We start from the raw sequence: 72,089 nt of genomic DNA on the forward strand, positions 1-72,089 counted from the left end.
TTATCTTTCTTCATGAAGTGAAATGTCAGTGCTTACAACCACTATCCAGGCCTCTGCTTTCCTACAAACCTGAACCTCAAAACTAACGGTGTTTTGCTTCTTTACAGCATGCTGCTTTCCTTCCACAGTGTTCGTTAATGAAGTAGATCTGAAAACATTTTGTTTGCCTACAGGAAAAGAAAATAAATTAAAATCTTAACTGACTGTTCGACCCAAGGCAAAATAAGATTCTCCAAATTGATATTTTTCTTCAAAATTGAATATTAAAATCAAACAGCTCCAGGCAAAGATGTTGATGATCAAAGGCAATGATTATGAAAACCAAAGATTTGTTTACAAGGGAAAAAGAAACACTTTGCCTTATTGCAAACATGAAGAAGACGCTAAAACCTTTTCAATGGAGACCGACAGACATGGCAACGGTCACCTATTCTGGTGGGCAAATGTTTGACAAAAACCACTAGAATATTTTACAGGCGATAAAAGATGCACAGCGAGTATCAGCAAACTACGCTCATGATTGTCTCTTCACATCTTACTCCCACCGACCATGTACTTGTCATTACGATTGCAAAGGAAGATTTGTTCTTTCATTATTTATTCACTGTTACTGTTTTTAGTATGGGTCTTCGGGTCAATTGTATTAAACTGGAAGAGCTGCCAGAAATGTCTCAATTGTAAAACTTCAAGTGTCTTTCAGAGTAAATAGAAGTTTAACTCCAACATGTCATGCAAAAGACATGATATATCTTGCCCAAGAGCTTGTGTTCCGCTGTTCCAAGACGCAATACACTTACGAGTTTCAAAGAGTGATCTTAATGTTCAATAAGCTTAAAAACTACTAAAAGAAAAAAATGGCTTTTTATGTAAAGATCATTTGAAAACAAAGTCAACAGTTTATAATTTATAGGGATAAATGAGTATAAAGAAGATAGCTAATAAAAACAACATAATGTCCATGGTATCAATTCAATTGCTATGGAGGTTGAACCTAAGAATATCAATCAAGTCATAAGTTCAGTTGGTTAATAGATGCTCAGGCACCCTAGCTATTATAGAAATACAAATAAAAACTACATTCTCTATTTCTAACTTTTTTATTTTGGTGGGCGGAAGCTGCCTCTACTGCACTGGCAGATAGTTATGGGTCTTCGGCCACAATTAATCTACATTCTGTCCACCCGCCATGTCTGGGTGGATTTCAGTTTATCTTTAAAATACGTTCCCTTGTTCTTCATATGATTTTTACTGTGTATTGAGCATTTTGTGTACTGCCGTAGAAATCTGTTTCCTCAATACTTGTTTCATTTCAACAGACAATATGTTTAGGTTCAGGACACATACCCTGACTTGCTTTTGTGTGGCTGTGGTTAGAATGCTGATTTAAAATAAAAGGTTTCATAGTAATGTTTTGATTTCTGCTGTTTATGTACTTTCTAAAATTGAAGCACACCTAAGTATTGAAAAAAATTTAGTTAAAGTTTTCCAAAAAAATAATTTCCCAACCACAGATGATTTCACTGTTTAGTTCTATTAGTGATTTAAATAAAATGAGAAATAACACAAATTCTTCATTTCCATTAGATACAAAAAGGAAACATCTACTTTGTCTCACAGAATTATATTAATGCCAGAGAGGATACATCAAAATGACCGAAAAAAAAATGTTTCATGGACATTAGCTAACACTCAGAAACATCTTCAAAGAACACATACAAATATACCTTCAAAAAATCTAGCCGCTAGTATCATGCAACCTATCAAAAAGGTATCACATCACAGCCTAGAAGGTTTATTTCAGAAAGATAAAATGAATTGGAAGATATAATATGAAAACATTCATACTGCCCACAAGAAGTCCATGCAGTTAGTGTCAGCAGTACCAAAACCTCACTGGCACTCTTCAAATAAAGTTAAAATTTCTTACATTTCATTTGTCTGTAAAACACATGAAAAATCTATTTACTTACTATTTATTTAAGTAATTATTTATTTAGTTATTTTAATTCAAAGGCAGAGCAAGGGAGATGAATATAAAGGCAGAGGGAGACCTTGTGCCCAATAGTTTCATCATTAAATAACTCTGCCATCCAAAACTGAGTCAGGCTCACTTTGGCAGCCAGAAATTCCAGCAAGGTCTCTCACATGGGTGGCTGGGACCCAAGACCTCGGATCATCATCTGTGCGTTTGCAAGGCACTTAATCAGCAAGTGCTGCAAAGCAGCAAAGACGGGAACCATTACTGTGAGACAGGATGCCAGCATTCCAAACAAGAGCTTAATAAACTAACATCTTAACAGACCACAGGTTTGTTCTTAACAAAAAAATGCATATTTTCATGGGAATGATGCTATAGGCAGTCATCTTTAATGTTTCAAGATAGCACATTATTTGTAGCTACATCTTCAACGAGAAGGGAGTCAGATCCAGAATCATGGGACAGGTGTAGAAATATACGCAGTGATTAGAGTGTGTCCATATGTTTTTTGATGACATCCTCTCTTTGAACCAGAAACAGTGTAATACGCTAAGTCAAAGACAGGGAAGGAATGATTAAAGGTCTCCGAGAATAGAGGGAAACTTCACACATATACCATGTACGGCTGTGCATGTATGTGTGTGTGCATCTGTGTGTGTTTCCTTCTTCAGAAAAGTGGGAGTGGGAAAAGTCAGACTGTCTTCTGGGATTGAACAAAAGCATTAAGTTCTCACATGAAATAGGTGATTATGAAGTTTTGCATGAACATCAGACAAAAGAGTGGCCACAATAGCAGGGCCTGTTTTTCAGAGTACATGTAACGATGGTTGTTGAAGTCCAAGACAGAAACAAAAAGGCTTTTGGAAAGTGTTTGCTGGTAAGCAAGTTTTGTGACACTGCTTGCACTGCAGTTGCTCTGAGTGCGTTTCAGAGTCCCAACAGGGTCCTGCCTGTAGAACCACAAAGGATTACTCAGGTTCTTTTGTTTTCGTTTGGTTTTGATTTCAGTATTCGTGAAGTCAGGAAATCATGACGCATTTTAAAAAATTAATAGATTACATTTTAAATTCTATATTGAAAAATAACCTGTTAAAATGCTGAGTTTACTCCTGGGCCCGGCAGCGTGGCCTAGTGGCTAAAGTCCTCGCCTTGAAAGCCCCGGGATCCCATATGGGCGCCGGTTCTAATCCCGGCCGCTCCACTTCCCATCCAGCTCCCTGCTTGTGGCCTGGGAAGGCAGTTAAGGACGGCCCAATGCATTGGGACCCTGCACCCGCATGGGAGACCTGGAAGAGGTTCCAGGTTCCTGGCTTCGGATCGGCACGTACCGGCCCGTTGTGCCTCACTTGGGGAGTGAATCATCGGACGGAAGATCTTCCTCTCTGTCTCTCCTCCTCTGTGTATATCTGGCTGTAATAAAATGAATAAATCTTTAAAAAAAATGCTGAGTTTTGCACTAAAACATCTACATATATTTGGATGGTATCTGAACATTTTGTTATTTATGCAAATTCATAGTCTTAGGAACAATGGTTTACACTATATCCATAGTGTATGGCATTTTCTAGTGGTGGAGAAATCAAATTATACCTTAATATCTATTCATCTCCTGCAAAAGAACCATTGTTCATGGCTGCCAAATCCGCTGCCTTCTGGGGCATGCCCCCCATAGAGACGCCAGTTCATGTCCCAGCTGCTCTGCTTCCAAACCAGCTCCCTGCTTACGGCCTGAAACAGCAGAGGATGGCCCAAGTCCTCTTGCCCCTGCACTCAGGTGGACAACCTGGAAGGAGCTGCTGACACCCAGGTTTAGATCAGCTCAGCTCTGGCTGTTAATGCCACCTGGGGAGGGAACCAGAGGATGGAAGATCTGTCTCCCTCTCTCTCTGTATAATCTGCTGTTCACATAAAAATTAGTGTTTAAAAAGTCATCATTAAGCACATGTCAGAAATATTAAACTATTTATTATTGCTTAAACATATTTTTCTCATATTAGAAGTACATCCTTAATACTTTGGTTCCTCTCTTTTAATTTCCAAAACTTCTTGTCATGCTTTTATTAATCAGGCAGTACTCATTTTTTGTATTACTGGGTGGCCCAGCATCATGCTCTCTTGTTCAACAGGACATCTGTGGTACATTATTAATCACAAGTCGAATGGAATACATTTAGATCATGGACATTGATTTCTTCCTTGTAATTAGAGTGGGTTTTCAAGAGCTGGAGCTTTGTCAGTATGTGCTGATCGGCCAAGCGAAGCGCCAGGCAAAGAGCACAGCTGCACTTTCTGTGGTGCCTCGGTACACACCTTTCCTTTGCTTCAGTGCTGCCGTAGTGTTTGCCACATGGTCATAAAGAATCTAAACACAGGCATCAGGCTTGTGCTGGCGCAGCATGCATGCTTGCAAATTCCATATATAAGCTGTGGATATTTGGGGCTGATGTGGTAATTGCTACCTCACCAGAATCCAAAAAGATTTCCTTATCTGAAAAGCACAGTAAATCACATTTTAATATAAGTAGTTCTTAATACAGTCAGATCTCTAATGACTGCCTGCCTGTCTGCCTAGCCAAGGATAAGAATTTTATTTAGGTCAGTGAGAATTATTAGTAGAAGCAGAGAAATTACAACTCAACAAACTCCACCACAAAACAAAACAAAACAAAAATGGAAAAGCAGCCACAGAAGAAAAATAGCTTACATCTCAGAATTCAAGATTAGGTATATATAAAGTTTATTTTTAAAAGAAGAAATCTCTCTAACTCAGGCATCCCAAGAAACTGCTCACAACTACAACATGTGGCTTGATAATGGCATGCTTCCGATACAAGAAAACTGGTTTATATGGATGGATTTCCTGAAGTTAACACCAAGCAACCTCATCTCACACTGCATTCCTGGGAACACTGACTACAGATTCTGAGAGCACAGAGAACTTGGCCTCTCAAGCGAAAGCCATCAGCTCTGAGCCCTGAGGCCGGCTCGGACATGCCAGCCAATGCCTGTGTACTAACAGCTCCTCACTTCATCTCCCTGAACTTGATATGACCTTGAGTGCATTAACTCCGTCAGACAGTTGATCAAGATCAAACGAAAAGGATCATAACCACCTTCACTTAGCAAAATGCTTGCTGTGTGTACTCCAAAGTATTCCAACACTTTACATGTGTTAGTTTATATCATCTTTACCATAACTATGTAAATTATGTATCTGTATGAAGTCCAGTTTTCAGATGAGAGGAAAAAGGGAAAGTACCCTGTTACAAGGCATGCGAATATTAAGCATCCGACCTAAAGTCAGACTGTATCTGATCTTACAGTTATAGAAACCGATTTATAAATTGCAATGTTCTATGCAAAGCCCAACATCTTCCTTCCTACATTAGATCATAGTAATTGTGCTACCAACCAGAATGACATCAACCACTCAACATTCCTTCCTCTCATAATTAAAGAAACATTAGAGACATGCAACTTGGTTGCAGATACTGCTCCAGTACTCTTGAGGTGCCAGCTAAGGGACAGGAGTGAAGAAAAACTTCTGTTCTAGGACATCCAGTACCTCCAACTATTTTACAGACTCTGAAAATATGATAAAGCCAAACCCCCAAATTGCCCCAGAAATTTCAACACACTTATTCTTTCAAATGTGTGTACTTCTATGGAACTGAAATCTTCACTTGTCTACGTCAACTTATCAAAATGTTTCTAAGGGCTATGATTCTCTGAGGAAGTGTAACTATTGGCTGTTAAGAACTGAAATAACAGAAAAAAAATGTTGTAGATGTCCATCTACTAATCTGTATGCCTGCAAATTGATCTCTCATAGCAAACTCGTGTTATTTCACTTACAAAGTTGTAATTAAGCTCAATAATGACTATTATTAACTGACGATTTGTCAAGACATCTCATCAGTAATTGTAAGATTCTTAAGGTCCATCAAATCCCCTTTTATTTGGATTATGGTAGCATCTAAACTTTCCTATGAAAATCCCAACAAAATTTAGAGTAACAAGTGCAGGGGAACAATTACTTACAAATTAAGCTATTATGATAGCAAAAGGAAAAAAAATTCAAGCTCTTAATACTTTAATTAAACATATTAACAAAAAAGTAATTTAGGCTTGTTTCTTTCCATAATAGTCAGTATGGTACTATGAAAAAAATACTCTTTCCAAGAAGAACTTGGTTAATCGTTCCTTTTTCAGTTACCACATGTCCGGGCTAACAGGACACAGTTGTGGCATATGATTACGTAGGTTTCTATGTCTTCAAAGTCCCAGTCTTCAAATACAAAATACGTGGTTTAAATATGTATTAATTTATATATTCGGTTATGAACTTACTTTATCAATAACAACTGCTATTTACAAGCACTGTACTGAACTCTCGAGTGGCATCAGAGGCTTATAAGAAATGTACTTACAGGAAATCTTACAAGAGATTTACCATGTCCTGAAAAAGTAAATAATATGGAAGTAAACAATGATGGAAATTCCATTTATCAGCACGAGTAGTGGCATGAGCAAGGAATGGGACTGCAGCCTTCATCAGCATATTGTAGCAGCGGAGTTCCAGGCATGAAGTTACTCCTGCTTCCCACCCACTCACCATAGCCCTGTGGGTGGTACATGAACATGTTTAGACATACACTGCATGCGATCCCCTCCCTTTCTATCTGGAACGACCCTGTAACTAAGTTTTAGTCAATCCAACATAAAGTAAGTGACACTGTGTGACTTTAAGTATGAAGACTAATAAACAGTGTTATTTGGGAGTCTCTTGAAACACTTGTATTTGAACCATTTCTGCTGTAACAACCTCAAGCCACACAGTACTCAATTAGAATATCCACTTGGTCTCACAAACCCAAGGAATGATTTCTAACCACCTGAGTCCACCATCCTGGATGTCCAAGGTTAAGGCAAATGCCCAGAGAACTGAAGTGAGACCCAGCCAGGTGACAGTGTCATGGAACTGTTCCCTGGGTCACAGGGTTGCATGTTCCTATCTACCTTCCACCTCAGTACCCTTGGAGTGCCCTGTTGTTCCCATGTACACAACTTTTCCATAATTTATTAGCTAAGAATCTTCCAGAAATGAGTGTGCAGAATAAAATGCAAATTTGTATTAACTTAAAAGAACTGAACGGCTCCTGTGACTGGAAAGGTCAACTATATATCAAACCCAGTCAGCTCTGGGGATCACAAGCATTTCTGAAGGACGTAGTCTTGTCTTTCCCTCTCTCACATATTGGCTAGGATTTTTCTCCTCTGGAAACTTCCTAGTTACAGTCTAAGAAATCTTTAACACCAAGAGCTTGAAGAGGCACAATTTTCCTTTCCAGATCCTTGTAAACATCCCAATTATTGCGACGTGGCTTGACATTTAGCATTGTATCTCATCCTGTATCTTCCAGGTGAGACTATTTCATAACTCAATCTTAAAGTGTTCTAAGGCATAATATTTAGCTCACATATACAACTGTGCCTCAAGCATGAGTAATGAAAAATAATCTGGGGCTTTGTTGGAACTGTAAGAAACCGCTGGACTATTTTATGTGTGCGTGAAATACACAACATGCTTTCACTATTAATTTGAAGTTCAAATTTTACTGTATGCCTTGTATTTTTATTGGCTAATTTTGGCAACTGGGGCATTATTTACCTACATGATGAACTAAATTTCTCAGGCATGTTAATATGCTTGCTCTAAAGGGATATTCACAAGGCAAATTATAATAAATTAATAATGAATCACAGAATGCATAGCATCAATGGTATTTCCACATGCCAATGTATTTAACACATTTAATATGTGTCATATAAGTCATTAATACATTTTCAGCTGAATTTATAGGAAAATCAGGTGTGAGACAAGGGTCTAAAACATTTGCATGTGTAACCCTAAAAACACAAAGAACTTTCTCCTTGAACGAGAGCAGAATGGCTGTCACCAACATCAGTTATATTTCCAGACACTGGAAGTAAATGATGTAGACTGGTCTTCCCTGCCTGCTTTAACCTTATGGTGAAAAATACTGACAGCTCTCTGGATTTATACAGGAATAAAGAGAAGAAAACTAAACCCATTTCTGGCAGTCTTTTTTTTTTTTTTTTTGGTTTCATATTCCATTACATGTTAGATTTTGGCCCATTACCATTCAAAATCGAAGCGCTCTACAAATGTTGCAAATGAGAATTTTTTAAAGCAAATTTCATTATAACGAGTCAGTTCTAATTCTGGGTTCACAGAGAAACATTTTTTTAGGAAAGTTGCTACTGCAGATTAGTGGCCAACAGAATTATGATGCTAGGTTTCACACAAGATTGATAAAGATATTTTGAGATCTACCAAATAGAAGCTGACATTTCTTTGGCTGCTTAAATAACATCAAATTATGCATAACTTCCTGGTTGATTTCCAATGTATGTACTGAAAGGTAAGATCCTCATGTAAGTACATTATAGGTAAAAGGATCTGATTAAAACACATACAGTACAAGCAGCCTTGTATAAGCAAAAGCCCCATACATAATCACAAGTAAGAAAAAGACAAAATTTTTACCTTTCATAAAAGCAAATTCTCAATACTCTTAGAAAAACAATTTGGAGGAAAAAACTCATTTATTGCCATGGGTTATGTATGCTTCATTTGTTGATTCTCCTCCAATCCTAATATTATTCTTCCAGTGCAGATAGTCACCCTACCTTTATGGAAAATAAGTTCCAAAGATGCTCCCAGGGTAAGCAGAAGGCACCTTTGCTTGCCAATGAAGGCAAGGTTTGAAAATACATTTGCAACCAGTCACTTGTCACTGAACTTGCCAGAGGAGTAAGACACGGGTCTCTCACTGCCAATCATTGCTATCCATCCTCAGTGCCAAGTCACCTGCCAGGTAAGGTGATCTGAGTCTCGGGACCTAACAGCTTTTTCTTGGAAAAGACAAGGCAGGAGCAGTTAGAGTCAGATGGGAAACAATCCTGTTAGGGCAGATGCAGTGATGAACATGACCCCTGCATGACAAGTGCCGGGATTCTGTCACACTGATTCAGTTTCCCAACTCCTGCTAGACATAGCAGAGGAAGCAACAATTCAAATAGCAAAGTTTGATGTCTAAAAAGCATGGAGTACATTTTGTGTTTTGAATTGTATTCCAAAAGGAGGTGACAAATGTGGTGGATCAGCCTGAAGGTAACAGGTGTCAGGACCAGCCTGTGCAGTCAGATAGGTCTGGTTTGCAACCTGCCAAGTCATTTATACTGTGTTTATTCATTAACCTCTTTGAGCATCAGTTCCCTGAACTGGGAACACAGAAGGAGATAATGCATATAAATCATCTACATGGTATCTGCCACACACTAAACAATGAAAACTATTATTAGGAGAAATTCCATCAACTAAGCAGAAGTGGGATCCAGAAGAAGCATGGAACATGTTATTGGAAGCGATCCTTCCTGACTGAGCCTCCGTCTGCTCTGCCTACATTCACACTTCCTTGAAAACTCTTTAAAGCTCTGATCTAAGGAAGAAAGCCTCTTTCTAGTCTTTCTTTTAAACCAGCAGCATTGGCTAGTCCAAGTTCTGTGATAATCAATGATTACTATTATCTAGTCCTTTCTTTGACTAAAGGCTCACGACTGACTGGGCTGCAGAAGATAACAAAAGCTAACCAAACACATGATATCAGACTACAACCTTGAATGCCCAATCTTTGCTTTTTAAGCAAAAAAGAAACGAGAAGACAAAACTAAAGCTCAAAGGGATTGTAAACACTTGAAATGGCATAGTGAACATATTTTATACTGGTTAAGCCATAAAGAATGAAAATAAAAGGCAATAATTTTGTTTAAAATAAAAATACTCATAGAACAAAAAAATCAAGTTCAAGCAGTCATGTCTATTCTGTGATTTAAATCAATACACAGGAATCAGGAGGTCATTTAGAAGGAGAATTGACTGCAAACAGAAGGACTTCACAGCCAAAACCTTGGTGACAATAGGGATAGTATCCTTTGCCAAGGGATCTGGAATGAGTACAAGCTGCTGCCAGCCAGCCCCACAGCCAGCTCCACTAGGGATTCAGCTTTGTCATCCCCAGTGGCAAGCGTGAAAGCCAGCAGCTAACACACACATGCTTCCTTCGGACAGCCAAGACAGCCTCACCTCCAAAGCTGTCCTCTTCCTTAACGTCTTTACTTCTTTTCAAGACAACAAAAGATTCTCTGCCTGACTAACAAAGATACTTTTAGATAACTTAATAAGCCACAAGTTAACATAGTTAACAGTTAACATTATAGGTTAAAATGACAACTTGCTGCTTCAACTGGAAAACAAAACACAGATCCCTCTTCCTTTCTCCCTCTCTCTCCTTCCATCCACCTACCCTGCAAGCCATCCTTCCCCTGAAAATTTAACAAAAGGTATTGGCTTTTCTTAGTTTGTGTAGGTGCACCTAGGCCCAGTATGATGGCTTAGTGGTCACATTCTCACCTTGTATCTGCCGGGATTCCATATGGGCGGCAGTTCCTATCCTAGCTGCTAAACTTCCCATCCAGCTCCCTGCTTGTAGCCTGGGAAAGCAGTAGGGGATGGCCCAAAGTATTGGGACCCTGCACCCACATAGGAGACCCAGAAGAAAATCTTGGCTCTTGGCTTTAAATTGGTTCAACTCCAGCCATTGTGGCCTTTCTGGGAGTGAATCAGCTGATGGAAGTTCTTTACACCTTCTCTGTAAATCTGATCTGTCTTTCCAGTAAAAACAAATATTAAAAAAAGAGTGGTTGCATCTTGTTTTAGCGTTAAAGAAAGCCTTCCGTGAAAATGCCAGTGCTGTACCCATAGCTTCCAGGATGTTTGCTCACTAGGGTTTCACGTGCTGATTGTGAGCTCTACGGCTAAACTTAACCCAACCTTGTCATATGCATTTGTGTTCCAAATACTTGTTTTACTAAAATCAAATGAGTATTAACTGAATGTTAGCTACAGTTACATAATAATTATGGAAACAGTGGCCAATGTTTTGGCAAACTGAGAAAAGCCAATGCCTGTTAAATTGGCATCTCATAGCACCAGGGTTTGGGTGTTCTGCACACATCATGTGAGGTGGATTCATGCAACTTTCCACTTTCAGTTTCAACAAATACTAGTTCCATAACGGTATGTGTTCAGCATCTGTTGGGCATCTGTCACCTTATCTGACAGGAGTAAGATGTTCTAGACCTAGTCTGCAGCCTTGAGTAGTTTCTGGTTAGAAAGTGCTCAGTCATGGGAACAATATGCTTCAACATAACATGCATTGTGACCAACACATGCTGTAGGATTCTTAAATTCCAGTTTGAATTTGAGCTCCTCCACTTCACAGGTATGAAACATTGTAGAATCAATGTTTGTTGTTAAATAAAAATGACATTCTCACCCATATTATTGGGTGAAACAAAATATTATACATTTAATTCTTGACAGGCTACATAGTACATATACCTCATTATTTGGACACACCGTTAGCTCTTTTTTTTTTTTTTTTGCCAGTGCACTTAATTTAACATGGTAGCAGAGTCACAGAATAATACACTATTTAATATTGTGCACTTGGGATCAATTTCAGTTTAAACATGAGATAAAGAGACACAGGCAACTTAACTACTCTATAGCACCCAAATTGTACTAAAATATTCAAGAATGTAAAAATATGCATGTATGATTATATACATATATGTACATGTTACTAATATTTGCCATATGATAATCTGTCAACATGTTCCATCTTATCCTCCCACAATCTCAGTGCAATGCCAATATTGTATACAGGAGGCAGGGGTGTTAGCTGAGAAAGGTCGCTGTGACCTGACTAGCAATATCAAGATCACATACAGGTAGGTTAGAAATATCTTCTGGGCTCTTCCTTTGACTACTCAAGCAAGTGTCTGTCAACACTTCCTGGATATTTATTAAAAAAAAAACGGATTTTTTCTGCACACCTGTGGGTGAGAAGCCCTGGCCCAGGGGAACATCAGTTCAGAACAAACTGTCCTGGGTGAGTGTTGTGACACACAGGGGGAAGGTGCTACTCACAATGCCTTCATCCCGTACAGTAGAGCTGGTTCAAGCCTAGGTCACTCCGCTTCTGATCCAGCTTCCTGCAAATGCATCCTGCAAAGCAGCAGTTGAAAGAGCAAGTACTGGTTCTCTACTGCTCACATGGTGACAAGGAAGCAGTTCCAGGATCCTGGTTCTGACCGGACATGACTGTTGTGGGTGTTTGGAGAATCAAACCGTGGATGAAAGGGAGAGAGCAATCTCCTCTGCCTCTCAGGCTCATGGTGCTGACTCTATGATCAAAGCTCCTTATCCAATCTCTGCCCTAAGACATGTGGAAATGGGTCATACTCCAAGTGTTTCAACTCGTTCTGTCTCACCCACAGAAGAGAGAGGACTTTGAAGATTCAAAGCCAGAATCACCAGTCCACTGAACAATTTATAAGTATCTGTAAGGTTATAGAATGCTCTTCTATCCCAATCTCTAATGCTATACCCCAACACCCTGGGATAGCAACAGTCAGCTAATGAATGACAGGACCCAAGCATCAAATCAAATGCTTAGGGATGTACCAACACATGAGGGACACAGAAACAAGGACGGGGAATAAAGCCCACCTTCTTACCATATAAACATCATCCTCCCATTAAAGTCCTAGTTATCTCGCTTTCTATCACTCGTACAAGCTGAGTACATGGTGAGGGCAGAAAGGCTTGGCCCTTGGGATGGCATGAGTGCCCTTACGAAAAGGGGAGAGCCTGCTCAAAGACGCCATGTGCACAGAGTAAGGTGCAAACCACAGGAGGAGCAGACAGCAGGAACCCTGGTCTTGACTGCGCCAACCTCAAGAAACATCAAAGCACCGACATTCCTCAAATAAATATCAGCCTACAGAATCCACTACAGCAGCAGCAAAATCACACACAGGCCATTAAAACTGCAGGGGAACAACTTTTGAAAGAAACTGGAAGAGAGTAGAAGGCAACATATTTAGAGGTGAGGGAATTCACTGCACAGCCATTTCCTGTCCCTGGCCGAAAAATTTATACATTTAAAAAATCTGAAGGAAAACAAATATGTCTACCTTATTTTTTAAGAATTAGCATTTAATGTTAAGCCTTCCATAATTATTGATATAATGGGTGACAAATCTTCACTAAATACAAATATTTTCTGCATGCATGTTTTCACATTTACAGATCATTTTAATGGATAGCAAGACCACTGAATTAAGACATGTCTCACTGTAATTTCAATAACCAACATCTTTTTGTATTTTGAATGGCTGTGTACCTCTGCATGGCCGTAGAGTATCTGTTACACGCACTATTTCCTGCCTTCTCAGTCCCTACAAATGCTGTTTTGTCAAGCTGCTAATATGAAACATCATTTTAATACACAAAAACCCCATTACTCTCGGCCAGTCTTTTAACAGATAGCTATGCCACTCGGAACAGGATACTTTCCAAAGCTGTCATCTAGAGACTGAGCAGTTAGAAGCTAACTTCCGAAAGTCCTCACTGATACAGCCTCACAGTTCACTAGGAGAAGGAGGGAGATTTTTCAGTAAATATGCAATGTTTCAGTGGATTGTTAGAATCCCTGCACTGAAAAAAAAATGCACAGGGATGGAGAACAGTAAAAAGAGTTTAATTTAGGAAGTGTAATACTTCTTTGAACACATGAAAATTTTTAGACATCTGAGTTAAGTTAGAGAGAAAATCATTCATGCAACTGAAAAGTTGTGAATTCCATACAGCTTGGGTGATGGCAATGCTTAAAATAGCTTTACAGATGAGTTCAATTTCCATGTAAGTTCTTAAATTCAGTATCACATTGACTCCACATTTGATGAAATTTTTGAAGGTTAGCATTGAGGTACTGCATAAACCTTCTTGTATTAATCACTAATTATGGATTTTGATAGTCATTAGTGAAGTTATTTTTAATTTTATATGCTATAAAATTCACCTAAAATTGTTCATGTTTCTTCTTCAAATATGAAACCTTTAGAATAAAAAAATTAAAATACTGTCGCCACAGGGCTCAATGACTAAATCCTTACCCTGCAAGTGCCAGAATCCCAAATGGGCACTGGTTCATGTCCCAGCAGCTCCACTTCCCATCTAGTTCCCTGATCGTGGCCTGAGAAAGCCCAAAGCCTTGGGAACCAGAGCCCATGTGGGAAAGCCAGAAGAAGCTCCTGGCTCCTGACTTGGGATTGGCTCAGCTCTGGCCGTTATGGTCTTACGGGAGTGAATCAGTGGATGAAAGATTTTTCCATCTCTCCTTCTCTTCATAAAATCTCATCTGCCTCCCCAATAAAAATAAACTTTTTTTAAACAGAGTCAACATATGTGTTTCTTACAAGATCATATAATCTACAGATTAAGATGGCTTACTAGTTCTTTTTTAATCAGATGAACATCTTATTTTCCTTCCTTGCCGGTTGATCAAGACAGAACCATGAGAACACTGTTATAATGGAACTGTCACGAGTAAATAAACACGCTAAGGGAAAGTGTTTCACCTATTTCCAATAAGCAGCAGCTAGCCACGCCCTTTCCACAGGAATCCTTTGTCAGTGTGTGCAGGTTCTCTTCAGACTTCATCTTACTAGATCTTGTTAAATATTTTTTTTCTCCAAGTACAAAATGATTATGTAAGCTTTTCCTTCACTACATTATTATGACCTATTAAGTTCCTTTTGAATGTATACCCAGATTCATTCCTGGAATAAATTCTTACTGCCCGTATTTACCTTTCTTGTGTATCACAGAATTAACTGATAACATGAAGGAATTTCATATTTTCAGGCTTCCGCTGCCTGCTAGTGACTACTTTAGCTTTAATGCCAAGGTAATATCAAGCTCGATTTGGAACATGCACTCTTGTTTTATTTCCCTTTCAAAGAATGTGCAGGAATTTATACCACTTATTCATTGAAAATTTGGAATAATTTTAAGTAAAGTCCTTTGAGCCTATTTTGCTTTTGGAAAGATATTATTAATTTGAACTCTTGATAAAGATTTGGATTTTCTATTTCTTTTGTATCAGTTTCCATAGTTTGTTCTTTCATAGTTTATAAATTTAACTTTTCTAATAACCAGAAAAAAAGAGAATGTCCTTGAATGAAGATGATTCATAATCACCACCATTTCTAGAGAGCAGTGCATTTTAAATGCATTTACTGATTTGAAAGGCAGAGTGACAGGAAAGGGGACACACACAGGAAGGATAGACAGAGAGAAAGGGAGGCAGACACAGAATAACAACATCTGATCTGCTGGTTCACTCCCCAAACCAAGATGCATCGCCTGTAACGCCAAGGCCTGGGCCAAGCTGAAGCCAGAAGCCAGAAATGTTACCAGATCTCCCAGGTGAATGGGAGTAGTCAGGACTCCAATGTCACCCATATGGTATGCTGCACAGCAGGCAGTTGCTTAACCCACTGAGCCACAGAGCACACCCCAAAAGGGGTCATTGTCAACCTTCAGATGAATCTGTTAATTTACAGAATTCTCATGATGGGAGCATAGCCTGCACTGGAATCATTTAGAAACACTGTTTTTGCTGGATTGGAGATGCCACGCTGCGTAAGTTATCAGGAAACAACAAAAATCACATATACACAAAAAATAACCCGAGTAGCCTCCTTACTAGAAATTATTATTATAAAAAGGGGAATTAGGCACGTAGGAACTTTTGTATTTAATGTATGCTTAAAACAAATGCAGTATATATAAAACATTGTATATATAAAACATGAGCATAAACACACATGTGTACATGCAAGTATATAAATGCTTATGAAGATCTATATGTACACATATGCATAAGTTAATGTATGTGAATATTTGTGTGCATTTCTTACATAATAATCCCGAGTTGCTCAAAGTCCTCAGAAAAAGAACCCTATGATTTCATACTTTGCAGCACAGTAGACGCTTTACCTAAATATTGAACACAGGATAATCAGTTCTCCCATAAAGTCACAAAGTGATTAACACGTTTTGTTAATCATCAAAATAAACCTTCAATTTTAGCCACTTGTTTTACAGATTTGCAGAATCTGGGAAGGCTCTGATATGCAACTAAATGCACAAAGCAAACATCCAGGGCATGTGGGTTGAGGGCATTCCCACATTCGCTCTGAGAAAACCTCCACAGCCCAACACACACTCAGCTCTGTGCCTCAGGAACCAGGGTAATGAGTTAAAAATAATTAAAAAAAAAGCCATGGCTCCTCGCATTTCTAAGTTCATGACTGGTTATGCAAACCAGCTAGGTTGTTTGTGGATGTCAACGTTTGTAATCCTAGGAAATTCTTTTGACCTGAATCTCATTGCCACTGAACAAATCCTCTTCTCAACAATTGCCTTATTCAAATTTTGCAGAATTTGCATTAGAAAGTGTATTTCTCAATTTCATCGACAATTTTCCAGTTAATTTTGGAGCACTTACAGGAGTTGACCAGGTACGGAAAGTGAAGCAAAACTTTGGCCACTTTGGATTCTTGGTCCTTGACCCTCCACAAATAGTTTGGAAGGGACAAGCACTTCTGTCCATTGGTGTTATTAGACTATTTTCCATCAAAGTTGCCTCTGTGGGTCTGGCACAGAAACCTAGTGGCTAAAGTCCTTGTCTTGCATGTGCCTGGATCCCATATGAGCACCTGTCCAAGTCCCGGCCGCTCCACTTCCCTTCTGCCTCCTTGCCTTTGGCCTGTGAGAGCAGTTAAGGACAGCCCAAAGGCTTGGGACCCTACGTCCACATGGTAGACCCAGAGGAGGATCAGCTCAGCTCTAGCCTTTTTGGCCCCTTGGGGAGTGAACCAACAGAGGTAAGATATTCCTCTCTGTGGATCTGTCCATCCAATAAAAATAAATAAAACTAACAAAAAAGCTGCCTCTGTGCCTTGCTGTAAGGGACCTGGCTAATTCAACACTGACATTTAATCCTTGAACTGTGTGAACATACAACACAACTGATCAGTTGCACAAAAGCAAAATAAACATCACAAGCCAAACATCAGGGATCTGTTTTGGGAGTGAACATGTTCCATTTAGAAATGAACAGGTGAGTACCATTGTCTTACAATACTTGTTTTTAACATTGTAATGGAAAATACTATGTATTTTAAGTAAACACAATGCAGTTGTTATGTAGAGCAGGTGACTTCATCCTCTAAAAATTAAATTCTCTTGTTAGTCATCAAAAGAAACCTTCAGTTGTCAGGGAAGTTTTCACCTTTTCCACACAACACTTGGAAATAAAGGCAGGGCTTCACAGACAACAAAAAGAGCATTTTTTTTTTCGTTTTGCTTAAAAATGTTCTTTTTGTAATTTGCAAATGCCTGAAAGGTTTATTTTTCAAAACCATTCCCAAGAAAAATAATTGTTACTCTGTGATTGGCCTTAGCCAGCATGTCTCAAGAAATGATCAAAACAGATCAAGAGTTTCAGTTCCTCAGGTTTACTGAGTGTTAGAATGCATACTTCACTTGCTGACTTGACACTTTCTGTCAAGCTGTAGTGCAAAAGGTAGGTAAAGAAGTTGCTATGCTTTATTTTTTTAAGATAGGGTTGGCAAGATAATGTCTGAATGTGTTTTACTGGGAATGAAACACAACACAAAGTAGCAAAAGTGTTGAAGAAATATGAAAAACAACCAGCCTACCAACAGGCTTATCATGAGGATAAAACAACATGTGAACTCTGGTTCATTCTTTTTTAAACATTCTTTTTTAAACTACCTCCTTGGAGCATTTGAGGCAGAGTGTCAGAGGAGAGTGCAGACAGTGGGGACACAGCAGACACTATCTAGGAACACAGGGTGACCTTACATACAGTAAGAAGGGCATCCAAACATAGAGTGTCCTCCATTTCATTGCTCAAGAGCAACCTTGCAACAGCAGGGACTTCACCCAGCAAGGGGGGCTAAGCAGGAGGCTCCCGGCAGACTCATCTCCTGCCACAGGCACCTGCGGCGTTACTGCTGAGAGGATGGTGGCCCTTAGATTCTCAGTGCAGCTTGGAGAACTGCCAGGTACTTGACCACTTTGCTGTCCTGGAGAAGCAGACCAGCTCACATAGAGCTCTTCCTAAGCACGGACTTTGCTCTGTGAGGCCATCTTATGACCTCATCAGCCACTGTCCTGTAAAGCAGCTGTCATTTGCCTCAACAAACTTCAGTGACCCAATCTTTTGAATCATCCAGGAGGCCTTTTTTCATCTGCTGCAGCCCCAAGAAGCACCTAAAAACCCTTCCCTGAACGGCTCAGCTTGCAGTGGGCCCCATCGTGCAAACAGACCATGTATTCTCTTCCATCATCTGTTGACAGGTATCTACACTGATCCCACTGAGCTGCTAGTGTGATTTCAGCTACTACAAACAGATGTACATATATGCCCTTATATGCTGACTCAGTATTTCAGATTTACTTTCAGAGTAAGTCTAGCTGGATTGCATACCAGATCTATTTGTAGTAGCTGGGTCATACGAAGAATCACCATGCTGTCTTTCACAATGCAAATACCTGTTTGAATGCCACTGACAGGGTATGAGGATACTGTTGCCTCGATATCTACGTCAGTTACTTTAGGATGGAGAGCAATTCTCACAGGGGTAAGTGACACCTTGGTATGGTTTATATTTGATCTTTCTAAGCAATTTCTCATGTGTCTAACAGCATTTCAATTTTATCCTTTGAAAAAAGCTGGTGGAATATTAGACTTACTTGCATGTGGATAAGTTTCTTGAGCTTCTTCTGTATTCTGAATAGTCATCATTTATCAGATGCACAGTTTGCAAATATTCTTCTTTTGTTTGACTCTGCATTTTGCTGAATTTATTTTATCTGATATATGTTCAGCTACTCCTGCTCAAATTAGATTGCTATTTGCATGCAGTATCTTATGCCTTTTTTTCATTTTCACTGTGTATATCATTATTGGTAAAGTTTATTTCTGGTAGCCAGCATATAGACACATCCTGTGTTCTGTATCACATTAGCCAGTCTGCATGTTTTAATTGCAGAATTTAGTCCATTTACATTTGAAGCAATAGATAATGAAAGACTTGGTCCTGACATTCTTCTAGAAGCATCCCTATTTCTTCGAGTCTCCTTTGCTCTGCCAAGAGGTCTTCTGTCTTTACATTCTTTCATGACGATGATGATTTTTATATTTCTCTGTGTAGTAAATTCTTAAGTATCATTGCTAAGGATGAGCAAGTGGAAACAATTTGCTAATTTTCCTTATCTTGGAAGGCCTTTACTTTTTTAAAGATTCATTTATTTTTATTGGAAAGTAAGATATACAGAGAGGAGGAGAGTCAGATAGGAAGATGGAAATCCGCTGGTTCACTCCCCAAATAGCCACAGTGGCTGGAGCTGAGTGGATAAGAAGCCAGGAGTTTTCTCCAGGTCTCCCACACGAGTGCAGGGTCCCAAGGCTTCGGCTCATCCTCTACTGCTTTCCCAGGCCACAAGCAGGGAGCTGGATGAGAATCTGGTTGCCAGGACATGAATCAGCCCCCATATGGGATCCCAGCGCCTGCAAGGTGAGGACTTCAGCTACTAGGTTATCATGCTGGGCGGGAAACCCTTTATTTATGAATGAGAGCTTTGCTGTATTAAATATTCTGGGTCTGCAGCCCTTTTTTAAGATGGATCTATTTGAAATCCATAATTGCTGAGACAGGGAAAGACACACACACATGCACAAAGACAGAGTCAATCTGCCACCTGCTGCTTCCTTTCCCAGATGCCTGCAACAGCCAGCAGGGTCATGCTGAAGGCCAGAGCTCCGTCCTGTACCCCAAGGTGTCTGGTTTGGAGATGTAGCACTTAGGATTCCAATTAGCACCAATATGAGATGTCATTGTCACAGGTGGTAACTGTGCTAACTGTGCCACAGCCTAAGACCTGCAAGTTTTGTTGTTGTTGTGTTTTTGGACTTGTACTGCATCCTCCTTTCTCTGGACCTTTTTGGCTTTCTGTTGAGAAATCTGCAGTCAGTGTGAAAACACTGTCTTTAAAGATGATGTGCAATTTTTCCTGAAAATTTTAAAGTATTCTCTTTGTTTTATTTTTGAAAGATCGACTACTGCTATGTGTCCATGCTGAAGGTCCCTTTGATCATGTGTATCTGGTCTCTATGTGCTTCCTGTACTTGGATGTCGATATTTCTACATTGTGAAATCTTTTAGCCTTTCTGCTGTATAGAGTTCACTGAGTAGACTCACTAATCTATTCTTTTCTGCCCAATCTTCAGCACCTCGCAGGACATCTATTTGCTCATCTGATGGTAGCTCATTGTCAGATATTTTTTGTCAGATATTTCAATTTGGTGTGTCTTCTTTTTTATTAGATAAGCCATATTCTGCCTCATAAAGTATATGTTTAAAGCTTTCCATTGTATCTGACTTGCGAAATACTTCACTTCTAACAGATTTTAAAGCATCTCTATTTCTCTCTAGATATCCAATCCATAATACATATGAATTTTCTTATTTAATGGTTTCTCTGTGTTTTGGGGGAGTCTTACAATCTCTGATTTTCAGGCATTTCATCGACCTCTCCTTCACAGATAAGTATTAATAGATTATTGTGTTCCTTTGAGGAGACATTGCTTCATTTGTCATGTTTTTTGTTACTATAACTTTTGCCCACTTTTTAATTTTTACTGAAGGTTTATTTCTACAAATTTGCCTGTAGGGTTTGGTGAAGTACCTAATGATTACATGTGAGCTCCAAAGGTGTGTGCTGGGTAGGGTAAGGGAGTTCTAACGGCCAGAGAACAGGGTGACACCCAAGGCAGCATGGTAGGGCACTTCTTGAGATAGTCGGCAGGGCTGGGGGAGGGGAAGGGATGCCAAAACCCACTAATGTGTTCAAAGCCCTAGTTCTTTTCTTGGCCACAATCAACCAGCCAATTCTCAGCCTGGAGAGCTCATAGTGCTAGCTTCCCCTCCTGCCCCCACACAGGCAGCTGCATGACTCCAACCAATAATCCACTCTATAGGTATCTCACAATACTTGCACTTTTCCATGAACTGCTTTTGATAATTCATCACACACACAGATTAACAACTTTCGCACTCAACCTTAAATTTGAATTCCACGTCCACTATTTTTTGCAAGTACTTGCTTTATCAGCTGCCAGTAAGTTAAACATTATATGTTCTATGTGAAGAGACAAACCAAATTGCAGTAATAGTTAAGGATTGCAACACCCAACTTTTGTCAGATACATTGTCCAATCAAGTAAAAATTAACAAAGAAAACTTCAGAGTTAAGTAATACTATAGCCAAAATGGATCTGACATTTATACATTTATGTGGTGGTTTAGAACCAAGGATGTGGCGGGGATTGGGGGGAGTCCCATGTCCAAAATTGCCATCACTGGGCCAATACCAAGGAGTCACAGCCGCTTTGGGTACACCAGTTCGTATGATTTTGGCAGTTTCTTCTGCCAGTGCAATCTAGCTACCTTTGCTTGGATTTAGAGATGATGTATCTGCCATACTGACTTGAACAGATTTTGCACCTCGGTGTTTTACTCTTTAAAATGGGGGCTAATTAGGATATTTTTGACAACTGAATAAATGAAAATCTAGCCAAGTGCTAATGTGAGGGAAACTCAATGAACTTTGAAATTTACATTTATATTAAACTGAAAGTAGATGACAAAACTTTTTGAGCGTTTATATAACTACACTCTTTCAAGAGAAAGTATTGTTTTCAAAAAAATGATTTTCCTGGTCATTTTATGATTTCAAGTACTTGCTATTTGTTACTTTTCTGATTTTCTTCCAGCTTTATATTTCAAGTTATTGAAAGTTTTAGGATATCAAGAAAGATAACCAAGTCCTTGATTTCTTAGTATCACAAGGGCAAAAGCCAAAATGGTGATTTAATTTTTCAAAAATTCAGTTTGAGTAAGTTTCTGAGGATTCTTTGACCTTTGAATTAGCGTATCTCTGCTCAAGATTGAATTTATTAGGGAAGCTATCACTCCCATTACATGCAGTCAGGTTCAATGGCAATCATTCCGACAGAATAAGTTTTAGAGAAGTCTCTCCTAAAAAGCAGTCTAAATTGCGTATCTCGAGGTAGCAAGCTTTTGACAGCAAAGGAACTTTCAGAACATTCGAAGCAATAAAATGTCAAACTGGCACAAAAATTTTTGGCAAGCATGCATCTCTAAGAACCCAGAAGATACTGGTTATTGCACATAATTTTAGTTTGATCAGAGACCTAAACCGGGATTTGGAAAAATAGATTCACATCACAATGACAGCTGAGGAAATAGCATTGCTTCGTATTACTGTGTATTTCAATTATTTCATTGCAACATTATATTTAAAAGAGCCTAAATGTTGGAATTTTTTTAAAGATTTACTTTTTCCTAACACTGTTTTCATATGGACAATGTCAATGAATGAATAGAAGTTGGGCAATAATTTTATATTCCCAAATCCCTGGGCATGATGCTTATTTATCATGAATATTATAAACATTTATTTAGATATTTAATTCCCAGACTCTACATAGGTGACTAGTTCTCATTATTTAAGTTCTGGCTGTGATGTCAGATACCACGAGAAGCATTTTATGAATACATATTTCATTTGAGTGCTTCTTACCTAGTTACCCCTTGTAACTTCACTACACTGACTGCATAGCATGTCTTTCTGAAATTATATATAAATAGCCATGAAAACAGGCACCTTCACTCCTCAAATGCCCATAAAAATAACAGCCACTTTAAGCACTGAATAAATAGTTCATTAAGCCACAGAATAAAAATATTTTCACTGAAACAAAAACAGTTTTTGAATCCTGTATTTTTCTCATGTCATATTAATAGACTTTGTCATGTCTTTAGGATTGGCAAACACTCCAATGATTTTCACAACAGAAGAAATAAACTGGGGCTTGTCAATTTCAGACAGCATTAAAAATCTCTGTTCTCAAAGGATTCTGAAATGCACTTGAAATGAAGTGTCTTGACGTTTGACCTTTCAATAGACAGAACCAACAAGAATCCTATCTTAAACAAATGTTCTTTAGGGCCCAATGCGATGGCTCAACTTGCTAATCCTCCACCTGCTGCAGCCGGCATCCCATGTGAGCTGGCTCCTGCCCCAGGTGCTCTATTTCTCATCCAGCTCTATCCTTATGGCTTGGGACAGTGAATGAGGAAGACCCAAGCCCTTGGGCCCCTTTGCCCACATGGGAGACTCAGAACAACCTCCTGCCTCCTGGCTTTGGATTGGCTCAATCCCACCTGTTGTGGCCATTTTGTGAGCAACTCAGCAGTTGAAAGATCTTTGTGTTTCCTTCTTTCTGTAAATCTGCCTTTCCAATAAAAAATAAATGAATCTTTTAAAAAAAGTTACTTAACTTTTGTGCTCAGACAAGTTCAAAGGAAAACATTATCAAGTTTTATTTTAAATGTTTCCCTTAATAGAAAAGCCATTAGCTGCCTGAGACATCTACTGGAAGGTAACTAGACTGAACAAGACTTTGATTCTTTAGTTGTAATGCTGTGTTTTGCCTCATTCTAAAAAATACCAGGGAACATTGCTAACAGTTTTCTAGAACATAAGCCAGTAGGAAGATATGGCACTGTAACCTAAATCAGTATCTCACACTCCCTTCAGTGCCAAATGAGCTGTGTGCTGACAGAGGACTGGCCAGTGTCAAACAGGATGGATAGTAGAAACCATGATCTCCATTCATGAGCTGTGCATACACGTGTGTGGACTGAACTACCAGCACTACCAACATCAACAACCCAAAAAAACCACTCTGGTAGCTGCATTCAATCATGTTCAGGATGGCACTCATTACCCTGTTAATATGGCTGTTATTCCACTGATAAACAAGTAGAAAATCTAGAGAAAGCTGCCACACAGTACAGAAATCAGGCATCATTTTACTGCTAGTGTCTAAGATTCACCTTTTCCTTACTAATAACTGAGGAACCACTTGTCTCCTAATTTCCTTTCATAGGGCATTGAGGTTTAGTCCATTCTCCGATTCACAAAAAGGCCTTGATAACTCAAACTTATAACCAAATTACACCCTGTTCAAAATTAGCACAATAAAGATGACAGAAATGTAACTTGGACCTTAAATCAAGCTTCATCTGAAACTACTCTCAGCCCCAGATCTCCTTTATATTAGTCAATGGCTGTCTTTAATTGAGCAGTGACGGATGCGTTTTGTTCTACATTCAACTAAAGCACTATTTTAAAAGAAATTACATGCACTCACAAAGAAATGCAAATCAATTTTGTAAACAGACAGACGGTAATAAGATACACACATAGATGCACAGATATATAACCTGCACAAAGGAAAGAATAAAGAAAGCTGCAAGTTGAAGCAAATATTAGGCAAAGCTATTGCACACGTATTCTTGACTGTATCAGTTTCAGGACTTTGCACATCTAAGTAACAGAATTTTGTCCTACTGAGGATGTAAGCTGTTTAATCATTCAAAAGCATGCTTTGGATATCATGAGACAATGATCTTTTAGCTTGAGGTCTCTCAGATGAGGCCACCATGATTCAGTGTGGAAGCAATGGAACTAAGAATTCCTGGCATGTAGATGTCTGCCTTCTCCAACATCCCTGCTTGGAGTCAGGACAGACTCAGGCGTCTTGGGATGCTAATCATCTTTCTCAGGAAATGGCCCAAGACAGACTCAGAGTAAAATGCAGGCGGCCTATTGCATGCATACATGGGTAAAAGCATGAATGAAATGGCTACTGAGCTCCTGCCAAATTTAGCAGACTGTCCCCTTGAGCTCAAAGTGTCCTTACAGCTTTAGTTTCAGGTCACCGCAATGTGTTTCAGATACCCACTTGAAAAATTCAGATTAAACTGTCAAGCTGCATATTTTACCCCTTAAGAAAATCTTCATTGTTCTCTAGAGCATGCCCATTTAAGACAACTCTACTAGCTGAACCTCATCTCAGAAACTGTATATCTTACCATTAATATAATCATCTAATCTGCATCTAACCTTCCTGAAGGATAATAAATGAAAAGTCTTGTGACTTCAACACACAAAACTCACTTTGATCTTGAATGGACTAGCAACCAAGCATCCTCAGCACTGCACATACACACACACACATCCAGTGATATATATTATTTTCTCATGCAACTTAATTTTATTCCATTTGGAAAATGTCTAAACCATGTGTATTTTGTAAAAAATTTATAATGTATTCTTAGAGGCAAGTGTTTTTTTTTAAGAAGTAGTTAGCTTTTTCTTTTTTACAACTCTTTTTGGGAAATGACATAAACAGAGAGTGCATTACTGAAATATGTAAAGGAGCCATGCCATGATTGTGAATATTTTTAAGACAAAAGAGGGAAGTTGCTTGGAATTCAGAAGGCAGGATTAAATTGGGCAGAGCAGAATTCAGAGCATCGTTTGAACTTCATGATTTTTATCCTCAGGATCTAACCAAGACAGTGTATAAAAGTTACAAAAGAATAATTTCCCTTAAAACGAAAAAGCAAACTCTTTTGTGCCTGCCTCTGAACAAACCAAGAGTCTCGACACAAACTGTAAAGTCTCTCAAGTTTTGACTTTTCAAGGGACAGAGTAAAAACTAAAATTAGTTGATAATTCTATGAATTTTAATAAAAACTTGTATTTCAAGTTTGAATTCATACATGGCTCCCTCACCTCATTCAATTTTAAATCTGAGACCAAGACATTTTTAGCCATGAAACAGTACCTGGAGTTCCATTCTCAAGCCTTTCCTTTCCCGCAGATGCCAACCCACTCATCTGGTGGCACTGGTGGCCAACATGAACCTTGTTCCCCACTTCCTCATGCAGGATACCTTCCTCACACCAGCAAAGCTTCTGCCACCTTAGACTGCCACAAGCCATGGGTCCAATTTATAAGTTTTAACCACTCCTCCAAATTCAAGTTTCTATCCATCACCAGAAACTTCAGATGATGGAATCAATATTTTCTCAGCTTTATCCAAGGAAAGATTTCTTTAGTGGCTTCCTCTGACACTGACTTTTTGAAATGTGCAAACCTTTGTCTACCATGATGTCTCACTCGATTTTACTGGTTGTTCATCTGTGGTGTTTGTTTCTTTGTTGTTGGGTACAGGTTCTTGTTACAAAAATTCCAGTGCCACAATATTCCAGAATAAGACAAAAGGAAAGGTGAATAGAGAATAAGACTTGCTATTAGGTAGGTCGAACACACACACAGATATTTGTGTCCCAGAGCAAGCTGTGCCAGTGATGTTTGGGATTTTCGGTTTTACATGATCCAGAACGTGATGACAGAGTAGTCACATCAGGTGCTGTTCGCACTGGATTTTCTGGTAATACAGGTACAGTTCTAACAATCTCAGTACAATTTGTCCCTCACCTTTTAGGAAGAGTAAGAAGTGGCACGCCATCAGGTGTATAATGACAGTGCCAGCCATGCTCATTTTATTTAATATCATGGGCTGTTGGTTACCACTGGGTCATGGTCACCAGCTAGGCTGGACATTTGGAGCCAGTACCCAATCATTATGTACAGTCCTCAGCTCTCTCCTTGCTTGCACTGTATCCTTTGTGGCTTGTTTAGCGTGGATACATTTTTAGAGATTTATTAAACTCCTTTTGATAAAAGTAATTCTCATTGTGTTATATGCTTTTTTTTGTTTTTGTTTTTTTTTTTTTTGTGCAAAACTAAAGCTATTACCTTTATTGACACATATAGGGACACAATGGACAAAAACACAGGACAGAACAGTAGAGCAACCAGCGGTTGCGGGCAGGCTAGTACTCCTCATCCTCATCCTCTCCCTCACCATAGTCTGCTGCCACCTCCTCGTAATCCTTCTCCAAGGCAGCCATGTCCTCGCGAGCCTCAGTAAACTCTCCCTCCTCCATGCCCTCACCCACGTACCAGTGAACAAATGCACGCTTGGCGTACATGAGGTCAAACTTGTGGTTCAGACGAGCCCAGGCCTGGGCAATGGCTGTGTTGTTGCTGAGCATGCACGCAGCTCGCGGGACCCTGGCCAGGTCTCCCCCAGGCACCACAGTGGGAGGCTGGTAGTTAATGCCCACCTTAAAGCCAGTGGGGCACCAGTCCACAAACTGGATGCTCCGCTTGGTGTTGATGGTAGCAATGGCCGCGTTGACATCTTTGGGAACTACATCCCCACGGTACAACAGGCAGCAAGCCATGTATTTCCCGTGGCGAGGGTCACATTTGACCATCTGGTTAGCTGGCTCAAAGCAAGCATTGGTAAGCTCTGCTACAGAAAGCTGCTCGTGGTAGGCTTTCTCAACGGAGATCACTGGGGCATAAGTGGCCAGAGGGAAGTGGATGCGGGGATAGGGGACCAAATTGGTCTGGAACTCCTTCAGGTCAACATTCAGGGCTCCTTGAAACCGCAACGAGGCTGTCATGGAGGACACCACCTGGCTCATAAGGCGGTTCAGGTTAGTGTAACGGGGGCGCCCAATATCGAGGTTTCTCCGACAGATGTCATAGATGGCCTCGTTGTCCACCATGAAGGCACAGTCGGAGTGCTCCAGGGTGGTGTGCGTGGTGAGGATGGCGTTGTAGGGCTCCACCACAGCTGTGGAGACCTGAGGGGCCGGGTAGATGGAGAACTCCAGCTTGGACTTCTTGCCATGATCGACAGAGAGGCGTTCCATCAGGAGCGAGGTGAAGCCCGAACCGGTACCCCCACCAAAGCTGCGGAACACCAGGAAACCCTGCAGGCCCGAGCACTGCTCAGCCAGCTTGCGCTCTTACACAGGTTCAATGATCTCTCTGCCAACAGTGTAGTAGCCACGGGCATAGTTATTGGCGGCATCTTCCTTGCCAGTGATGAGCTGCTCGGGGTGGAACAGCTGGCGGTAGGTGCCAGTGCGAACTTCATCAATGTCCTATGGTGAGTAACATCAGGAATCTCTCTAAGTGAGGCTACACTGATTAAGGCCATTACCACCAGCTCTTCTCACAGGAAAGACATCATTTTCTCTTTGCAAAAAGTAATTTACAGTGATGCTCTTGTACTCTATAAAATATGTGACTTCTGTAACATTTATCAGAAAATCATTGCCTACATTCATTATTACAGTGGGAATTTCCAAATGGTGATTTTTCCTAATCGTGTTACTTCTGTATTTGTTGATGTTAACTGAAATATATTGTGATTTATTCAAAATGTGACAACTAGCTAGTTACTGGTTAGAAATCCTCAAAAGAACAGGATGAAGAGGTTTCCACTGCAAAAGCTGCCGAGGGCACTGGAAATGGATCCAAGCATTCTTCCAGCAAGTGTCCAGTGCTGACCCTTAGCACAGACCTAACACAGAAACTGACGGTTTTGAAGACAAAAACCTAACCTGGACATCAGAGAAATCACTTGCCAGCTGTGCAAGCAGCCAATGCTGGCCTGCATCCACATGCGTATACCTACAATTTTAAGAAAATCTGAAGCCATCTACATGAAAAATTCTACCACCACTAAATACTTATAAAATGTAAAATGAGTGTGTTCTTTCACTTTGTCTTTCTTGTTCATGTAGAAAACCAAATGTGAGCTTTGAAATGAGAAGCTGAATTAACATTATTAATGATAAATTAAATTACTCATTCAAAACACAGTAATGTCCCTCACCTAGTGTTAGTCTGTCACCTCCAGCAGCCCCTTGCTCCTTGTTGAATGCATTTTCCTTCAGTGACTTAGTGACAGCTCCAGGTTGACTATTACAAATGTGCCTTTTCATTTTCTTGAGAAGGCTTTTACTTAAATAAAGGAGAATGGTTTAGATAAAGGAAAGCAACATGAAAGGTAACTGGAGACAGGAGCTATTTTCTTTCTGTAGTCTGAAAAGAGCTCTAACAAGTCCTTAACTTATGAAAGATACTTGTGGTGTTGACAGGTCCCAGCAAGAGTTGACTGATCCTGGCATTGTGTTATCTGGTGCGAGAGACACCAACAGAAGCAGGGTGGTCCGCACTGCGGAGGCTCTTCCACCTACGTGTGTCCAGCACAGACATGCTGATTCCTCCCTCAGACCACAGAGCAAGCGACTGTCCTTGCTTCTGGTTTCAGGCCTCCTTCTCCTGAATGCTGACAGGCTCCGAATGCCTCTGCTCCCTTTCCAAACGCAGAGACCATCACAGCTGTCAGCAGGAAACAGACTTCCAGAAGCTCACTTCAAGAAGCTGCAGTGTGATTACAGTGTGTCTGGAAGCACTAGTGCTAGCGAGTGTGTTTTTTCTTAGTTTTAAATCACTGAGGTAAAAGATTCAAAAACTTGTGACTTGGACACACTGATTTGAAGCTGTCTTATTTCTTTAAATCCCCAGTGACAGGGAGGTATCTGGCCCACAGAGATAGAGCCCACACAAGTATGCTCACGTCAAGCACATTCTTTGTCTTCACAGAAATGAAACGTCACAGCATCCTTGCCTAATCTTTCATTACTGTTGCCTTGCTGTGAGCATTTCAGTTGGGAAAGGCAGCATTATCAATAGCTATATATTTTCCATTTGAATATCCAAGTGCTAAGTTCATAATGCCTTTTTTTATATAGTAAAGCAATGTACTGGCCTAATGTGTTCAACAAGGATATTTCCCAATTGTGATTCATTTCTAAATAGGAAGACCCCATTGTTGAGGGAAATGAATGTTAATTCATCATTTCCTAACAAGTTTGTTTTGTTATTATTATACAGCTAGCTCAATTTCATCTGAAAAGCACGCATGGGTTGAGACAGGGCAAGAGAGGATGTTGCTAACAAAGCTAACTGTCTATGACATTATTGAATACTTGGGCAAAATCCTGTGAAGGTTTCATTTTGTTTTCTGCTGGCAGCATATTCTGGTTTATTAAAACAGTTAGAACAACAGTCACATGAGGGAGATCCCTTAGCAATGGGAAGACATGTGCAGCCAACCAAGACTCGGCATGGTACAGAGACAACACTAATTGTTAAGTCCTTCCTGAAGCCTCACAACGCTGTCAATATTCAGTGAATATTTGTGTTATTTTAACCATGGGAATTATAATATTAGAGTTCTAAATTAGCCTTTAGATTTTGGTCAAAGAATCCAGCACAAAGAGAATTATTTTTTACCTACTTATCTGTAGATTATAAAAATGGCAACAATATAAATGGTTATGATACTTTTAAATTTCATTCAAGTTCTCAAATCATATTCAATATTATGAAATATGCATAAATACATGTATTTTATTTTCTCTTGAAAACTAAGTGAATCTCAATGGAAGATATCCATGGGATCTTCCTACAAAAACTGAGTCCACACTAAAAATTTTAATTCTTCAACTCAGATATTTAAATATTACATAAAATTATACAGGCTTATAGGTAGAAAGTCCTATTTTTTAAAACAACACACACACTAGTACGTAAAGATGTTCAATGTTTGTGTAAAATTAGGGTAGGCTCATGAATTCCACAGAGTAACAGATTGTGACTAACACAAGGAAGCCGAACTGTCTAAATGAGACACAACACCCCTAGGACCTCAATGTCTTTGGGAAAAGTCAGCCACAGACCTTGTAAAATATATACTGCATGACTTATCTAGTTGAGTTTAAGAGTCTTTTTTTTTTAGATAAAGACAAACATACACATAAAGTCAACAAATTGCCTAAACTAATTCTATCATTTACTTCTCCACATGCCATTTCTTTTCTACTCATGAGTCAGCCTCAGGGAGAGGAAAGACACAGACAGTTCTCCTGTCGACTGGCTCACTCCCTGCAAGTCCACCACAGGCATGTCTGGGAATGGCTAAAGCCAGGACTCGGGGACTCCATCTCGGTTTCCCACAGATGGAGCAGCAGAGCCACATCATCCTGCCTTCCCACGCACCGGATCAAACTGAGCAGACGGGTCTCAAACTGGCACTCCCATATGGATTGCCGGTATTACAGGGAAGTTAGCCAGTTATGCCGCAGTACCAGTCCCCAATCTGCCACAGGCTGATCTACTTCTAATCCAGTTCCCTGCTGGAGAACGCAACAAAGGATGACCTAAGCCTTTGGGTACCTGCAACCTGTGAAGTCTTAGATGAACTTCCTGACTATTTGCTTCAGACTGGCCCAGTTCTGGCTGTTGTAGCCACCTGGGAAGAGAACCAGTGATGTAAGACCTGTCTCTCCTCTCTTTCTCTCAACTCTGCCTTTCAAGTAAGTGAATTTTCACATGCATTTTTTAAAACTGAATCTGAATACATTCCCTCCCCCATGCCTTTTACCCTTTAGTTAGAGGTATTTATAATATCTGTTTCCTTGATAAATACCCGTAAGAGGTTTAATCCCATGAATAGCATCGTATTCGCTGGCTTTATTGGAAACACAAAAAGTTTACAGGAAACACATTATGGAAAATATGCATAGGCTTCCATTTTTGTGCCCAGATAAACTTTTGCTAACATTATGTCTGAACAGCATATAGCTCAGGGTTCCATCAGCGGCAAAATGTGTATTTGAAAAGAGGCCCTTATCAAAGAAGCACATGTTCTGTTAAGGTGGAAGAAAACTGAACACTAGATTGTGAGGTTGCCTAAAAAGAAGTGCAGTGCAGTCAATGATGCTTTATGAAAAGTTCATGGGAACACTATCTCAAAGAAATTTGCAGTATAAAAATGGGCAGTTCATTTTAAGAATGGTTAACACCACAATGTTAAAAGTGAAAGCAGGAACAGGAGATGAGCCACCAGTCTGAGAAAGGAGCTTGTATTACTCTACCCTGAGAATGAGGATTAACACCATAAAGGATCAGCAACAGGATGCGCATCTTGGTTCCAGCACTGCTTTCTTGAGTAGAAATCAAAGAGGAGCTTGCCTCTCAACAGGTGTCCAAACTGTCACCACCAGTTCAGTCACAGACAATGACCAGGCGCACGGAGGGCATTTTAAGCAAGTAGGGTCCAGATCATGAATATAAAGAATTAGACAAGAAGATGGAAACTGTTTTGCCAGTATGTTCCTGGAGATATCAAGATGACTACTGAGAAGGGAATATACTTCGCCTAATGCAAAATTCAAAATAGGATTGTGTTTTTATACTGAAATATTTATGTGTCAATTCCATCTTACCACAAATACATTCAATGTCTTCCACACTCCCTCTCAAAGTTTTAAATCAAATTGTTTTTCAAAAGTGACTATCCTTAAACACTCACACTCTACACTGTGCTTTAAATGTTAAAGACAACCCTAGCCTTACAGGTAAGTGTGGATGACAAGAAAAAGCCACAAAGACATTCAATCAACAGTGACATTGCTTCCAAAATCACTGTAAATGTTGCAGAATAACTGATAAATCTTGAATAGATCACTGAGCCAAATACTGCCATTTTCATGGAGTATACAGTGGAGTTTGGGTATCATCACCATACCTGTCTTGTTGGCAACAAATTCTGGATAAAATTTCTATCAAATATTGCTTAATGTCATTAAGTATTACACAAAACATCATTCTGAATGTTGAGCAGCAGATCGTTATGTAAAAAGTCCACTACACAGAAGTTCTAAGGGATACTCCACAGTTCAAAGCCTCTGTAAGAGAGCTAAGAGGAGCAAAACCTATGCAGCAATAGTCCAGGGCTATGGTCAACACATGGGAACTTGAAACTGACCCAGGCCCAGATTTTGTTTCACACGTTGGATCTCAAGTAGGTGCAAAATTCCTATTTGGCTCACATCAATTTAGTAAGTCCTCTTGATTTTTATTATAGATTTTTAAATGGCTCTCCATCTATGCTTAAAATGTCACTCTGTTATTTGAAGAAATGGAAATTTAAACATCACTATTTTTTTTTTTACTGAAAAGTGATGTTTAAATATGGACTAAGTTTTGTCTTAGCTTTTACATTCAATCATCTAGTCAATGAGAGGACACTCAAAGAGCTGTGTGCCATTTTGTTATGTACATTTCTCTACTCTATCAACATTAACACCAAGAGTAGGTGCTACATTTTTTGTCATTATTCACATTACAAAATTTAAAAAATGGAAAATGTGTATAATGCAGCTCTCTAATTCAAACTGTAATTTATATTGGGCAATGTTTTCCATGAATTTTTTGTGTTTCTTATTTTTACGAAACATTCTACTTCTCTGGAAGATCTCTTCATAGACAGGGTCACTAGTGTAGTTATACCTACGCTAACCATGGTTTTAGCTTACCCTCTCTTCTGTAGATCTCATCATGAATCATTTAATTCTGACATTAGCCATCTCTCCTGCAGATTCTTTTTAGCCAAGATCCAAATGTTTCCTCAACATTTGTAGTTCCTTTTATTCCTGAGCTCTCAACTCTTTAGAGGTGGTTATGAAAACTAGAAGAGGACTTATGCAAGAAAGAGGAACCCAAACAGACTGTTATAGTATGAGTGTTTGTCCCCTAAACCCATGTACCAAGAGGGTAAGAACTCGATCCAATGATACTTGGAGATGGCACCATTCGGAGGCAAGTGGATATTGAATCATTAGGTAAGGACCCCATTGCTGAATCCTGATGCTTCTCTAGAGAGTTCATACAGACACATCTAGACATGCACCTTGCTCACAGGATGCTATACAACCATGGGGATGATCACCACATACTGTGAATGCTGAGCATCAAGATAAAGCTGTTTTCTCTGCAGCATCCCTCTGCTTTGTGCACTATAACAACAGCAACACTTGTTACACTTACCACAATATTTCTGGATCTATTAACCTATGAGACATGTATACAGTATATACCAGAGAACTGTAGCTGATATTCTGATGTATAATGATATGCTTCTGAAAAATGTACAAAGGAGCAAAATTTATTTTTTACTGCAATCAAAAAATATAATGAAAGCCTGGCACTGTGTTGTAGTAGGTTATGTCTCCAACTCCAACTCTGGCAACCCATATAGGTACCAGTTCCTGCCCTAGCTGTCTGACTTCTGTGAAGGGAGTCACGCACAGTAGCACTGGCCCAGGAGAACAGCATTTGTTCCTGGGTCAGTGTTGGGACACATTCACCCATAACAAAATGAATCATGGATATTTGTCATCATGCTTATGCTCTGTCTTCAAGAAGCATTTTGGATAGAACGCCCCAAGATCAACCTCTGCTGTGCTGGCATTTGATGACTCAGAATTACCACCAGACAATCTTGGATGAACTTCTGACAGATTCTCAGATGTGTGATACAAATTATGCTACTTAAGACATTCAAAATTTAGGGCCACCACATAGCACAAAAGGTTGGTAAGAAATAATGAATTATCAACTAAAAACTTGATTTTGAATGTCAGTCCTTCGCTGAACTTAAATGTTGTACCCAGCCCAAATTAGAAGTTCCAAAAGTTCTACCACCCAAAAAGGCAACATCAGTCAGAAACTCAAATTATGTCAACAAAACTGCATCTTATACATCTTATAGATCATATATTTCAATGGAGCTTATATTCAATTTTTAAAAGCATTCAAGAGACAGAACTGGCTGTGGTGCAAGTTGATCCAAATAACTCAAAGTTTATAGTCACTGGCTTGAATAACAGATAAGACTAAAACAACACATAAAAAAGTCAAATTGTAAGATGGGTAATTAACAGAACTGATCATGTGATGAAACAACAAAATTTACATTCTAGAGCTAATAAAAAATAAAAATAGGACAAGAGAAGAATTTAAAAGCAACTAGACTGAGTCAGAAGATATTCAAGCAATACAGATGGGACGCAAGAAAAAAGGTCTATCAGGTAAGAGCACGTGACATACAGATCTGGTGAGAAGTCCAAGTCTGTTAGTGAAGGGCGCGAAGCAGAGGAACAATGACAAAGCAGAAAGAGTTCTTTGTAAGGTAAGATGCTTCAGACTCTGCGACTTAGTGTTAATGGCAGTCTAGGGCCATTGAGCATGAATTTTTCGTATACAACTGCACCGTAAGCATTGCAACAAAATCATAACAACCTCTAACATAATTTTATATGGGTCAGCGTATTCTCCTCTGCATGTAAATGTTAATAGTCTTCCTAGATTTGCCAACAGTATTTTAGATAACATCAAAAGTTAGTATGATTAACATAACCCAGTATGAAATGCCACTATCTTCATCTTACATCTTTCTACTCTGTGCCTGCTTCTTCAAAATGCCCTGCAATCCCTAAGATGAATCCACGCGTTCCACCTCCCAACTCCACTCTACCAGGCTCCCTCATATTCCTTCTTCTGTAAGTTGCTAAACTTCTGTAAGTTGATAAAAATTCTTGTATCAAAAAATAGATGCCAGTATTTCAAATCAAAAAAATAGAAATGTTTAGGGCCAGAGAGGAAAGGTTCATATTATTGAAACTCAATTATTCCAACTGGATAATGAATGCAAAATGTAATATCTTTGTAAATATCCACTAATCTTTGTACCTAAGGGGCTATATACTTTTTGTAACATCATTCAACCATAAGTTTTTTAAGACTTATTTTTATTGTAAAGTCAGATATACAGAGAGAAGAGACAGAGGAAGTTCTTTTGTTCATTGATTTACTCCCCAAGTGGCTGCAATGGCCAGAGCTGCACAGATCCAAATCCAGGACCCAGGAGCTTCTTCTGGGTCTCCCATGCGGGTGCAGGGTCCCAAGGCTTTGGGCAGTCTTCAACTACTGTCTTGGGCCACAAGCAGGGAGCTGGATAGGAAGTGGGGCGCCGGGATTAGAGCCAGCACCAATATGGGATCCTGGCACGTGTAGCATGCAAGGCAAGGATTTTAGCCACTAGGATCTTGCACCAGGCCTTCAATGATAAGCTTAAAAAATATGAACAAATATTTACGGCATAACTCTTTAAAAACCATGAAAATTAAGAAAATAAAAACAGATTATATATATGTATGTATATTATATATATATACATATATATATATACACACATAATGAATATAAGCAAGCATGAAAATGAGACGAAAATTCCAGAACGCATTCCACAGCAGAGAATTAACAGGCAAGGCGAATGTTTCAAATTAAATCAGGATTTATGAAGGAGAGAGAAGCACATGGATTAATTAAGAATAGAAACACAAACAGGGATGGTAGGCAAGGTAGCCAACTTTGGCAGACACGAGCAGTTCTACAATGACATCAGTTTCCTTCAAGTCGCAAGGATCATGAAAGTACTCTAACACTCTCTGAAGAGACTTGGAGAGTTCAAAGTGATATTGTGGCGTTAATAATTGAGTCTCAAGATAATGAACTGAGAGTTTTCAAGTTTTAGTTGGATCATTTTGCCCAAAATATTGGTGTAACAGAGACCGTTCTGGGTTTTAAAACCAAACCCTGGAGTTACAAGATCAATCGCCTAAAAGAAAAAAGATCCAACTGAAGGAAGTAACAATAAAATGAGGCAGAAAAAGAATCAGGAAAGTCAGTCATGATATTAATAAAAATAGCTTCAGACAACGGAGAAAACACGTGCTTAAAGGGACACTGAGCTCTACTCCTCCCACAGGGCACCCACTAAAAACATAAACGAGAAAAGAGCACTGATTCATACCACAATGATGTTGAACACACATTTAAGTCGAATTCTGATATTAAAGTGTAGGAGGTAAACTTGCAAAGAAATTTAACAGGAATTATTAAAATTAGCCTGTTGTATATGGAAAATTTTGTTGAAGAAACTATGTACTATTTCATGACAGAGAACAAACACTAAGAAATTAACGCAGGAAGAGTGTGAAAACCAATGGATTCTAGAACACTGCTGGACTACACGACACACGCCTGCAGCATGTAACATGCAATACCTTCATATGCTATGCAATTTACTAATATTTGCTTGTGAATGATTTTAACAAAATCAAACCAAACAGAATTCCAGGCATATAAGAAAGGTGATATACAGTAACTTTTAGGCAAAATGATTTCTAAAATGGCACAGAATTATACCCAATATCCAGAGATTTCCAACTTTTCAATGAAAACTTCATGATTTCTGAAACCACTTGATTTAAACTGCTTTCACAGCTTCAAGGACCAGCAAACTTATCTCCAGGAAATTTAAGTATGTCATACTTTTCTATTATGAATTATAAAGTTTAAATTTCCAGTGTCCTGAAATTCTTAGTGCTGTGTGTTGTGTATTTCATCTTCTATTTTTCTAAAGTAGTTTCCATATTTTCTAGTCAGTTTGGTTTTTAAGTGTTAATCATTTGGCATATCACAGAGCTCATAAAAGCCTGGGTTATCTCCCCAAAATATAGATTGATCGAAAGAACTGAAAGCAAAGTGAAGTGACAGTAAATCATTCTAACCAAGTTGCATTGAAATTCAGGAGTGTACACCTTCCCTCAGAAGCGCTCAAATTCTCGGCAGAAAGAACACAGAAGCTATAGGATTCAGCAACCATCTCAAGGAAAAATTACAAATCAGAAGTCAATCTCCTTTGCCTTCATACTTCCAAGATCACAGTTACATCTACATGTCTTTTCCAAATAAACTTAATTTTTTTAAGATTTTTATTTATTTTCATTGGAAAAGTCAGATTTACAGAGGGAAGAGACAAAGACCTTTCATCTGTTGTTTCACTCCCCAAGTGTCCACAACCGTCACAGCTGAACTGATCTGAAGCCTGCAGCTTCTGGGTCTCACGCATGACAGCACGCTCCCGAGGCACACCATGCCGGGCCCCGCAAAGTTCGTTGTTGTTGTTGTTGCTAAATATAACATTAAACTAATTCTCACTATCCAGAAATAATTGCCATTTACGTTTTTATTATTCCCATTCTTCCATTAATATATCATTTTTCTTAGTTTTCTCTATGACACTGAATATGCCTTTAAGGTTCATGTTTTTCAGAATAATTCTATAGTTTGGGATTTGCCAAAATGTCTATTCACTTCTGGACATTTTTATAATTTCTAAATTTTACTCACATAAACGTTTCTACAATGTCCAAAGATAAAACTAACAATAGCTCTAATCAATGTATTTGTTGAAACCTCCTAAAACCAGAATTATAGGTCAGTAAATGAGAGCACTGGAAATGCTCATTATAAATACGCTCTTAGAAATGTCATATCATTTTTCTTTTTCCTACTCATTATGTAAAGGTTCATTTCACTATGTCTTTGCCAAAATGGAGTGCTTTCCTTAAAATCCCCTTATACTATCATTAGCAAAACTACAACATTAACATTTTGTTTTTGTATGATTCTAAGAAAAAATATTTGCAATAATTCTTAATTTTTTCATCTTGTGAATTTTTAGGACAAGTATGTAGCAGAACGAGTTAACAGGAAAAAGAAAATGAATTTTCTAAGATGAGTACATGAAACACTGGATGCACACGGCAGAAGCCCCTTGCCAGGTGTCTTTAGAAGTAGGAAATGTCACACTTTTCTGTCAGGGAATGGAATAAGCATTCAGGTGTTTTATTTCCGATGATATCATTCCATGCCATTATGAAATAACTGGGCATAGTTCCCAGTGATGTAAATGGCATAAAACAGAACCTTAAGAAAACTGGTATTCCTTTAGTAAGACGGTAGATAATATAAGCATAAGACGTTTAATCACAGGAGCGAAATTTAGTTGGACACTTCTATCTTCTTTCACTCTCTTGGATTGATCAGAACTTGAACATATTACACTTTGTAGCAAATCCTATTTAATAATCTAGTTGAAAGGCATAATAGAAAGAAAGGGAGGGAGGAGAAGAGAGATGAGGCAGAGGAACATTCCAGGTGGCCAGATCAGAAGTGGAGCCACCAGGACTTGAAATGGCACTCACAGGATTCCAGCACAGCACACAGAGGCTTAAAGTGCTATGTGCCATGATGTGAGCCCTACCATGACCTTTCTGAGGACCCATCACAGTGTATGTAAATGCAGCCAACACCATTAATACCCTGCAGTGAAATTCATCTAAGCTGTGATCATGAGCTCCTCGTGAGAGCACTCAATTATTCTAAACAAAGCTCTACTACAGATATCCCAACCATTTGCAGTTTAATATTCTCAATGCAAATATATTCAAGAAGCCCACTTCCAGGAGATGAGCGAGCATAATTCTCTTCATGATCTCAGCCCAGAGACTCAGAGGCAAAGTACAATATTGCTACAATTTTCTTGGACTTGGGGCCATGGACTAGAAAAAAGGTTCTGAAGGTTCTGATCATAAAAGATTCAATGTTTGAGGAGTTACATCTATGTTCACGCTAACAGGACATGAGCCAGGATAAATGCAGGCAGGTTGGGCTTTGTCTCAGCATCAGCTGAAAATGTTGGGACTAGGGTCAATTCGCGTTAGGCAAGATTGTACCATGTGATGAATGCAAGATCCAGGGCTAGGAGTGGGCCTGTTAGGGAAATTGTGGGCACCTCTCTTGTGGGTTGCAACCCCCACTGGCGATCATGAGAATCGGGGCTGGAGGGGAGCAGGCCTGGCCAGAGGGGCAGTGGCACCCACCAGCACAAGTGTGGGCTAGATTGTGGGATTCAGTTGAGCTAGGTTTCACACCCATGGATGCATTTGAAAGCTGAATGGAATGTGGGATAGACTGTGCCAGTCTGCCTACATACTGGCAAGCTGCAGAGATTGGTAATTGGGGATATCTACCCCCGAACCAAACCACCAAATGCCCAAAAGACCCCAAATCTCAGACATTCTAGGCAGACTTAGAATTATCCAGAAAGCAGAATTTCTGCTGAGATCATGGCCACCTTGTTGACAAGGCCTGACTGGATATGTGTGAGGCATCTTCACTATCATTTCCTTTTAGTGATTGTGTCCTGAATGTATCTGAGTACAAAGTTCTGTTAGATCCCTTTTCTAGTTAGATCTGTTTGTTTACCAGTACTGGTTCCTGTAACTCATGTTTACTTAGCATGTTGCTTGAGACCTGGTGCTTGTTTTCCAAATTCCTTGTGATCTATTGTTTTGTTAGCTAGTAACTTCTGTGTCTGCTTGCTTTGCCAAAATCATAGTATAAATTGCCCAGTATAATTCAAATAAAGTGGTTCATCTTGCCTTTGCATTCCCTGCGTCCCAAATTCTCGGCACAGAAGTTATACCTAGAGTGTCTATCCCTATTAAAAGGACCCCTGAGAGCAAGCAATAGGAACCAGGGCTGGAAATGGGCTGGTGGGGATTACTGAGAGTCATCCCAACTAGGCTGCAGTTCCTGCTGGTGAACATGAGGGCTAAGTGTGTGGTGGGCAGGGTTGGGCTCGACCACAGCATCCATCAGTTTATTTAAGCGAGGGGTTGGAGATAGAACTGACCCAGCAATTCCAACTACCAGTGTGTGTGTGGGCTGATATGGGTGACAGACTGAGCTGGATCCTGTACTGGCAAACACACGCAAGGGTCAGATTTGGGGGTGCCGCTAATGAGGTTTCTGCGGGTATGCCCCCAACTCAACGGCTGTGCTCACAACTGCAACCATAGGATCTGTGGCCTGATTGTGGAGTGCTCGTGTCAAAACAAACTCCTCAGTGGCTAAGACAGAACAGTATATGGCATTCCCAGATACACATGGAGGATGTAGGAGTCCACTAGGGCCTGCAGAGGACATCTGAAACCACAGCAGAGGAAGGAGGGCAGAAAAAATTGCTCAACTGCCACAGCCAAGCATTGACAGTAAATATCTGGGCGAATGGAAACTCTGGGGTGGACTGTGTCAACACCAGAAGGATTTCCTCATCCTTGGATTGGCGAGATTGACAGCATTTAGAACTACTGAAGCCACCTGATTGGAACGCTTGTAGCAGGCCCCATATCGGGGATCTGGGATGGCACTGGGTGTCCATCCCCATCCCCGGGCACTGGAGTGGTGGGTAGGCTGGGTGCAACTTCTCTCCTAATTTCCTCCTCCCCCCAGATACAGGAGGAAGAGAGGAAAGATTCGGAAACAATGGTCTCACCCACATTCCCCTAGTTCTTGACCCTCCCCACCCTGGTCAACTATGGAAACATCATCATCAAAAATTAAAAATTAAATTAAAAAAGGAAAAAAGACTATCAAATGTTTGGTAGTTGACAAAAATATTCAAATGACATCACAAATGATATTCAAAATAATGTATGAGCAAAATTTTGTTGCTGCTTTAATATATCTCTAAGACTGAGACAAGAATTATGAAAAGAATAAAACAAAGCCTTTTAAATATCCTAGTTATATTCACTGTGCAACTATCATGCCATTATGTATCTAATATCTTTGTAAACTGAAATAGCAGTTGGATATAATTTTCTTGACATGATTAGTTTTAAAGCACCACAAGTGAATCAAGAATCTGGAAATTAAAACAAAATTTTTTTTTTCTCCTCCAGAGAGCTAGCCACTTAATTTCTTGTATTTTCAAATGGTTCTTTAAATAGAATTCTTATAAACATGAAAATTTTCCAAATATTGAAACAATTCACTAGTAGCATCTTAATGACTCGTGTATATAAACAACAGATTTTCTAAGTGTTATAATCTATATATCCATCCGTATTAAATTATTCAGAACATGTAATATTACTATTGACCACACAATTTGGGGCTTATTAAATCATTATTTCCAGCATACTTTTCAGACCAAAATAATGAGTTCACTCCATTTCAGCTTAGAAATAAAATTACGTTGTCATTGTGCTCAACTTATTATCAGAAAGAATACAGAATAAAGTACATTGGCAATAGTATTAATTTGCAGCATAATTTCTTATAGAATTGAGACTGAAAGGAATTACACCATTGAAATTTACATATTTAAGTGGTAATATCTATTACTCATGAGAATGAATTATTTTTACAGCTGTTTGAGATAAATTAAAGCAGAAAATGTCTATTTGAAGAAAATAGCATACATTTGATATGACTAAATGTCAACGCCTCTTTCAGTAAAAACAACATTCAAATTTTGTAAAGAAATTAAATGGAGCCATGCTTTCTGAGGTAAACACTAATATTCACCTTAGATTTATTTAAAAAATGGACTCCACTGTTCAAAGCAGAATACCAAAGTAGGTTCCTCTTCCCAGTTTCCATGCATCTCAAGTGCCCATGGGATATGAAGGCATTAAGAGCGCATCATTTCAAATCAAGTTTTACCTCTGCAAGTCAGGATAGGTTTTTAATTGTCACTGCCTTGCTCTTTTCCCTGCTTCCCCCGTCCAGATGGAAACACAACACCTGGTGGTGCAACAGTCCTATCACCTGCTGAAGCCCAAAGCTGCAGCTGCACACAGAGCTTCTGAAAAACCAGGAGAGGGCTCAGTCCCAGACAGGGCTCGTGGGTTACACCCTGCGCCTCAGCATCTCCATCACTTACACCTGAATGTTTGTTCAATGATACACAGTCCAGTGCCAGCAAGCTTTATGATTTCTGCAAGAATTATTCATGGAGGGAGGTTAGAGAAAGCTTCTTAATTGTGAATGTTCTTTCTAAATTATTAATGACACCCCCTGATGACTAGATTCACGTTAGCTCCAGAAGAGCTATAAAAATAGAATCAAAATAAGACAAAATTAGTGCAATCTTTCTAAGTTGAAAATAGGGTTCATAGAAATTATAAAGGATGTGCTTCTTATCCCTAAACCTAGAGTAATAAACCTAGAGTAAATAAGATGGCCCGACCACCTGAAGTCTGTTAAGAAAGGATGCGGGAGGAGGCAGAACGTCGGCAAGCAGTTGGTGGATAAAGAAAGAGGCAGAGAGAGAGACGCAATCTGCCCAATGTCAGCCATAGCTGTGAAGAACAGGGACCAACTGTCAGTGCTTCCTAGTTATTATTTGGGTTATATCTGAAATATGCGACTCTTTCATGCTCCATGATATTCCGATTCTGTGGCTACTTCATCTCGACAAACAGAACAGCTGATACTGAATAGGGACATGGCTGACATCCACTGTTGAGTCTAACGCCTGTGATCTACTGACTCTGTATTTTATCTACAAGAATTTAAGATTCTAGAATTTTAATTACCCAATTATATGCAGCCTCACTCAAAGTCCCAGGGACCTACAGATAAAGCCCTCACAATGATTAATCTACCCCAAATATCTGCAAGGCCTCTAGTTGGGAACCCTGATTTAGGGCAAAGGAAACCTAAAGCATCAATAGCAGAGAATGCAAAATGGAAGACACACATGGGGAACATACTGCAGTGTCTCTCACAGAGCTGCACTAATATGGACTGTATGAGCCAGCAACCCTGAGTAAATCCAAAATATTCACTCAAGAAAAAAAAATGAGCAAACCATGTTCCCAAGAAGACATACAGGGATATTAATATCAGATAGTATTTGATGCCATTTATAGGAAATTCTAGCAAGAACAAACTAAGATGACAGAAGGAAAATCAATTGGTTCCTGGAGCTTGGGTCAGGGAAGTGAATCAAATATCAGGACAGGAACTTAACAGGCTCATGGAACTATTTTAGACCATAATTGCAATGAGATGTAATTATTAAAGTAATTAAGCAATACACATAAAACTAGTGAATATTATTCTATTGAAATTTGAAATTCACATCTACAAGTGTACTAACTTCTAACTTCAAAAGGAAATAGAAAGTATCCATTTAGGAATCACTAAATAATTGCTTTGCACTCTGACGCAGAAAGGCCATAAAAGCAAAAGTACCAGGGGAGGCCACTGACAATCTTACCTTATATTTGAGCTGCTAACATATTAAAACATTGGTAAGAATATGTTATGATTTTGACACTTTCAGGAAACTGACCGAGAAATCTTCAAAAGTTAGATTTCCCCTTTCTATATTCACCTTTCAGCATTATACATGAGCAATGCACAGTTCAGTTGTGTGACTAAGCTAATAAACAAGTATGTGCATGTGTTGGCATTTACATGAGCATGCCTCATTTACACAAAAGGAAAAGCATAGAAAATGCTGTGGGAAATGCAGTTGAGAACACTGTTTCTCAGTCTCTGGGGGTGGGGGCCTTTATTTTTGTGATGTATTTCCTTTCAAACCAGCTATGCTCCATGGTACCGAAACTCCCCACCTCAAAGGTCATTCACAAGAGTGTATTGATTATTTTAGAAAATAAGTAGTTTTTAAAAATCCTGCACATCTATAAGCTAGGTTAAGTGCCACTTTTGAAAGCAAGGTGAAAAGCCTTTGTCCAGACTATAAAACCTTCGTTTAGATAAGAACCCAGCAATAGAACTCAAAGACAGAAGGGATAAAAAGGACAGGGTATTATTCGTGCTTATCACGCCTTGGGTCCATGCAGTTCAATGAAAGGCTCAAAGTGATGTGCCGATAAAGGATCTGCCCGCAGTCCTGACACCACGTGCAAGGGTTCCAGGAAACCTCTTGTGGAACAAAGAAGCTAAGGCACTCTGGAGTCTGAAGGGATGAGTGACAGCCCCGAACCTTGGCCTGCTGTTATGCGTATTTATTTACAGTGCTAGTGTTAACGGACAGCCTGTAACCCGAATCACTGCTTCCTTTGCCGCTAGTTTATATGAGAGGATGTAGTACAACCTAGTAACTTTCAGAAACTCATTTTTAAAACATTACAGGTCTTAACATCACAAAATCTTACTGAACATTTGACACTATATTGGCAGATAAATATGCCAAAAAGTGTGGAAAGCATATATAATACAGTCTCCCAAATCAAACACCTATACAATTTTAAAAATAGAAGCCAAGCACAGAAGCCTAGCAGCTAAAGTACTTACACCCACTGGGATCCCATATGGGTGCCAGTTCATACCCTGGCTGCTCCACTTCCCTTCCAGTTCCCTGTCTGTGGCCTGGGAAAGTGAAGGATGGTCCAAAGCCTTGGGACCCTGTATCCATGTGTGAGATTCAGAAAAATTTCCCAGCTCCTGGCTTCAGATTGGCTCAGTTTTGGCCACTGCAGCCACTTGGCGAGTGAGCCAGCAGCTGGAAGAGCTTTCTCTCCGTCTCTGCTTCTCTTTGTATATCTGACTTTCCAATATAAATAAATAAAACTCAACAAAAAAGTTTAGAGGATAAATTCAGATAAATGTCAGACTTGAATATTTAAATTCTAATCGACAAAAATGCCAGAAAACAGCTTAACCTTAAACTTAAATGAATATTTTACTTATGGTTTACCTGATAACCAACTTACTGATGTAGTTAATGCCAAATATCCTTTATTTGGGCCTTAACCTGTGCATCACAGAATAAAGGTTCTGCAAATTTACTAGTTCATTAATCTTTTTTTTTTTTTAAGATTTTATTATTATTGGAAAGCGGGATATACAGAGAGGAGGAGAGACAGAGAGGAAGATCTTCCATCCGATGTTTCACTCCAAGTGTGCCGCAACGGGACAGTACGCGCCAATCCGAAGCCGGGACCAGGAACCTCTTCCAGGTCTCCCACGCGGGTGCAGGGTCCCAAAGCTTTGGGCCGTCCTCGACTGCTTTCCCCGGTCACAATCAGGGAGCTGGATGGGAAGTGGAGCTTCCGGGATTAGAACCGGCGCCCATATGGGAACCCGGGGCTTTCAAGGTGAGGACTTTAGCCGCTAGGCCATGCCGCCAGGCCCAAGTTCCTTAATCTTAAAAAAAAAAAAAAAATTCCAGAGCATTTTGCATCTCAAAAAAAAGATAACTGTTGTTTACTTCCTTTTTATAATCTGGAAAATATTAAAGGTATAAATCATCTAATAAAAAAACACTGATTTTTTTTCTTATAGATCAAAGTTGAAACCGTTCATGGTGTGTATTCTGTGACTTTTTCATTCACGTTTTTATCAGCATGAGTCAAGAACTCATGAAACTACGTCCAAGTAAAAAAAGATACATTTTTCATTGAAAACTGTAATTGAGCTGTGCAAAACCTGCAGGATTGGGACCACCAGAGTACTTCTAAACTATGTTTACATTTTAAAATAGAAATGAAGCAGCAGCTATGGCATGCATGTGCGTTAAGAGTACAGAGGTTGGTGACAAGCATTTGGTGCTTTGGCCACACATCTGGGGTCAAGCCCCTGCTCTGCTCTTGCTCTAGCTTCCTGCTGATGCACTTCACAGCTCAGGCACTTAAACCCTTGCCACCGACGTGGAGGCCTGCAGTGAGTTCAGACATCCTGGCTTCAGCTTGGCCTGCCCAGGCTCTGATAGACATCTGGGAAATGAACAAGCATTCAGAAAACCCTGATTTCTCTTTACTGCCTTCCCATAAAATTCATAAATTTGTTTCAAGAATAGGCATGATAAAAATTCAAATGTTTTTCCTATCCCCCAAACCAGTTATCCATCCAAAAGATGAGAGGTGATTGGTTCATTCCGTCTCCTTCAGGCAATTCTGTCTCTTTAGGGCACAACGTGTCTTTTTCCCACTCCTTTCCCTCATTGCAAATTTGAGCATAAGTTTCTACATCTATCTATACTCAATGTACCGTGGAGAAAATTTCTACATCTATACATATGTATCTAAGTGTATTCATTCTAATAATTTCAAAAGGATCTATGATATTTACCTAAATTTTAAGTTTTTGTCTTTTGTTGCTGTTTTTAGACATTTGCAACAAAGATATAGCAGCCAGCATGGTGGTGTAGCACGTTAAGCTACCACCTGCAACCCCAGCACCCCATAGGGGCAGTGGTTCAACTCTCGGCTGCTTCACTCTTTACTTGTATCCAGCTCCCTACCAAAGCGCCTGGAAAACAAGAGTTGCTCCAAGTAATTGGATCACTGTACTGTATGGGCAACCCAGGAGGCATTCCAGGCTCCCAGATTCAGCCTGACCCAGCCATTTGAGAGTGAATCAGCAGATGGAAGAGCTTTCTGCATCACTATCTTTCAAATAAATGAGTTTTTATTATTATTATTTCAGTTGTAATAAGGCATGTAGGGCATTCCAGAAGGATCTGAGTCTATCTGCAGCAACTAATACCAGTAATGCCTGATGACCTAATTTTTGTCCCTGTCTACATAGGATACTACCAAAATGTTTGTTGTCAAGACAGTAAGTGAAAACCAATGAGGCAACAGTGGTTCATTCTGCATTACCTAATCAGAGCGTACTCTCCTTTTTACATTTTATTCCGTTTTAAGCAAAAAGCTTCAGTTTGAACTTAGTCATATTGATTTATATGTAAGCATATATAAGCATATTACTCTTGGGGCTGACGCTGTAAAGTAGACTAAGCTACCATCTGCAATGCTGGGATCTATTTGTACATGGGTTTTAGGCTCTTTGGCTCCACTACAGATACAGCTCACTGCTAACGCTCCTAGGAAAGGAATCAAAGATGGGCTGCATGGTTAGGTCCCTGAACCTATGTAGGAGACCTGGAAGAAGCTTCTGGCTCCAGCATAGCCCTAACTATTGCAGCACTTTGAGGAATAGACCGGTCATTTCAGATTCCTCTGTGTGTGTGTGTGTGTGTGTGTGTGTGTGTGTGTGTGTCTCCCTCTTTGTAATTTTGCATTTCAAAAAAGTAAATTTTTCAAAAAGTATATGACTCTGAGTTGTACAGTATAGTAAGATGCCACCAGTTTACCCCAGCTGAAGGAAACCTGCCCAGCAGCAGAACCCTGGTTTTTTCCTCTCAGAAACCATTATTCCTTCTCATTCTCTACTAGGAGCCACAGCCCTGGATTCTAGCAGAACACAAGTTTCACCAGTTATTGAAATTTTAAAATCAAGAAACCATGTTGTACAAACTGTATCTGGGTTCTGTATGTCGAAGTTAGGCTAGGAAAAGCTATCCTTGTTGTGTAATGGTTTTGACTTCTTTCTTAGTTGCTATAATTGCATTTATCTATTTATACAGTTGTTTTGGAACCTTTGGAATGTTTCTAAAATGTGACTGTTCTTATATTTTCAACAACTGCATTGGCTGTGTTTAGTTTCGGGCATGTGTGTAAGGATCCTGCATTCTAATGAATATGCAAAATTCCTTTCCATGAGCTGCGTATCTGTGGGGCTCAAAGGGCGAATAAGGTCAGTAATTCAACAAGATGGTGACTAACAGTCAAGGTCACTGTGGCGAATAAGATGGCGGCCAAGGGCAGAGCCAGGCATGAACCAGGCATGAACCAGGGCAGGGAGGTCAAGTTGTTTCAAAGGAAGACTGATTGGCCAGGGCCATTCACTCACCTCTCCCTGGCCAATGGGCGGTGGCTTCTGCAGTTGTGCTGATGACAATTGGCTCCTAGTTGCCCCACCACCACCCGAATTCCTGGAATTCCTGTCCTGAGGCTGGTTTCTGCTCTGCAAAAGAATTCCTTATTCCCAAATAAACCTGAGCTGCTTAGAAGGAACCCCTATTGCATCTGTGTGTCTCTGGCGTGCCAGGAGGCTGGACGGTGGGCAGCAGGCTCACCCCCTCTGGCAAAGGGGTCCTAGAGGAATCTGTCGGGGAGACCCCACACATACCAGCCATTCTGTGACTTGGATGTGTTACTATTATGCTCTTTCTTATGAGTCTAACATTTAAGATTTTAAAGAGCTTTTCACAAACAGAAATGCTCAACTTCAATTTCTCAGTCTTCTTTGTATAAAGCTTTCTATGTCAAAATTAGGAAGTCTCTCCTTACACCAAGTTCATAATTTTCCCCCTTATATTCTAAAGATTATTTTCATCTTTCATATTCAAATTAGTCACTTGAATTTAAAATGTCTATGAATAAAAGGACACAGTTTATCTTGATTTTCTCACAAGTCCTCATAAAAAAAGTTCATGGAAAATGAAAATTATCAAAAAATTACACATGGATTTCAAAAACTTTTACACCAATATAGATTTGTCTGTCAATTTCACCTTTCCAAATATTTTCTGAAGCCATTTTGTATAGATCCTATTGTATAAATCCAATTTCAGATTCTCTTTCCCTATTCGTAACAATCTTTCATCTTTAATATAAGTTGAATGCTCTGGTATGTGCAGGTCTCCTGAACACACACACACACATTACATACATATGTGTACTTGTGTGTGCCTGATCTCATATCAAGGGTGTATCATTTAGCTACCATGGCATCATGCTAATTTTCTATATCCACTAAAATAACACCTTCCATTCTCTTCAAGATTGTTTTAGTTACGTATCCAGCCTTTTCTTACATTGCTTTATAGAATTCATTATTTAATTTCCAAATGTAAAAGTGCATTTCAGTTACCTTTTGTTTCTTTGTGACTAGAGATATAACCTGGATGAATCTATCTTTAAATTTCATTATTATAGAAAGATGATTTTGGCTTGTAAATCAGTAAGAACACCTTCCAAATAGTAACTTTTTCACAGTTGAATGTAGCTGCTGCTATTGGGTTTTTGACTTAACATGTCTTTTCCTTTATGTCTAAATTATCTTAATGATCTGTCGCCACACTTTTGCCATTTTAAGTGGTTTTTGCCTCCTCCTCCTCCTCCTCCTCAGGGCTGGCACAATGGCTCAACAGGCTAACTCAGTGCCCATGCACTGGCATCTTCTGTGGGTGCCAGTTGTTGTTTTGGATGTTCCAATTCCAATCCAGTTCCCTTTCATGGTCTGGGAAAGCAGAGGGTGATGGCTCAAGTCCTTGCAACCCTAGATCCCAGCGACTTAGAGCCATTTGAGTGGTAAATCAGTGGATGAAAGACCTTCCCTCTTGGTCTCTCAAATAAGCCCTTCCAGTAAAAATAAATAAATCTTACACACATACACACACTTCCAGGGTTTTATCCTCTCCTCCTCACTTGATCAATTTTCTTACATATATCACACACTTTAGGCTATGTGACTTTTAAAATAGTCTCAATATTCTGCAATGCAACTCTTTCAGAAAATCAATTTAAAGTCTGGGTGGAAAGTCAGACACCCTCCACCTAAGCGGATGTTGATAATGTTTGTTATTCTCCAATCCTAGCACTTTGCCCAGAGGTCTGCTCCACTCTTAGTTTAAGTTCTCTGGAACCAGGTGCCCCACAGTACATATAGCATTAAATGCATTAAACCCATACTGCATAAAGGGGTTTTAATTAATACAGTTCCTTTTATCTAAATTTAAGCTACAGAGGAATTCTTTTACGCTGTCATGCTTTATAATAATTGCTCTTTTATGTGTCTCTACTATTGCTTTCTTCTAAACACTTGCCACTCACTCATTCCAGTACATATGCGTGAAATAGTTGCACATACTTTGAATGTCATTTTAGACATTTTTTCAGTAAAAATAACTCCCAGGCTCTCTATTTTGACATCAGCTACTTTGTCAATCTTTACTAAAAGAATTTCAATTAATTTCATCTGTTGAATTTCTATTTCTTATCAAATTTTAACAAAAGCACTTTATGTTGAAGAATCCCATCTCATTTTAAAGTACTTTGGTTATTTCTCTTCACCAAAGAGAATGCATTATTGAATTTAATAAGATTGGAGTGTGATTTGAAGCTGGAAAAAAATGGATAAAAGAACTTTAAAGTAGGAAAAATTAAAGCGAGGCTGGTGAAAATGAAATGAAACGAGAAGGAAAAGGCCTTGCAGAAAGACCCTGCATTTGAGAGTAAAGGGACTGTCACGCAGCCCGAATGTGGAAAAGACTGCTTACTGCTGGTTACTTCATAGACTAACCCTAAATCAGAGCAGCCCCAGAGTTTACTCACGACAGACACAGGACAAAGCCACATTCCAAAGAACGTCCGTCTCACTGTAGATTATAATTAGTGTATAGTGATGGATGCATAGACACAAGTATTTCTCAATTAAATGTCTTTGGACTAAACTACATTATCAAAAATCAGAAGCACATTTCTTTCTCCAATTTCCTCCAGCTGGCAGTTTAAATAGATTTAGCTGATTTCCATAAACTGCAGTCATAAATCAGTCTCATTGCTTCAGCGTAATCATGCTGTATAAAATGTTGAAATTAGGGGTTTACATAAATGTGCAATGAAATACATTTCAGCAGACACAATTGAAAAGAGCTTACTTTTCTCCATACGCATGCAGTATATTGCAAATAGTCTCCTCTCTCAGCCTCAGTTTCTCTATGGATCTAGGGTGCTAGCTAGTAGTGTTACACATAGATACTGAACAGATTATTCCAGATTATGCAGAATGCTCACTAAAGCGGCTGTCTCATTGCTACCACTCAATGTTATTTGAATCTACGTCTAATCAGAGTGCACAATTTAAAAGCTCTTTGTTCCATCACATGCCGCTTGCAGTAAAATGTGAGGCTGTATCATACAGCTACAGAAATTTTTATTTTTGTTTCAAAGTAACAAACGTGAGAGTGCACGCAGGCTGTCCTCTGTTATCTAAGACAGCAAGTAAAGGGTAAGAATGATCCAAAAGCAATCTCAGCATGGGGCGATTTTCTTCAGGCATGCCACAGACACTGCTAACCATGACAGCATTTTTTTGGTGTGTGACAGACACAAATTTAACTATCCAACAAAGCTTAAGGGCCATTGAGTTTATATAAGGCTCTAAATGGCTTTCCAGAATAGCAAAAGAACATTCTAGAATAATATGTATTCCTAGTATGATTTTTACAGTGTCTGCAGAAGCTAATAAAATTGGACTTAGTTTCTTGTCTATATTTCTGTCACTGACAGAGCATGGCAGGGGAATTGATCGTATTGATTTGAAAATTATAACCCGGTCAATCTCCTCAAAAACAGGTAGGAATTATATAAATTAATAATTATGTTTTGTTCGTTAGGGTTGAAATTCTAATGTAATTTAAAGGATAATTGGTATACGTTATACTAATATTAACTTTGAAATTTCACAACCAGTTCATTCTTGAAAAGGTTTCATGTTTCTTCATTTTAGGAAGACTGATACATTACACTGTCACATTTTATTCCAAGAAGAAAAGCAAGCCTGAAATCTTAATTAAAATATTTAGTTTGCTAAGATTTTGCCAGCTGTCATGTAAATATAAAAATCCTCCTTTCGAAATAAATGCTTAATGCAGGCTTGGCTAATCTTTGGATTATAATTGTTTCTTCAAATATAGACTTCTGCATAGGCTGCAAACATTACACAATTAGGGTGCAGTGGAATTTAAATAGCAAAAAGGCTGTGCAATTGATTTCATTGCTCCAGACAAGATCATGCTCTGAATGCTGTATAGATCCAATGAGAACAGAGGTCACACTCCATCCCTTCTGAGTACCTTTCTGGTGACTAGGAAAAATCACTACTGGTGACCACTTGAGTCCTACCTGTTTAAGTGCTATTGTCATTAAACATTCCTTCAATAGCTTTGCATAGAAGTTAATAAGCAGAAAATTCACATATGAGTGAAAACTTCATTTGAAAGGTAAAGTTGACCATGCAACAGGAGACAGTATTGCTTAAGGGAGGCACTTCACTATCATGTCTTTCATGGTCATTGCTCTAATTACTTTCCCCAGTGCATCTTTGGGATTCTTTGTGTTCCTAGAATGAACTTCTGCAAGTGCTTGATCTCTTTTAGCTTTTAAAAGTCCAAACTGGAAATGGTTAGTTCTCATGAAGTGACTAGTGTTTCTCTAGCATGCATTCTGGAATCTTTTTTTTTTTTTTTTAAGATTTATTTATTTCATTGGAAAGGCTGGTTTACATAGAGAAGGGGAGACAAAGAATTTCCATCTCGCCAAGTGGCCACTACTGCTGGAGCTAAGCTGATCTGAAGCCAGAAGCCAGGAACTTCTTCTGGGTTGCCCATGTGGGTACAGGGCCCCAAGGCTTTGGGTCATCCTTGGGTCATACAGATACCTGTGTTGTGAGGCAGGCAGTGTTCCTGTGTAACGAAAGCTCAAATATATGACAGTAGCACAGAGCCATCTTTGGCAAAGTTTTCTTCACAAAGCCCAGTATAAGAATGGCAGATCTAGAGGACTGAATGACCTCTGTCAATAATCCACTCTCCTGTGTTCAGTGATTGGACACAAATAAGTACATAAAGTGTGTTCTGATAATTAACTCTGTATTTACAAATTCAGGCAAGGGCTGGATCTTGCCAGTAAGTGCCCGATTGCTAAACCATGGTCCCACAGAATGTCAAAAATTATGAAGGATAAACCTGCTGCAATTCATGTTGTGCAATTGACAAACATTTGACAAAGTTGATGCTACCATGCAATGGAAGACCAATCATGCAACCATTTGCCTAGAGACTTAGGAGAGAGCAAAAGTGAAAACAGTTGAACAACTCCCCCCCAAAAATCAGTAAACCAATAGGAATAAAAATATAAGAAATTGAAGAACTGGAGAGGCTGAATATTTTTAGTTCACAGCAAGAGATAAAAGTTTTTCAGCAACAGAAGGTTACAAAAGTAACTCCAGGGTCACAAAATCAGATTCCAAGAAGGATCTTCACCTTTACATCTTTAGCACCACTATTTGGCTGAGGGACTGACAAGTGAACCAGAAGGCACAGCCCAGGTATGGGCACTAAAACATCTCGGGACATCCTCACCAGCAAAGAACCAAATACTTCAGAAAGGCTCTTCAAAGTCAGGAAGCTTCAGGGAGAACCTTCTGCAGACAATGGAGAGTGTAATAAAAATCTCTGCCCTCTTCTCAGAACACACTGTAGCGCACATGTAGGAGACATCTAAATAAAGTCACACCCTCAGCAGTAGCAAAAGGGAGAGGAGAACATTTACTGTGAAGAAAGAGATATACAGAGGGTACCAGCACGGCAGCGCCACATGTTCCTGTTCAAAGCTCTGTGGCAAGCATCAGCAGAAAAACAATCTCCTGCAAAAATATCCAGGGATGCTAGCTAGCTAAGGAGCCTGAGGGTGAGTTGGAGCAGCCAGTGGAAAGATTAAATCCACACTAAATTTGAAGAGACTAGCAGTTTAAAAAAGAATAAAGCAAACTATAGGAAGTGATTTAAAAAGTGCATGGTGTTAAAGAGCCCGACACCTTAATTAGGGACAGGTGCAGCATTTTAAGAGACAAGAACACATTTCAGACATCGATCTTCCAGAGGCCAATTACTTGATAGGGAAAGCATATTGAAGACAAAATCTAAACAATCAAAGAAAAAAATCTTTCAAGCACACACATTCCAGAAAGGAAAATGGTCAAGGAAGAGAACTACCCTCTGGTGATTAGATGCTGAAAAGGATCATGAAAAAAAGTGGAAAATGTATGTGTCTACAAGAACAAGAAAGTGCGAAAACCGAGAACTAACAAGCCCTCAGCCACCATTAAACCAAACAAAAATATACCACTAGTCACTTGCTCAATGCTACATCAACAGAAAAGCTGCCATTACAGCAAGAATCCGGCAAGACACTTGACCAACATCCAGGAAACAGATAATGCCAGACACTGGTGAGGACATGAAGCACAGGGCCTCACAGCCCCTGCTGCAGAGAATATGAAATAACGCAGTCACTTGGGAAGACAGCTCTTTTAAAATTAGACTTAAATAAACTACACCCACATCTTGCAAATACTTACTCAAGTAAATAGATAAGGGATGCCCACATGAAAACTTGCTACCAGCAAAAATGTTCTTATCAGTTTGGTCTCAAAACTTCTAAGGAACCCGACAAGTTTCAAGGTGTCTGTATCAGGGAAATGAAGAGACTGTAGTGCATGCAGTGGAACAGTATTCACTGATAGAAAAGCATGGGCTACCAAGTCTTGAACGTACACTAAGAAACGTTAGGTGCACTTCTCCAGGAGAAACGAGCCAATCTGAAAAGGCCACACGCTGTATGATTCTAACAACACAGCATTCTAAAATAAGCAGAGTTATCAAGGAGTGAAATATCAGTTGCTGCCAAGATCTGCAAGGAAGAAAAATGCACACACAGAGCACAGTGGATGTTCCGGGTGGAGGCATGACATTATGCATTCATGAAGTCTCATATAACTGCACAATGCAGAGACGAACTTGGAACACATGAGCTTCATGAATCGTGATGTGTGACAGTGGCTCTTCATGCAACAGATGTATGGCACTGAGGGAAGGTATCCAGGAGCATGGACATTCACCATACCGTCTTCTCAATTGATGTGTAAGACTAAAACTGCCCTAAAACATAAAATCTAATCATGCATGCAACATGGTATGTGTTTAATTACGATCATTGCTGCATCACTAATGAACAACATTTTCAATCATATCATCAAACCTCAGGATGTCACAGAATAAGCTTTGAAATCCCTTATGCTTTTCCTATCCTTAATTCTGGTCACAGAAGTTGCAATTACCAGTCTAAAAATACACTTTCTGAAAACTTTGTGCTGTTAATATCTCATTTTTCAAAGGGCAAAGGAACCCAAGCTCCCCTTAAAATACCAAAATGGCACACTTGAAACCAACTAATGTTGTCTCAGTTTGCAGACAGCAATTCAATTATCCACATGCAAAGTGAGCAAAATGCCAGAACCCATTTTCAAGACCTTCTGTAAGCATTTGCAGGATCATCTGCTGTTTCAACACTGTGACTCAGCCAAACATCTAATACACTTGCAAACTGTCTTATTTTCAACATGAACATCCTCTGGCTATGATCAGAGCTTTTCACAATGTCTAAATTTTCAACCGTGAAGTGAATGCATTCCTCATCCTCACTTTTGGGAGAGGAAACAAGCAGGTGGGTAAACAAGGGCAAATAGACTCTTCCTTTGCAAGTGTACTTTCCTTTGAGAACATGAACAGAGAAACGGTATGATGAAGGGCTTGGAATTGACCACCTTGCCAGTGCCACACAAGCCATCTGCCAAATTTTTAGGTGGATCACCTATGTTAGTAAGCAAGACAGGAGGATACCCAGGGGTGCTATGTTCCATAAACCAAAGGATTCCTACCAACTTCCCTTTTAAAGAGCATATCCTTCTGAAATCCCAAGCTCTTTGACGCCAGTCTTGGGAGAGGCTCCAAGAATAAGCACATCTGGTATGTGGAGCTGGATGGTGGCCTGTCTTCCAAAGGCAGCCCAACCTCACCACCTTCATCACAAAGCAAGGAGACCTCCAGGCACTCGGACAGTTAGAGCTTTCACTGCTGTGCTTCGGTCCTGGGCCATTAGGCACACACCTAGGGTTAGGTCATGAGGTAGACTAATCGGGGACTCAAAGAACACCAAAGAAGGATGAGAGGTTCTAGATCCCAGAACAGCCACAAGACCCCTCAGGCACGTGCCTACAAGTGAAGGAACATGTGCTGCGATGGATTCCAGGCACCCCGTTTTAGAAATCCAGAACAGCAACAACACATGGATAAGGAACAATTTACATATTTGGAAGCACTTTCTAGAGACACAAGACTTTTATTAAGCAAAGGAGTTAGCAGTTCACAGCATGACAAAAATGTAGAGCAGCCGCATGCGGGGGGGAAGTTGAATTGTGCCACGACAAAGAGTAGAATTAACAATTGACTCAGGTCCAGAGCATTCTTGAAAGTTGCCAGCAGATGATCTGATTCTACAGAAAGACACGGGGTCATAAGGAATGCTCCTGGGGAGAAGGGTGCAAATGGGGAGTTAGTTAGATGGTTCTCTGTAACAGATCACTAGAGATGTGTTTTCTCGACAGCCACAGGACCATTGAAGTTACAGTTACAGCCAAAAAGCACTGACTTACAGGAAGTTATCAATGGGCTGACGGGAGCTTAACTATCCTGAATGAGAAGTAGATGAGCATCCCTGAGAAAACCAAACTATGGCTCTACAGAAATGATGCATGATGATGCATTCTCAGTTCCTACTGAAGATTCATACAGCCATTTGCTCAGGTACCTAAAGGCAGGAAAACGTAAACATCTATCTCAAGATATGTTCAAATCAATATGAGTTGATACTGATATCTACAAAAGCAAACAGTCGTGCGCACCCTGCTGACACAGTGGGGAATTACAGACTTCTGGTCATGGCTAGAGGCTTGAATGAGGCCTGCAGTAAATGGGTTCCCTGGGCCTCCATACATCTCGCATTTCTGACTACACAACCGAAGTCAACAATCTTGGCAGCTGATGCAACCTCCATGTTGAATCTTTGACCCCTGGGCTCTGACCCGCTGTAGTGGAAGACAGAAATGGAAGCTTGTGATTGACCCCCACTGAGTCAAAACAGTAAATCCAGAACCATGTCACATTCCAGATAGAACTGGATCTTCAAGGTCTTGATAAAATTATTCTCTACTTCTGCTTATTACTCATCTTATTTTGTATGGCCATTTCTTTGATTTTCTTGTACTTTTTTTGCCTCTAGGAAGAAAAAACATTTTCTAAACCTGCAGCTTTTTAAAATTCATTTCTAATGTTGTAACTCTGATCTTTTTTTATTTTAACACATTTGCTATTTCTTGAGCTTTGCAGTCAGCTAGCCATCCTCTTCCTCAGATAGAGATGTTTGCATTTTCAGCACATCTCCAGAATATCCCTACTACCTTATTATCTTCCTTAGCTTTACATTCACAACTTCCTAGGAAACATAATTTATAATTATCAAGAGTCAATGGGGCCTGGCATGGTGGCCTAGCAGCTGAAGTCCTCGCCTTGAACGCACTGGGATCCCATAAGGGTGCCAGTTCCAATCCCGGCAGCTCCACTTCCCATCCGCTCCCTCCTTGTGGCCTGGGAAAGCAGTGGAAGACGGCCCAAAGCCTTGGGACCCTGCACCCATATGGGAGACCTGGAGGAAGTTCCTGGCTCCCGGCTTCAGATCGGTGCAGCTCTGGCTATTGCGATCACTTGGGAGTGAATCATCAGATGGAAGATCCTCTTCTCTATCTCTCCTCCTCTCTGTATATCTGACTTTGCAATAAAAATAAAAAATCTTTTAAAAAAAAAAGTCAGTGAGTATCAAGAGTGAACTGACCAGTAGTCAAGGCCATGGCGCTATGGGAGCCCATATGCTGTATCTTCATTCCTCCTTCCTTCTTCCTGAAGCAGGGGTAGCAGCTTCATAAGATGGCACATGTAGGTGTAGCCCCCCAGAGCAGGCTCTCAGTGACGTCACAGCCCAAGTGGTTGTGCTCCACAATGCTGATACCATGACTGTTTAAGATTTAGTAGCTGTTTCACAAGGTTCTTCGGTTATTCGTGTGCCACAGTATATGTATGTCTCAGTGTTCAATTCACTATTACTCTTGAATGACAATGTATCTGGACATGTGTTTCTAAGTTGACAGTTATTTTTCCTCAAAAAACTGTACGCAATGTTTCCTTGGGTTCCAGCATCTGTTGCTGAGAGATGTTTGTCGTCTGTTCACATTCTCCTAATGTTGTCAGTCATCTCTCTGCATTTGGAATGTTCTCTTTCATCTTGATAGTTCACAGATGAATTAGGATATGTTGAGCTATTTACATATGTTTGTTTATCTCACTCAGAACTCAAGCAGATATATGAAACTAAGTACTTAACATTTGATTCAATATTTGAAAGCTTCAATTATTTCTACTTTTTTTATTTATCAGTTTTTATTTCTGGAATAATAGTCTATTTCCAATATATGTTTTGGTACTTTTATACATATTTTTCTCTTACTACATTGCTGCCCATTAAAAAATTTCAGTTTGCCAATACTGAAAGGCAGAGGGAAAAATCTTGTATTTACTGGTTCATTACCAAAATGTATCCACAATGGTTAGAGCTGGGCCAGGTGACAGCTGGAAACCAGGAATTCAATCCAGGTCTGTAGCAGATGGCAAGGCCCAACTTGCTGGCTCCAGCGCTTGCTGTTTTCCAGGAGCTTCATCACAGGCAGCCGGAATCAGGAGTGAGCCACCCCAGTGCCATGTGAGCTCTGTGTAAGAGCCACGTTTCACTGTCTTTCTGATATATGATTTCTTCATCTTTATCTTTCAAAATAACTAGAAGACTTTAAATATTAATCACATCTTTGAGAAATGTTGAAAGACATGAGTGTACTAGCTACTCTGAACGTTGAACAAGCTAGACATCTCCATGGAGGTTTCATTTTTCTTCACAGAGTTGGTTCATGAAGGAGAAACTATTCTGTCTACTAAGCTTTCCTTTGTAAGTTACTGTTCATATTCTGTTTGTAGCAATTTTTACCAAATTCCTAATTTAGTATGATTATATCCTTGGTCTTATTAATTTACTACTTTATTTTTTATTTTTAATTGACATATTGTGTATTTTCAGGGCTACAGCACATTTCAACATGTATATGCAATGTTCCATAATCAAAGTATATAACCGTAACCTAAACCAGCTATCATTTGTCAGAAATATCACAAAACATAATTTCTATTCTGAAATATGCAATAATTAGCTAGCCACAATCACCTTACTGTAAGCTCTAACACATCAACCTTCTCTACCACCCCTCTTTGCAATTCCCTGCCACTCTGTATTCTGTACTCCACTTTGCTTTTCAGCACCCCCTCAGAAGGAACACATACACCCCCTAGTCTATTTCATCTCATATCATGACATCCCAACTCGCTCATAATGCACAAATGACAAAGTTTTTTTCTCTCTGTAATTCCACCTAATTTTCTGTATATTTCAGGAGGCTGAGGCTCAATGCAGTTCTGCCATGTTTGTGGGAGAGTCACAACTGCTTCATCCATCACCTGCTGCCTCCTCCCAGGCTCAGGAAGCTAGTGGAGCCAGAGCCTGGACTCAAACACACACACACCCAACGCTGGGTGTGACTGTCACTAAATTAGAGAGTCACCCCTGCTTCCCTTTGACAGGAATGAGCTGTGATTAACTGATGCAGCCTATTTCCTTAACTCTGGCATTACATGTCTAGCTTACATTTCAGCAGACTGTGGATTCTTAGTGTGTCTGCCTACTTACAGACTTAGAACTCAACAGGTCATGGTTTCAAACTCACCACTTTGCTTAATTCAAAGTTCAATTTACAAAAATGTTGAACATTCAAATTCTCATTTCAATAGTATTTGCATAGAAATGTTCATATATTGAATAACTAGTTTCTGCAGCCCAGCTTGTAGGAGGAAGCAAAGAGCACACAGCTGTTGTTCTGTGAACACCAACTGAATTTCTCCTGGTGTAGTAGGTCCAATGCCTCATAGCTAAGTGAAGAAAGAAAGATGATTTAGGATTGCACCCAAAAGCAGACATGGAAAGAGTAACCTTATGAGGAAAACCTGAGACAATTCCCTTAGCCCTCGGAGAAACTGATGATAAAGACAAATCCCATACAGGATGCATTAATTTGGAGTAAATGCAGCAAATGACATGGAGGATGGGAGGGAGAAAGGGAATAAGAGGAGAGCAGACAAAGAAGGGAGTCAGTGGGACGAGAAAATGTCCTGATTCTAAAAATTGAGAGGTGTTATCATGAAATTGAACTAAGGATTATTTAGTAAAAACAGCTCCCTTTTTGAGCCAGTTTAGACGTACTTAAATAGTATCCTCAACTAAGAAGCTAAGATTCTGAAGTCTCTTCTAGCTTAGTAATTCTCAACTATGTATTTGAGCCAACCATTTTGCCTCATACAAGTTCCTTCAACTTCTGCATATTCTAGGCATGAGAGTTTGAGCTAGGTTTGCTGAGATTCAGACTTCAGTATCACTCATGTAAGATGTTTATAGGCACACACAAACCTTTGGATGCTGATTTAAACAACACCCAAGGGCCTTGAGGATTGTCTGCTACTTAATTAGACCTTCCACATAGGAAAAGAACAATGTGCTCATGCCCCACCTCCAACAGATGCCTGTGCCAGATGCTCAAAGAAACGCATACCCCATTTCCCATAATGTCATCTATTGCTCATTTTTATACTTTGTCCAGAAAGCCATTCAGAGAATATTTCAAAAACTTATAGTGAAAACAGATTATGAACAATACTTTTGTTATGAATGTTTTTCTGTGAAGATATTCTCTTTTCTGTTAGTCCAATGCTCACACTTTCGTCTCCTACTTAGTTCTTCTAGGTGACTGTACTTTGCATTTACAGTGCAGCACAAAGGTCCTTGGTTGTGGACAATATCCCAAATCCTCTAGGTCAGACAGGAATCTGTCCACTTCAGGGAGTTCTGGATAAAATGTGGACATGAGGATGTTGGTACCTGATATGGCACAGAAAGAGGAAGAGAAGAAACCCATTCTTTGGGGGAATGTGGCGATTATCAATTATATAACGACACTAAGGGCTAATTACATCACTATATGATGTCAAGGAGTTGCAGTCCCATTCTTACTTGATATTTTCATGAAAAAAAAAAATGGGGAGAGGTAGAGAAAGACAAAGTACCTGAAAACTCAGGTTTTTATCATCTGCAGTTTGTTACCAGGCAGTTCTCACAGCCTTATGTGTTAGGCACCTAGACAATACAATAGTCACCATACAGTATCAGGGTTTAGTTCATTTGACAGACACTATGAGAAGCATATAGCACCGTAACTGGCACACAGGCAGTCTCCCAAGTTTCAGTTGATGGTCTACTGTTTTGGATAATTCACCTCCACAATCTTCTCTCTCCTGTTTTACATGAAACCTAAGGTCCTCTGAAGTCTCAACAAATTCCCCAAAACGGGAGCTCACGTTTGTCCAGTCCCAGTTTATGGCCCGTGGACTCTGATGTTTTCATGCACCTCACCATCTGCTGTCATTCATCTGCCTACTCCATGTTGATCCATGCATTCAATCAATTCCCACTCTGTTTCCATCAATCAAGGAGAACCTAAGCCACACGCATGCACGTTACAGACATGGAGGAATTTGAAATTGACTAATAGATGGCCTTGTGTGAAAACTATGTCAACGTTATCACATCACAGAATGGATGCCCAGATGTCTAGTTAAGCGTTGCTTCTGACTGTCTAAGAGCTTTTTTCTAAATGAAACTAGCACACTGTTCTTCCCCACAAGGGCCTAAACAGAACACAAGGCGGAGAAGGTGGGATTTTCCCCTTCTTGTTTTCACTTACACTTGCACGTTGACCTCAGCTCTCAGTTCTTCAGAGTGGACTGCACTCCACCACAGATTTTTCTGTCTCCAGCTTACACACTGTAGATAAGATCATTCAACCTTCATGACTGTACAAGACAATTTCTCTCAAACTACTAGACATACCTGCAATGCTTACATTTGAGTCCCCCATCTACTTCCACTTCTGCTTCCTGCTAATGTACACCCTAGCAAGAATCAGATGGTATCTCAAATGCCTGAGTCCCTGCCAACCACACAGGAAACTTGGAACGAGTTTACGGCTCATGGCTTGCAGGTGACACAGACCGACTCTTACATGAATTGGAAAAGATAAACAGTGAATGAAAAACTGATTTCTCTTACTTTCTCCATGTCTTTTTGCCACTGTTTCAAATAAAGAAATAATCTTTTTTCTAGTAAAAACATCTTATCTATGGACAGTAAAGAAAGCTGAACAATGTAAAAAGATGAGTTCCTCATTTTCAGAATAATCTAGACTATATTGGATCTGTTTTATGTGCATGGCCTTTTTTCCTAGGAAGCTTAATAGTAGAGCATGATTTCTTCATAAATCAAAAATTGTCTATGAACTTTTTCTATATTTTGAATAAATAATGTTATAAAGCGACAATGACATTATAGAAGTCGATAAAATTAAACAGAATAATTTGGCTGAACACATTACACTTTACATAGTTCGTTAGTCAAAATTTTATGATATATAATAAAAACCATGCCACATATTAATGCAATTTATGCATTATTTTTAAGTTTTTCATTCTTTCCTGTCAGTAAACCATTTTGCTAAATTGATAGTTTAAGACCTATGAAGCAAATTGTCATTCTGAATTTCATGTTTTCAGTGATTTCATGCTGTCATTTGCCCCTCTTAGGAATCCAGTATGATTTGAATCATATTGTAGATCAGTCTTGACTTCCAATTCCAACCAGATATGCTGAAAAGGAAATAATGTGATCATGAACCCTCATCAAGTCTCTCTGATTTGTCTGTTTCAGACATTTTTATTTTGGAAAAGCAGATCAAGCATTTGCAATGTCCTGTGAAGGAGGCTCAAATGAAAATGTGAACTTGCATTTTAAAACAACCAAAAAAGGGCATATCTTGGCCAACAGCCTTATATTTTTTAACCTTCCTCTCCAATTCTCTTTAGAGACTAAGAAATGGAATGAGGCCCATAATTATTATTTTAGAATTCATAATCATGTAAATGGGGTACAAGATCTCAAGTTTTGCATGCATTTCTTGGCTTGCCTTTAATTGGTTAGCAATATGGTGGTGAGGAAGGTCATTTATATATATTTCCAATTAAACTATTTCTCCCCTAAGCAACCAGAAGTGTGACATCATCTTTCAACATATTTGCAAATAATTAAAACCTATATCATTGGGAGAGGTGACTAGGTAACACTTAGTCTAACCTGAAAATGTTAGAATTAGACAAACTTTCCTATGATTCCAGAAGAAAACTTATATTCTGGAAATTAAAATCAGCACTCAGAATAACTGCAAACTTTTTAATGACTCTTAAAGTGAATTCATAATTTTCCACACACACAATAATCAGAGGAGCTCTAATAATACCAAGCACCTTCTAAAGAGAAATTCTAAAATGTGGAATAAAATTTCAGGCTCCCTTTGTTCTACGCTGACTTGAGTATGACAACTTCTAAGCTACATCCAAGTCATCCTTGAATCCTTCCCTATGAATTAATACTAAAACAGTAACTGATGTTGACTAATACAGAATTTAATAAAAACAAATGCCTGCTGATGGGGATGAGAATGCCAAAGGAGAAGGAGCTTAACTGCAAGTGTGCTAAAATATCACAACAAGTACTATATGTGGAAATGCTATCCCTCTCTTTAGGAAGCTGGGGAGGAAGTGTAATTTAGTAGAGGAAAAAGCAGTCAGACTGCTCTATTAGCAGTCAAAGGGAATCAATTCGGAACCACCCACTTAGGAATAATGAGTGTCTTTCATTGTAAGTTGAATGCAGAGGAGAAAATGACAGGATAGACAGGATAACGAGAGGAGATTCTGTTAGCACATCATCCTTCAATTTGTGCTTGCCAGACAGCAGCCTGAAGTACACTATCCAGGGGGGGGCCACATCAGGCTGGTGTCATATTTGCATGCCGCTGGACTATTAGCTTATTTAGTTTATTTTGGTTTGGGGATGCTTTGTTCTCTACAGTGTGCTTAGTATACTGGGTGATGAGATGTTGCCTTAGAAAAGTGAGCTGCATTTCTATTCAATTGCACCTATCCTCACAACCTCCCCTAAAGTTTGTTTTCCAATGTTAAGATGATATTTAAAGTAACACTTAAAGAACATTTTGCAAATGTTTCTTACTCCATGATAAATCTTCAAACCAATTAAAGTGTTTTCGCTTTATGTAGTACAAAATCCTCGTACACATTTTTAAAGGAATTAAATTTGTAAACCAAAAAGCAATACTGATAGAATCAAATAGTATTTGCATGAAAAACATTAGCTGATTAGTTTCAGAAATGTACACAGAAAAATATTTGAAGAACACTCTTGCCCACTATTCAAATAAATCTCATGATTATTCTTAATTATTCATATACATTTGATTTGGGGTCAAGTACCACCTTATTCTTAATGGTCTTCATGTAAAAATCACAAACATTGATTCATCTAAATTTATGAAGCAAAGGAGTTAAAATATAAATAGTTCAAGCCTTGTTTCATGAATCTGAACTACTATCATATCTTCAGTCTGCAAAATATACAGCATTATGTTAATATTTTGCATTAATTTAATAGAAGATTTCAATTCTTAACTTGGCAAAAATATAGCTGAATGGTAAGAAAAAGATTTGCTGCAAGGTGTATACTTTAGATTCCCTGATATACAAACTCATCCATTAATATTAACTAAGGTAGTAACTGTAACATAGCTTTAGGGATATTAACCTAATATGTGAGGGATAATTGGTACATTCAACAATTAAATTATATTAGTCAAAGTAAACCAGACTTAAAACTTCATAAACCAGGAACCAATGGGGTGGCTTGGCAAGCTAATCCCCCAGCATTTCATATGGGCATCAGCTTTGCTCCCAGTTGCTCCATTTCTGATCCAGTTCCCTGTTTGTCCCATGGGAAAACAATAGAGGATGGCCCAAGTTCTTGGATCCCTGAACCATGGGGAGACCTGAAAGAATCTCTTGGCTTCCAGCTTCAGACCAGCCCAAATCTGGCCATATTAGACCCTATGGTTGGAAAGATCTGTTTCTCTCTCTCAGGATGGCCCAAGACCTTGGAACTCTGCACCCAGGTGGAAGAACTGGAGGAAGCCTGTGGCTCCTGGCTTCAAATCAGCTCAACTACAGACAAAGCAGTCACCTGGGGAATGAATAAATGGATCGAAGATCCTGGTGTCTCTCCTCCTCTCTACGAATCTGCCTTTTCAATAAAAATAAACAAAAGCCTGTGCAAATCATTCTTGCTACAAATATTGCTTTGTTAATCTTTGTTTTAATTTTGTCAAACTTTGGCAATCAAATGGTTAAGAATGCTATTCTGCTATAATCTTCATTAGCTGTGATTTTCTTGAAATTTGCTGTATGTGGATCAAATTATCTTTCCATTTGACTGCTATTTATAGCCTTAGCATATATTTATGTTAAACTAGGATCATTGGGCTTTTTCTGTGTGGAAATCTTCATTAAGTGGAGCATCAAGACCTTGACCATAACATTAGTTTAAAATTTGCTACATCAAAAAAGAAAAAGGGGGAGGAGGAAGAAAGAAAAGGAGGGAGATGAAGAAAAGACGAACAAAGGAAAGAATGTAAGGACTGAAGGAGGAAGCCGGCTGGGGAGCGGGCCGGGGAGGGAGCGGGCCGGGGAGGGAGAGAGCGGGCCGGGGAGGGAGGGAGCCGGCCAGCGGGGGAGCGGGCCAGCGAGGGAGCCGGCCAGCGAGGGAAGAGAGTACCTCTGTCCTGCTAGTATTATATCCATGAACTACACTGACTGCTAAAACCTAAACACTAAAAAAAAAAAAAAGTTAAATTAAAAAAAAAAAATTTAGTTCACAGGCATCCTAATCTGTAGACCATCTGATACTTGCTCTAGCTGAGTTGTACAGTGAGGAACTCACAGATGTGAACCATGACATAGTGTATTCTGAGATCATCCAGTGCACAACAGAACCACGGAGTGCCAAAGCAACTCATTTTCTAAAAGAAAGATACCAAGTGCAATTGCATGGTACTGGGTGAAACAGCTCAGTACACCAAAGGTCAAGCAAGTCAAGTATCCAGTAACACGTGTTCAATGAATCAATACTTGTCAGTAAATGATTCCCTGAACTATACCACCAAATGTTTTAAAGATTTTTAGAAACCTAATTTCAACCTTCAACTCTGTTAAATTTGCAAAGCATGGTTTGTCGTAGTAGAGAAAAGTAAAAAACACAACATTATCGGCTACAAAGTCAATAGAAATAGGAAATACCTATGTTTGCTTTCATTCCAATCAAGCACCAAACTGTTCTTATTCTAGATGCTAGGCCTTAATAGAAACGTCATGAGAATACTCCTAAAATGTCAGGGAGAGGCAATAAAGCAGCCTAAGCTGGCTTGGAAGGACACAAATCTCAACAGTGAATCAGTAGATAAATGCATGAAGTACAGCACCTCTAGGAACAGGAATAAATAAATGTGGCAGCACCTAAATGCATTTCAGACAAGCTAATCTTTTTCCTTTTAACAAACAGATCTGTAGTTAATGCCAGGGTTTGTACTAACTCTAAAGCTCTGGATCTAGATCTTCCAAATGATAAAAGAAAAAAGCAAATTTCTTCTGAACAACAGTCCACCTGTGATTATTAACAGACAGACTTGGAACCCAGCACAGTAACCTCGTGGCTAAAGCTCTCACCTTGCAGGAAATGAGATCCCATATAGGCACCGGTTCTAATCCCGATGGCCCTGCTTCCCATCCAGCTCCCTGCTTGTGGCCTGGGAAAGCAGTGGAGGACAGTCCAAAGCCTTGGGACCCTGCACCCACATGGGAGACCCAGAAGAGGCTCCTGGCTCCTGGCTTTGGATTGGCTCAGCTCCAGTCATTGCAGTCGCTTGGGGAGTAAATCGACAGACATAAGATTTTTCTCTGTCTCTCTTCCTCTCTGTGTATCTAACTTTCCAATGAAAATAAATCTTAAAAAGACAGACTTACCTGCTCTATAATGAGTTTTCGCTTTGCTAACCACAAATTAGTTCAGTCCAGAATTTCAAATGTAGTTTCTTGGCCTTTCACTTCTTCCTACACTATTCTAGCCATCTTTGTCTTACTCTGTCAATGTCTTTTGTCCGTCTGTTTTAACAACATATGTGCTCCAATAAGTCCAACAGTGCTGCTCTTGCCTGGGGCAATGCAGAGTACAATGCAGTATCTAATTTTAGCATAGCAACATTAACAAGCGGCACGCCCGACTCTCCTCCCCTACACTTCTGCTCTTCCTGGGTGCTATCTAGATTCCTTGGCTTCGTTTGCTCTTCCACAACACCTCCTGTCTGGCATCGCTACTCTCACACTTTTTCACCTCTACTGAAAATAATAATTGTGCTGAGTAATTTACTCTTGTTCTCTTGCTTAAACATATGAATTCCAAAAACATCTGAGCAGAATTCCATTTCCATAACACCATCTTATTGGATCTCCATGCATTAAACCCTGTCTCTCCTATTTTAGCACTCACCATCAAATACTGATATACCTTCACTGAGCCATTTCTCACCTTTCATATACACCAGGATATTTCCAGTTATTCTTATTGCACCCATTTGTCCAATTATCTCTTAAGGTGCCACCATGGAGTGCGTACTATGCTGCCCTTCAGGCTGCTGCTTGTCCTGTCTATCCCACATCAGAATGCCTGATTCAAGTCCTGGCTCTTCCATTTCCCATTCGGCTTTCTGCTAACATACACTCGGGGAGACAGCATGCAACAGCCCGAGGACTTGAGTCATTACCGCCCACATGGGAGGTAAGCATGGAGATCCTAGCACTGGGCTTTACCCTGGCCCAGATATGGCTGTCAATCATCCAGGGAGTGAACCAGCAGACGGAAGCTTTCTGTATGTGTGCATCTGTCTTTACGAGTGTAAATGTGTGTGTGTATTTGTGTCCCAGCTTCTCTCTCTCCCTTCCTTTCTTAATTTCAAATAAATAAAACAAAAATTTTAAAGAAACACATTCAGGTGTCATCTACAACAAAACCACAGCCTTTTCTAATTCCTGTTCCTCACTTATCTGACTGAAATAAAATTATATTAATAGTTTTATTTTTGCATTTTCCATTTGTCTTTAAAATTATCCTTACTTGTGTCCACATTCTTTTTCTAGGGTTTTCTCATTTGACTACTAACCATCTAATGAAGAGTTTAATGCAAGTCTGAAGCAAGAATGAGTAAATGGCAGCTGAGCTTGGTCTTAGGCAACAGACCAAATAGTGACTTGCAAAACTGGCAGAAAAGCTGTTCCAGACTATGGCAGATCCTCAACAGAGGAACAGCGAGACAATTCAAAGGGAACAGTGCAAGGCAAGGGAAGCCAGTCAGCGGGAGGACTGGCAGTTTGCCCAGTGCCCACGGTCACAGCGCCCACGGTCACTGCGGGCCTGCTTCTGTCCTGAGTCCTTACCACTGGCTGCACAGCCAGTCCAGTCTCGGCATTCTGCTTGTCTCAGCATTTTCCAAAGATAGCCAGTGGATCTGTGGCAGGATGCCATTCCTGTCATAGACTTAGTTCCAGGTAAATAAAAGCATAATTTCATCATTGGGGTATTAGATATTATGTATTATTATATATTACAATGTATACTATACATCATGTAAACTGAGATATGCATAGTTCCACTTTGCGCTTGAGGAGGAGTTGATGACATCTTAGGGAGCACCACCTGTGCTCTGAGCTCTAGCCCTTTCTCCTACTGTCCTCAAGCCACAACACCTCCTGCTGGAAGGCTTCATTTTGACATGATAGTATTTCTTCGGTTTGTTTCAATGTCGCCTTGGATAGTTTGATGTACATTAAAATAATTATGAAGCTAGTGTTTCCTCCCTATTACATCCTATAAACTGTTAGGATGTTTTACTCAACATCATAGGCTGATTTCTTTCTGTTCAAGGGGATCTGCATTTTCCTGATCTTAAGACATGAAGTCCTTGAGCCACCATTTTCTGGGCTCTGCCTACATACACAACAGTGAAATGTTTTAAGTCCTGTTCCTTTTGCTGGAAAAAAAACAGCTTCCAAGCCAGCCATCACCAAGGAGAACTCCTGCCCCACTGGAACAGTTGGAACTCCTGCTGCACAGGCATATGGAGGTTGTGGCCCCGTTACCTGCAGTACAGTATCTCAAGTTTATCCCCACTGGATGACTTCATACTCACTGCCACGAAACTTACAGGCAGCACTTCATGGTAGGAAGAAAAAAATGTGGCTACTACATTTGAAAAACTACAAGGAAAAAAAATCATGGAATGTCTCAAAATGAAAGGTTGAATAAAGCCTGAATGGAAGAGGAATAAATAAAGGTAATTCCATGAGAATAGCACCATCAAAATGGCAATGCTCCTCATAGTAAATCGTGAAATAAATCTTGCTTTCACTTTCTACATTTAGACTCCTAAGTGGGATTCAGCATGCATTCTCAGTAAATATACTGAGAATAAACATATCGCATGCTTTCAAATTATAAAACAGGCTGACTTAGCACTTGCTAGAAATCTCCACCAAAAGATGTGACTTTTTTCATAACAAGCAACAGAACTATTTTTTCAGGTAGTTTAATACTACAAACACATTCTCCTGAGCACTCATCCAGTTACACAAGAGTGGTATCCACAGTTATTGCTGAGCAGGAACCATACCTGCTGAAAGCTTAAAAATTAGGCTCTATTTATCCTTGAAAATAGAAAGCTCCTACTGGCATGTGTTATGCTTGATAACAAATGTTCCTTGGCAGGACAAAGTAGTGACTTTCAATCAACATAAAAAGTCACATTGTTGCACATTAGAGATAACATTATTTTGCCACATTGAAAATGTACACATAAAAAAGATGCATTTGCATTTATTTAAATTAACTATTCAAAACTTAGCTTAGAGATTTGCACATTTACATCTTTATGTAGGATATTTATCGGTTATTGAATGAAACACGCTGGCTATCAACGACATAGTTTGGGTTATAACTAGGTTCAGAACCCCTTCATCTCCAAAGCAAAGGAAAGTGGCAAAGTATCGAATAAGTTACATAAATTAGACTAATCAGTTACTTTCACATTTTTCTCCTTGCTCACATGGGACATTCTGTCATTAGCATTTCTTGTCTCTAAACACAGTAGAGAAGGTTCTCACAAATGCCTAAATTACTATATATGAGTATCTCATCATCATTATTTCCCTGATATTTTCAAGTGCATACAATTTTGTTACATCAACACCTCAACTTGTAGAAACTAAATCCTCAGGGGAGGTTTGAAACATATACAAGAAAGATTTTTACAGTCATTTTCCATTGAAAATCACCAACTGTAGAAATATAGGTTACAAAATTTGGTTATGAAACTTGTAGGGTCCATAAAGGAATATTTCCTCTATGACTTATTAACAAACAGAACATCGCCATTGCAATCAAAATTCCCATGAGTGCAATTTCTGATACCGTCCATGGTAGACTCTTGTGTGCTACCCAGTTTCCCACCAGGGATCAAGCACACTTTCTCCACACCAGGGTTTCTGTTTTCTATCCATTACAGAGGAAGCCCTGTGAGGGATGGTTTTCTGAAACAAAAGAGATGCCTCACCGAAGAGTACATGCTTTCTGCAGGGAGAGCCAATGTCCAACATACACGATGGAGAGAGCCTAACATCCCATCTTCCTGTCGGAAGTGTGACTGCATCTGAAGGAAGTGTCATGCTCCTAACACCCCTACAGACAGGTTTCCTCCTCTGCAAGCACAAGTTTGTTTCAGATTCTCCTCTGCTCTGCCTCTTAACCTCCTAAAAGAATTTTCCCCCTAAATCACACCTCAGAGTGGAAAGCATGAAAATGTCTATTTCCTGAGAAAAATCACCTACAAAAACTGATGTTAGAGTGGTACCAGGACACTAGCACTAAACAGACTTTTTTTTTACAAGTTGAATTTTTATTTTATTTTTTTATTGGAAACACAGGGCAAAAGAGACAGAGGGAAATATCTTCCATCCACTGATTCACCCCCCAGTGCCTACAGCAGTCCAGGCTGGGGAGGCCAGTCTCAGCCACTGTGAGCCTAACCCCCTGCAGTGACACTAGATGAAGCAATCAGGCACTGGTATGTGAGTTTCCTGTCTCATCAACTGGGACAGTCAGTGGAAAGGAACATTCTGGTGATTACATTATCTCAGATGTTGGAGAGTGGCCATGTTAACGACCATGCAATCACACAACTTTCGCTGGGAGCTACTGATGCATGAGAGAACATAATAAGGTGGATCATGATTATTTACTATTCTGATGCCAAGCGTGAAAACCGAAAGACTCTTGGATGATGAATAAAGACAACCTTCGCTATGGTATGATGAAAATCAGACCCAGAACTTAAAAGGTTGAGTAGTTCCCAAGAAAAATTAAGTTCTCAACTCAAGCAAATTCACTTTGGCAAGTTCAGTTTCATGACTTGGACAAAGTGAGAATCCACAATTAAATTTAGACAATCTGTCTACAGACTAAAGCAGATTAAACTCCTTCATGCCCCAAATCCCTGTGTCCCTGCAAACACAGCTCACTGTTCTTTGTTGCTCACCAGTGTCCTTCGACTTGCTTGAAAGTAAGATTAGAATGTATTGATATGGCAGCATTCCTTGCAGAGCAGTATTAAAATCCTAGCAAGGACCAAAGGAAACAGATAATAACATTTTATAACAATGGATCTCAGCATTACAGATAAAGCAATCAGCCACAGTAAATGAAGTAAAAATAACACAGAAAGTAAGACACAGGAGTTACAGAGGGAGAATTTAAAAGGCTGAGATAAGTGGACACCACAGGATAGACATGCCAAAAAAGCTTTGGAAAATACTCTTTCACAGTGGGCCGGGAAGATCCTATTTTCTAAAGATGTAACAACTTCGTAATAAAATTCCCAACATTATTAACAAGTGCCCTACTG

The 72,089-nt window shown here is 39.5% G+C and overlaps 1 pseudogene; it reads right to left on the reverse strand.

Moving 5' to 3' along the window:
- Positions 1 to 26,845: 26,845 nt before the first annotated feature.
- Positions 26,846 to 31,865, reverse strand: LOC131482716 (tubulin alpha-8 chain-like; annotated as a pseudogene).
- Positions 31,866 to 72,089: the final 40,224 nt, after the last annotated feature.

This window comes from Ochotona princeps, chromosome 20 (assembly GCF_030435755.1).
Source record: "Ochotona princeps isolate mOchPri1 chromosome 20, mOchPri1.hap1, whole genome shotgun sequence".
NCBI lineage: Eukaryota > Metazoa > Chordata > Mammalia > Lagomorpha > Ochotonidae > Ochotona > Ochotona princeps.